Source organism: Stigmatopora argus, chromosome 4 (genome assembly GCF_051989625.1).
Source record: "Stigmatopora argus isolate UIUO_Sarg chromosome 4, RoL_Sarg_1.0, whole genome shotgun sequence".
Taxonomy (NCBI): domain Eukaryota; kingdom Metazoa; phylum Chordata; class Actinopteri; order Syngnathiformes; family Syngnathidae; genus Stigmatopora; species Stigmatopora argus.
In genome coordinates, this window is record NC_135390.1 from 5641573 (window position 1) to 5702520 (window position 60948).

Genomic DNA, 60948 nt, shown 5'->3' on the forward strand with positions numbered 1-60948 from the left:
TGAATTCAAGGAATTCCCCGCCTGATGTCAACTAGGATAGGCTCCAACACCCTCCATGACCCTTGTGAATAATTAATATTAAAAACAGAAACTATTGTATAGAAGATTACAAACAGCAACAATGCAGTGCAGGTATGTAATTTAAATGAAAAAAAAGAAGATAACCTTTAAAGATGATTATTTACTGTCTTGTAATCATTGTCCTAGTGAGCTCGCACAGTAGATCTGGTTTAATCAATGCTTCTTATGCACCACAGTGTTCATGGATATAAGAGATCTTAAAAGTCATTTCGACACACTAACACTAAGAAAAGGAATTGTTATATGTTCCCTTTTTACATGTTGCATTACATGTTACATTGGCTCTTAAGTCATTTTCTAATATTTGACACTGTTTCCTGTATGTGATAGAATGAAATGGGAGTGTGCACTGCTTGAATTGTGTTATCTGTTTGATTATATATTAGATTGCAATCACTTACGTAAGACTAATTACTCTACAATTGATTTGATTTGAAATTGGTCACGGTGTGATGTTGCACCATGCTTTATTAAGGAAGTACATATCTGCTTTGTTCTTCCTCCACGCCCAGTAATATCAGGATTGCTGTGCATTGAGGAAAATCTTCTGGAGGTTGCAACTTTTTGGTTCTAAACTGACCTTTGGTATTGTTTATAAGAAATCCAGTATTATGTATATACATATGTTCATTTGCTATGGGTTGTATAGCAGTTTTATCGGAAGACCAGGTTGTGTCATTGTCATTTTTTCCCCATGACTTTCACAATGTCTGGTTCTTGTTCAACTTTTGTTTTAATCTGCAATACGGCAATGACCTCGAGCCTTAACGCAATGTGTAACTGTGTTGGCATCAAAGGAGTGATTGCTTTATTTAAGTAGTATTTAGAAATATCTAAAAAAATATATTGTAACCAGGAATTTCTAACGAAAGTTTGCTTCTTGACTGAAATACTATTACAGTAACAATACTCCGCATACATGTGCACTTTGCTAAAGTGGGAGTGTCAGGTGATAATTTCATTTTGTGTAATTGTGAAACAGTGAAGCTTGCCATTAAACAATATTATTTGTAGTCTGTGTGTCAACTCACTATACCACACACAATCACAATGCCAATGAGCTTCCTACTGACACACCTACAACACTGAAAGGCAATTGGAGTTAAGAGTTTTTAAAAAAATGTTCAAATTAGACCTGGTCAGCCAAACATTGCAGATAATTGGGAGTTTTTATTTATGTATTTGCAAAAAGGGAGGGAAAAGCACTGATTAAGATATCTTGAAAAATTAAATTTTGGGCACACAAATTTTCATACAAAATAAAGGTTTCAAGGTTAATAAAAATAATAATAAAGAAAATCTATTAGTGTCCCTTTAAACAGAACAGGGCACTGCATGTGTGTACGTGGGCGTGTTGGGGGTGTTTAGAATCAGTTCAAGAACAAAGATAAACCCCAAGGATGATGCTATCTGCGGGATTGAAGAAAGCTTTTCAGGAACCGATTGGTCACAATCACTTAATCAGCTAAACTCCACCATGCTTTGTTCATCATATGCGATTTCCACTGACCCTAACAGTCAATTTTCCATGTGCGTGTGCAGGCACGGGCATTTTTATGTTCATGGAAATAAAAGTGTAACAGAACGATTATTTTTCCCCCAGTATAATGGGTGAACAGATGAGGAACGAAGGATACAAGATAAGTAAACAAAGTAGCTGATGCAAAAACTTAAGTGTAGTTATTTTATTAAAAAACTAAAATAACAAGGTAGAATGCCTATAATCTTACGACAATGAATGAAGGTTGGAGTGGGGCAAAGATAAAAATACATGACATGATATTAACCATGACTGCACTAAAACAGGGAGTTACTCAGACATAGATAAGGCCGTGGAGCTGGCTCGGTTGGTAGCCACAGATGGCTTCTCAGACATGACAATGTAGTTGTGCTAGAGAGCCACTCAACTCTCCAAACTGATGAGAATGCCGTTGAAATGAAGAAATCAGAGAGCGAGGAAGAAGAGGACACTGATGACGACAATGAGGATGAAGAACCTGGTCTTTGTGAAATCAGCAAGGGCACACAGTGTGCAACAAAGGGTCTCGGAAATTGATGACGACATTGTCCCAGCCATGGAATTTGGCAGTTGTCCTGACCAAATTTATACAAAAAAACAGCAGTTATAGCTCTCATCACCATGTTCTTTGTGCGCCGAAAAACTCTGGCAGAGAATCCTGCTTCGCTTTAAATGCCTCTCAAATCTCACGAAGAGGCATTACCTGACTTGGAATAAAGCTCTCAATAACCTGTGCAGGAAATCTTCGTCTTCATCATCTTCACTTCACCTTCATCATACTGCACAGGTCTCTCAGAGTTGGCGCAGAGCTATTGTCATTGTGAGTACAGTACTTAAAACAAACAAACATATTTAATTTATATATAGATTATATCTAAATATTAATACAGTGCAGAGTTTACATATGTATATAACAGTGTAACTTTTAATATATACACTTCTTGATAAAGCCGTGAAGAGGTTCACTCGCCTGACTTCGGTGTGAGCAGTCGCGGGGTCATTTCCCACTGGTGGTGTTATGATTGTGAGGTTGGATAGACGTTTGTCTCTCTGGGTGCCCTACGGCTGACTGCCAACCAGTCTAGGGTGTAGTCTGCCTTTCGCCCAAGAATGAATGATACTTCTTGATATTGTATAGTGTCGAAAACATGTAGATATAATAGGGTTGGCCCTACTTCTCAGTTCTTCGACTATTGCAGCCATGTTCGGTCTACATTATCCGCGAAATTCTAAGAAGACTCTATTGCATGATTTTCATCCCAACGACTTTCATCATCGGCAACAATCCATCTCAATAAGAGAGAGGTGACAGCTCTCAAAATTGAAACTCATCATTGACAAAAAGCAGAAATGGAATGCTGAGGCCACCAAACCGGGATAGATCCATAAAGGTTATGACGTAAATCGGTGAGAAGGGACAGGCTTGGTGGAGTCCAAACCTGACTTGAAATGAATCTGACTTACTGCTAACGGTGCAGACCAAACAGAATCTTAAACAACCCATACCAGAGTGGCCGGTACACCATGCTCCTCGTGTACAACCCACAGGACTCATCAAGGGACGCAGTTAAAGGCCCTCCACAAAACACATGTAGACTGCGTGGGGAGCGGTTAGGTGTCAGGCCAGGGGTTTTACTCGCCACCCCCACCTCACCTGTATCTCTTTCAATGCACCAAATACATTATAGTACATAATTTTTCCTTGTGGGCCAACAGTATTTTAATCTATGGTGAATAACTCCAATTTACTAAATAACTAACAGCTATGTTCACCTGTCATTGGTTAAATATTCATAGAAAGAAAGACAAAATATATTCGGCCAATATTTGCTGAATAGTGTAAAAGATGAGTCACTCTCAACTTCCTTGTTAGTCACATTACAATCCAATGCCCTGCTGTAGTGTGCCCTCTTCCAAACAAGCTTATTTCTAAAAGCTGCTAAAGCTTTAGTCAAATCCTCCGATCTCATTCCCCGCTGAGAGTCCTCACAAAAACACTGGACCGTAACATTTGATTTGGGCAACATTCTGCAAAAACCATCTCTGCGCTCATTTGTCAAGCCTTTAGCTGTTCATGAGTTTGTGATTAGCAGCTCTTTGGTTCGGTGGCAGCTCAGTACTTGTAAATGTCAGCATGGACACAGCCGGCCTCCGCTGAGAGTCCTCACTAACATGGCCCCAATGTACCAAGCTCACATGCACAGCTGTGATCACAGGACTAGGCCAGTAATGTCTCATCTTGCATGAAAAAAGACTAAAAATTCCGTAAACAATTTTTGGTCATCGGGAATGAATCTAACTCAATTTTTTGCCATTGCTTACAAAAAGAAGGTATGAGGTAATATAATGAAAGTAATGTATAAATGTACAATATATTTTGGTAGAACAATTAAGACAACAATGTAAATTCTTCTATCATCATATATCTACATATGTCATTATATTTGATCATAGTCAATACAGGCCATTCTGGGGGTCCAGGTTCAATTCCTGAATGTGCAGGTTGCCTCACAGGAAGGTTATCCGGCGTGTGCCAAAATTTAACGGGAAATTCTACGGTTTGGGCGTTGTTACCTGTAAGGAGTTTTCATTCATTTTCTGAACCGCTTCATCCTCACAAGGGTCCTGGGGGTGCTGGAGCCTATCCCAGCTGATTTCAGGCCAGAGGCGGGGGACACCCTGAATCGGTGGCCAGTTGATTGCAGGGCACGAGGAGACAGACAACCATGCACTCATACCTACAGGCAATTTAGAGTGTTCAACTAGCCTACCCTGCATGTTTTTGGGATGTGGAATGAAATGGGATTACCCGGAGAAAAGTCCAGGGAGAACATGCAGACTCCACACAGTGAGGAGTGAGGACCTGACATCAAACCCTTGACCCCAGAACTGTAAGTCTGTCGCGTTAACCGCCAGGGACCCCAAAAACAGTGCCGTGAAAAGGTATTTGCTCCCTTCCTGATTTCTGTGTTTTTCGCGTATTTATTACACACACAAAGGTTTCAGATCATCAAACCAATTTTAGCGTGACACAGACACAACCCAAAGAAATAGAAAATGCAGTTTCTCAATGTTGATTTTATTTACAAAAGCAGAAAAAATTACAATCTTGTCTGGCCCTCCGTGAAAAAGTAATTGCCCCCTGAACCTAATAAAGGGTTGTCCCACCTTTGACAGCAATAACTGAAATCAAGCATTTACGATAATTTGTGATGAGTCTTTCACGATCATGCAGGTTCACCACTCTAAATTGCCCCTAGGTATGAGTGTAAGTGTGAATGTTGTCTGTCAGCTTGTGCCCTGCGATTGGCTGGACACCAATTCAGGATTTCCCCCACCTGGTGATCATAGATGGCTGGGATAAGCTCTATATCTCCTTGTGACCCCTGTGAGGATAAATGGTACAGAAAATGAATAAATGAATATTCTTTCATTCGTTTTCCTCATGAAGGTTACAGGGGTGCTGTATCCTATCCGCTAACTACGGGCAGTACGTGGTGTATACCCGGAATTGGTTTGCCAACCAAATTCAGGCCACAATGAGAAAAACAACCATTTATGCACACACTCACACAGATAACTCAGAGCATCGGCCTCACGGGCATGTTCTTGGAATGTGGGAGAAACCTTTTTTTTAAATATAGCATGCAGAGGAATTAAAAAGTTTGGACACTCCTGCTAATTTTTCAAGATTTTCCTTCAAACACCAACTACCTTTCACACTCTCATTCACACCCACAGGAATTTTTTAATCAACCATGAATCTTTTTGAGATGTGGGATGTAAATGCAGTACCGGGCAAATGCCTCCGCAGACTCCGAACTGTGAGGCGTCATGCCACCCAGTTTCCACCGTGCCACCCGTTTAAACATGGCAATCAAAAATGAGCATTGTTCACAATAATGTGCATTGCTCTGGATTATTTGGAGATGAACAAAGAAAGAAAAGAGGGAGAAAATAATTAACATTGAGAAACTACTAGACTAATGAAAGAATAATTCAACTGGGCTTCTTTAATTGACACCCAGTAAAGAAAGAAAAGAGTGTGTTGGTACACATTCATAATTACACTCTGAAATGCAGCATGAAATGGCTATTGCGAAATATTCTTTTGAAAGTGATACCTCGCAACTGTTGCTGCCGTTGCCCTAAAAATGAGATGCTGAGTCTCCTGTCCAGCAACTGCTGCTGTTCATGCAGATGAGCTCGGTTTGTCTGCCTCCTTTCCTCCCCCCGAGTCTCTGTTCCTACGGAAAATAAAATAATACTCTGATAAAACGAAAATATTTTATGACAGAATGATAATCATTGCAAGCGTACGTGCCACTGATATGGGACTGTTGCTGATGGGGGAGGAGAGGAAATAATCCTTTTGTGGGCTTTAAAAAATGAATCTCAGTTGAATCACATCAGAGGGAAAAAAAACCTCAAAGACAGTTCCAAGATGAGCCAACTCTAGGAGAAAATGACCTCCTCGTTTTGGTGATAAAGTTCTAGCCAAAATATGATATCAGCCTGCGACGTGACTCATTAGAAATGTGTGTATGGCGTGGAGGCAGCTCTCTCTATCTGCCAGTGCCTGGCTTGCTGACTGATAAGAAGCAAATGCAAATGTCCTGATAACAACTGAATGCAAATATTTATGATATGATATTCCCTAGGAATTATGTGTGGATAAAACAAAGTGTTTTATTTTCCTGTAGTGCATTCAGGTTTGCCCAAAATGTTCTTTCTGTTTCCTGTCTGTTTTTACTTTTACAATTTCTATTCCTTTAAAATGAATTGGGCCTACGTATTATGTTAAGCTATTTGTTTGCAAAGGATGGTAATTAGTTACTGTAATTACGGCAATGACAGTTGCTAAATTGTTTTTAAAGCATTACAGTGTGCCTGTGCCAGAAGATTGCAGTACTTATTTTAGGATTTAGGCATTTGCTGGAAATACTCCCACTCTAAGGCCAAAGTGGGAATTTTTGAACAACAAAGCAGCAATTTTCTAAGCCAAGACATTTTTGAAAATGTCTGTTAATTTGCACTAATTGCTGGTTTGACCGTGTTGTGTAGTTTCCTGTCCATTCGCGTACTTGTTACTGATAGGATGTCTCCGGGGATCAGAATGGACTTGAAATAGGTTTGTTCACTGGCTGCATTCAGGCGGGATAAGTCACACTTTTTATGTTTACTGTCAAGCAATTATCAAAATGTTGTTCAAGGAAGATTTGTAATTATTGCTCCCAGTGTATCCTATGCACTCTTTCAAGTATAGTCAACATTAATTAATTACACTTTGCCCGTATGCTTTATGTACACTGGAAAAAAAATGGTTTGAATGCACATGTACTTTGGCTATTGAACCTGCCTGAAAATATTTTCAACAGTATACAATATACAGTGTACAATATACAGTTGTTTATTCATCTTTTAAATTCATCAAGTAAATTTAAAGTAGACTTGATTAAAACGCAAAATATTATTTAGCATTTCACTTGCTAATTATAAATAATCTATAGTAACGCACCTGTTGTTTTCACGTCCGTGAGACAGACATGAATTTTGAAATACAAAGAGAAAAAATGAGTCGCTTATTTACAATTGATTATTTTGCAATATTATTTTGTATAATTATTTAAACATTTTAAAAAAATCAAATAGTTTTACGGTCACCCAATAATTGGTTAACACATACAGATGATAAAGTTACTACTTAAACAATGGTCAAGCTTGTCTGTGAGTAGAATTGGATTATGTTTTCTTTATGTTTGAATTGTTTTCTTTCTTTCTTTCTTTATTGTAATCAACACCAGCTTTTTTCAATACGTAACTCACTGTATTTGTGTGGTTGTTTTATAACGACTGCACATTACTACCATTTTAATTACAATGTTTGATTTTTTTTTAAATTAATCATCATGTAGCCTACGTTTTAACCCAAAAAGTTGGTTAAAATGAATGCATCAAATTCTGGTTTATCCAAGTGGTAGTTCTACAAAAAGTGATAATAATGGCCCGAATTGTTTGTTGTGCATTTTTTGTTACAACATTTAATTTAAAATTACTTTTTTTCACAATTTTCTTCACTGTACACTTCCGGTGATCAACATGATTTCAGAAAATCTGATATTGTTACCTACATGAAGGGTGAAGTGTTGCATGTATTGCCTTCTATTTATTGTTTTTTCTGTCCGTGTTTCGGAATTTGGCAGACCGATCTGTGCCAATCATGGTGAACCAGCATAGTTCCTGGAAGTCCTTCCCAGTCAATTGACAAATTGGAGGAAGAAAAATGCTCTAAAAGACTCACCAAAGGAACCAGCTCTGATGACCTTTCAGGGGAGGTAACATGATTCTGAATGTGATTAGACGGGGCGCTTATCTTAAGGACATTTTTGGTTAATGATCATCATCATTTTAGATGTACATAAAATGAATTCCTTATTTTTATTTTAAAATGCTAGGTTTGTGGTTCTTTTTTTATTGATTAGATTGGGTCGATCCCAATTTTCACACCTACTCATCACACAATGCGTGATATACAGTAATCCCTCGAATATCGCGGTTGATGTAGACCAGACATGGCTGTGATAAACGAAAAGCCACCAATTTGGATTATTACTACCACAATAAGTACACAAGTACAATTATCAAACAGTGTACAATAATTATTAAATATTACAGCTATAAGCATATCAAAAGACTGTAATGTATTGTATATATAAAAATGTAAATAATGTAAGTACTTACTGTACGCAAAGTGAAAATAGTTATAAATCCCCAAAAAAGAGGTTAATTGGAGTTTTTGTTGAAGTCCGTTGTCTTCTTTTGACCATGGTTCAATTGTCCGCGATATTTGAGGGATTACTGTCCTCGTCTGTTCTAAACGAATCAGTCAAAACATAAAGCATGAGGAGGGTCAAACTTCTTGATTAAAGCTGGCTTTACCATGAAGCCAGGCAGCAGCATTCCCACACATAATGATGATGATCTGCACGTTCAGTTAATCTTTGAGTAAAAATGTCCAGGAAGGCATCCGCTTCCAAAAAAAAAAAATGTTGCTGCCTGTTCCGGCCGGGGACATGCTTATCCTCAGCCCAGTACGGACACCAGTCAAAAGGCACCCTGAAATGGTAGCCAGCCAATCGCAGGGCACAAGATGAGGGACATATTGTTAATTTGTTTATTTTGCAGGATAAAAGATTATTATGTTTTTTTTAATTGTCATCAAACTAATATTCAAAACTAGACAAACTCTTTTAACTTAATTGTACCATTTATGTATCTATGCAAGGAGTCGGGAACCTTTTTGATGGAAAGACCCATAAACAATTGATATTTTTTAAATGTTAATCCTTGAGGGTGACCGGGCGTTTCGTCGAAAGGACAATTCGTCGGCGGACAGTTCGTCGCCAGACAGTTCGTAAACCGGACATTTCGTCACCGGCGAAATTTCTGGGTACTTTGAGCGTGACCAGACATTTCGTCGCCGGCGTTTCGTCGCCAGACATTTCGTCGCCGGACATTTCGTCGCCGGACATTTCGTCGCCGGACATTTCGTCGACGGCCAATTCGTAAGGTTAGTGGTTAGGATTAGGGTTAGGGGATAGTGGTTAAGGTTAGGGTTAACCTAAACCTAAACCTCGCGAACGATTGTTTTCTTGCATAAATAATTTGTTGAAAGCGATCAACCAGGTAATCTCTCTCTCTCAAAATTATAATCATGAGAGAGAGTTTTTACTTCATATTTTTTAAAGGAGCTTTGACATTGCAGAACCCAAAGGGCAAGAAAACTAGCTTCCTTTTCACGTATTATATTTTAAATGCTAAATTGGATTTATTATTAACATAATCAAACCCCGTGCATGTTGACTTTGGGATTCCCTGATGCACTGCGCTGCTTCCCCAAACCTCATATAGAGAGGGAAGCTAGCTGTACCTCCAAACCCCATGAGCAACCTTTTGTTTAGGTTAATGCAACTTAATATGCCCCTGAAGAAAGAGTGAGACGAAAACTGTATGAAGTGCCTGCACCAGAACTTTTGACAAAATGAAAATCACATTTGGAATAACTTGTCAAAGCATTCCCAAAATTAAATGCCATGGTCCAATGACGTGCCTAGAATAACCCCAAATTTAAATGCAATACAGCCGGAGGCAATGTGACAATACAAATACATAGGGTGTCTAAAACAAATTACTACAATTCTTGATCAAGATTAAAGCATGTCACAAACATGTTGATAAGATAAATATGAAGGATTTCAATTTGCAAAAAAGAAAATGCTTAACATGTCAAATTTTACATCTGTTTTTCTAAGGTCCCCTAGAACAGATTATTATGATACGGCGGCACGGAGGTGCAAAATACAATGGCAAATCAAAAAACACAACAAAATATAAAAACACACCATCTGCAAATCACACGGACAAAAAGAAAAACGGCACACTGACAAATCTCCTTCACGAACTGTCACCTTAGTGTGGTGGAGGATGCAAAAAGTGGTTCTGAAGGCCCGGATTGGGTTCTGGAGAAGGACAGGTTTGGTGGTTGAAGGAATTCATCACTGCTTTTTGCAGATGATGTTGTCCGCTTGGCTACATCACACATGGATTTCCAGCTTTCGCTGAGGCGGTTCGCAGCAGAATATGAAGCAGCTGTGATGAAGATCAGCACCTCCAAGTCTTAAAAGAAAAATGTGCACAAACTACTAGGTGTGGGGCAGCCTGGTGGACGAGTGGTTAGCATGTCGGCTGGGGTTAAATACCAGGTTTGACATGCATTGTAGGCTGGTTGAACACTCTAAAATGCGTGACTATGAGCATGAATATTTGTCCATATCCTTGTGACCTGCGATTGGCTCTGCGATTGGCTGGCCACAGATTCAAGGTGTCCCCCACCCGGTGCCCATAGTTGGCCCTTGTATGTATAAGCGGTATGGAATCTGAATGAATGAACTAGGTGGGTGAAATAATCTGTCAACAAATAGCACAATAAGTGCTGCAAAATCCACAGTTAAAAGTAAACACCATATGTTAGTCCTTCTCAAATTTTTGAGTTCTGTCTGGACCCCATTGTAATCTAACATTTGAAATTTACTAAAGTACACTTCAAAATACTAACACTCATACACCATACAGTAATGAACATTTACTATGAAGTTAAAATTCTAAATTAGATTAATTTTTAATGTAAAAATATTTTCATATGACATTTTTTAATGTGGGCGGCCCAGTGGAGCAAGTGGCCTCACAGCTTTGGGGTCCTGGGTTCAAATCCAGGTCACGTCCACCCGTGTGGAGTTTGCATGTTCTCCACGGGCCTGCGTGGGTTTCCTCCGGGTACTCCGGTTTCCTCCCACATTCTGGAAAAAAATGCATGGTCGGCTGATTGGATACTCTAAATTGCCCCTAGGTATGGGTGTGAGTATGCATGGATGACCGTCTACTTGTGCCCTGCGATTGGCTGGCCACTGCTTTAGGGTGTCCCCTGCCTCTGGCTCGGAGTCAGCAGGGATAGGCTCCAGCACCCCCCCACGACCCTAATGAGGATAAAGCGGTTCAGAAAATGAGATGAGATTTTTCAATGTTTAGTCATACTAGTTCTTGTGAGGTAAACTAAGGGGTGATTATTTTGAAGAATAATCAGAGCAAAGTCAGTCAACACATTTGCTAACACACATGCACATAGGCGCAGAAATGCTCACCTATGTATACAGCCAAAACGTTCAGACACACTTCCAAATTAAGGACAAGTGCACACATAACAATAGAATAGCATTCCCCTTTGTGAAATCCCTTGGAAATTACACAGGATTAAGGAAAGTCCGTACCTAAATTGGTGTGTATATCTGTAATTTAATTGCATTTGAGGGTACTAATTAAGAGGGTGCTTCCTTTAATAGTTAATGTATTAGTGCAATTAATTAACTTGCCAGTCATGATAAAGTGGAGCAAAATCAAACAAAAACACAGCTTTTCTCTTCGATAAGTCTTTCAAGTATTGCTATTAGCGCTAGTGATGATATACCGGTACAGTAGTTGGAATGATAAAGGCACCAGTGGTGATTTTAATTGGAAAGATGAAAAAAACAGACATCCATGGAAACATTATTTTAAAATGTTCGCAGCTATAGGATAAAGATAAAAATCTGCCTTCGCTACTTATGCTGTCTCCTCTTATGAGGATGTGCTTTAAACTGGTATTTAATTTCATTTATTTTACTATGCATGGCCCCAATATTAAAAATGTCTGTACCGGTCATTAAAAACGTATGTACCGGTTGAGTATATTATACATTGTACCATTGTATAACTCTTAAATTATCTGACATCTTTGAAACTTAGACTTGCTCATTACCATGAATTCACATTTGCGATAAAAGCATTTAAGAACTGTATTCTTTTGCATCATAGACATAATCACAGTGTCACGCTAACATAACAAGTAATAACTTGTTAATGGCACAAACATAGGGGACATTTGACCTTTTTTTCCAAAGTCATTATGTTTAAACAACAGTCGCTAGAAACAAATTTAGGAAAATATAGGATGGGAATAATCTCTTAGCTTTGTTCTCATCTGGTATAAATCATGGTTGGTGGTTTTAGCTGGGATTGGTTGTTGGCACACATGAAATTTGGGTGGCAGGTTATAAAGCATAAACACATCCAGTGTGTGCTACATTAAACAAACCGAGCTATTATTTGTACTGAATACTAATGACAGCATGACCTCAATTTTCTGAACAGTGTGAGTGAGTGGAAGAAAGCCCACACTTCAAGTGCATTGCCTTTGCAAAACCTTTGTTTGGTCACAGTTCCTTTCCAATTAGAGAGGCAACGTACATGCTGTTTGACACTAAATTCCCTAACAGCCCTCTGTCATATTGTTTGTTCATTTTGATGAAATACATAGAGATTATACAGCATGAACTGCTTTTATGCTTAATTTAATGTGAACTGGGAATCAGAGATCACGCTTAGAATTCATGTTTAAACTTTTGTCTAACAGCGGGTATATTACTTAACAATTAGAGCAAATTAGGAGCTTGCCACTCAGACCTATTGGAGAATGCATTTCATTTTGACTCTGAATTAGCCCTTCTTCTCTACTCTCCCCAGACAAGCAGGGATGTTCCACAAGTCCACGGGGAATTAGAGAATATTTCCTTCCGCCTGTGATTCCCCCAGGGGGATAGAGGTTGGAACTGTGTGACTTTGTATCTCATTTGTTCAGTTATGTAATTGGAGCACTGATAATCCTCTAGGACTGTAAATTGCGCACCTTCGAAACAAGAGACGGAGTTGTCAACATGCAGGCAAGCAGAGACTAAGCTGTTAATTGCGGCATGCGTTAATATGAACGGTAATGTAAGACTCGACGCTTTATTGTATTCGAAGGCTATCAATTTCAATAGCTTGTTGTGATTTAAACAAAAACACACATTTTACTTAACATAAGCAGAAAAACATGTTCAAATGAACTACGACCGCCAGTATTCTCATCAACCCAGAGCCTTGACAAGCACAGTAGAAGAGCAGGCATGCCCTCACCTGGCTAGTTCAAAAGCTACAGGGTCTTCAGATCAAACACATAAGTGCATCCGAAGAGTACACATATCCTTTAAATCCTCGATTAATCCATAAAATATTTCGGACCAGGGGTGCCCAACTCCGGTCCTCGAGGGCCTCTATCCAGTCTTTTTTCCATGTCTTCTTTCACCAACACACCTGAATCAAATTCAGTAATTCCTTGAAAAAAATTATCTTATTCTGTGAGCTAGTATATGTCAATTTACTCGTATCTCAAATCAACGTTTCGCGTACAAATGAACTGCATACAAGTTAATTTGTTCCCCCCTATGAAAAAAAACACCCAAAACAGGATATTACAATGGAAAAACATCTATTTATTAGTTCTAATTCACTACCTACTCACAAAGTAACAAATACCTATCTAGTGGTTATGATCTTCTCATCTCATCTTATTTTCGGAACCGCTTTATCCTCACAAGGGTCACGGGGGTTGCTGGAGCCTATCCCAGCTGACTTCGGGCCAGAGGCGGGAGGCACCCCGAAAGAAACCCACGTAGGCCTGGGAAGAACATGCAGAGAGAGAGAGACAGCGAGAGAGCGAGAGAGAGTGAGAGAGAGAGAGAGAGTGAGAGAGAGAGCAAGAGAGAGAGCGAGAGAGTGAGAGAGAGAGAGAGAGTGTGAGAGAGAGAGAGAGTGAGAGAGAGAGAGAGAGCGAGAGAGAGAGAGAGAGAGTGAGTGAGAGAGAGAGTGAGAGAGAGAGTGAGAGAGAGAGCGTGTGAGAGAGAGAGTGAGTGAGTGAGTGAGTGAGAGAGAGAGAGAGAGAGAGAGAGAGAGAGAGAGAGAGCGTGAGAGAGAGAGCAAGAGAGAGAGAGAGAGTGAGAGAGAGAGTGAGAGAGAGAGAGAGAGAGAGAGAGAGAGAGAGAGAGAGAGAGAGAGAGAGAGAGAGAGAGAGAGAGAGAGACGGACGCGCTCGTAACATAAACTTCACACACACACACACACTTAACAATAAGTTTCAATATTACGTGACACAAAATGTAAACCTTCTTGTGCAATAACCAAGGCAAAGATGTTAATGTATTTCATTTTCGAGGCTGAACAGTTGTGTTCGTTTCGTCCAGTTATTTTTATTTTTTTGATTATAACCAGCCTCGACTTGCTTTGAAAAGTTTTGCTCGTGTTTTTTTCCCAGATGCTTGCTTTGCTTTCAAGTCCATGCAGATTCCGCTGTCTTTTTCACAGATTATCGAATCGGTCACGCTATCTCCAGAAAAAAATGCAACCTGTACGCCCAGTGCTCGTAGATATCTTCGCGCGAGAGAGATGCGGCGAGAAAGACAGTGCGCTGTTGCGGACTCGTATCTCCAAATGTTCTGGTATCTTAAAGCAAATATTTGCTCAGAATTTTCCTCGTATCTCAAATTTCTCGTATGTTGGGGCCCTCATATGTCATGGTATTACTGTAATCAGGATCGATATCAAGCTTCTGGACAGCTTGCTGATAAATTGATCATTTGAATCAGGAGTGGTAAAGGAGGAGGATATGGAAAAGAGACTGAATAGGGACCCTCGAGGTCCGGAGTTGGCCACCACTGCTCTGGACGGTCTAAAAATATTTCAAAACGTAGCCCAAATGTGATTAGGTGGTAGTGGAATTTCGCGTTAAACATTCAGTGGTCGCCACGGCCAAACGGTATCCTTATTCTAATCAATAGCACATTGATTACATTTGTTAGATCCAATCTATATCTCAAAGGGCCGCAGTGTGTGCAGCTTTTCATTCCAACCCAGAAAGAGGACACCTTTCCACCAATCTGGTGTTCTACAAGTGCAATCAGTGGATTACTGTCTGGTGCTCTTGATTCCACAGAAACCACATTGGTTAAATTGTCCGTGCTGAATCGGTCGTAACAAAAACCTACAACCACAGCGGCCCTTGAGGACTTGCTGGGTTAGATCATAGGTTCAGTAAAGCAACTACATTATGTAGGCTATACCTTGGCTCTTTCAATTTTGCAAAAACAATCACTGTGTATCAAAATATGTTGGTTTTATACAATCTTAAATGCAGAGCCTTAGTACACTAACATTTTCCCTTTAATCTCAAAGCAGGGGTGGCCAAGTCCGGTCCTCGAGAGCCCCTATCCAGTAAGTTTTCCATGTCTCCCTCCACCAACACACCTGAATAAAATAATCGGGATCGGTATGAAGCTTCTGGACAGCTTGCTGGTGAGTTAAACATTTGAATCAGGTGTGGTAAAGGAGGGAGATATGGAAAACAGACTGGAAAAGGCCTCTCAAGGACTGGACTTGGCAACCCCTGACAATTCTGTACCACACTTGCGCCACTCTTCTCCTCTACTTTTGGTCAATGATTTCAACACTTGACCTCCCTCCCGTGGTCATTTAGGAGCATCAACTTTAACCATGCTGGGAGCAAGCAAAATGGGAGGGCAGAGGTGTCAGTATCATGCCGGGTGCCTTGCTGTATAACAAGGAACTACATAACATCATTTAACCTTTACAACATGTGTATCGATCCATCTGGTTCTTATCATGCTGCAATCAGAGCTCAGCTTGTGTGGCTCAGGTTTAGGGGCTGGTTGAGTCTACCTCCCTATATTAGTGGGAGACAAAGACATCTGATATCTTTTTTCAGCTTGGCATTCCATTGTCCTTTATAGATCCTCCATTGCAAATATCTTCAGAGATTATAAATGTGTCAGGGAGAATCGAATGCAAACTGTTCAATGGGCCAAAAAAATAAAAATGTTGGGCACGGAAAGTGCAAGTTCTCCCACTTAAAATTATGACAACTGTTGGTAATTTTCATCATGGGTACACTTCAACTGGGAGACGTAATTGGTATAGTTTTTTAATGTTTTAATTTTTTGTGTTTTTTTTTATCATTTTTTGTTTTGTCATAGGACATGTAACAAAAATATATGGGCTGTATTTATGTTCTTCCACCCAGAAGATTGGCCACTGTTAACCCATAATTAAATCATAAAATAAGCAAAGTTTCTGAATGTTTTTTTGTGTGACAAAGAACTATATTAGATCACTCTATCAGAGATATCATCAGTTATAAAAATCGATAGAAAATCAAGAGATTTGTAAAATTAGGTTCATTCAGTTTTGACCAGATCTTTACATATTGCATCATCTATGTTATTTTTTTCTGAGCCAAATAATGATTTACTTCATGTTAGTTTTTTAATTGTATTTAACTGTGAATCCATGTATGAACGCCATCAAAATATTTTTGTTACCTAAATAAATGGCACAAAATTAGTGTGTAACCTTTAGTGTGTTTGACAGGCGGTTAGTGGAAACGGTACTTGGCAGGTTTTCTGGGTATTTGCAAGACAAATTATCTTGCAAATCCAACAAAATGACATAAAATGTTCTTTAAAAAGATTCATAGATTTAAAAAAAAAAAAGTGCGGTCTTGATTGGACCATTAGGAGCAAAGCGCCTCATCTTGACTGTGTAAATGAAAATCATACTAGAAACAGCATCAAAGCACACAGTTTCTATTTTAGTAGAGTTTTTAAATATAACTTTTAATTGCATTAAGCATATTGTAAAAACAAAATGTGCACATATTCATATCATGTGCACTACATCATTTTCCTTTCAAGCAAATGAATGAAAACGCAGCACTATTATCACTTTTGCAGTGAATGTGAGATATGGAAAATGCCGCTTTAATAGAGTTTTTAACTGTAGATCTAGAACAGAAAATTCGACATACATTCTAATTGAATACCTGGTTGAAAATGCACCCTGCACACCATTATAAATCATCTGGAATCAGTTTTCCTGAACTCCTCTCTCCCTCTCGCCCACTTTGTGAACACAGAGCAAGGCTTTTTCAGCCTCTGATAAGTGCTAATAAATTACCTGAATTTGTAAATTAATGGCTAGCTGCCTGCTTCTGGGAGATATCATTGTGCTTCATGAATATTTTGATTTTGTGATTAGATCAAAATGTTTTGAATTCCTAAACAGCCCCTTGTCCAGCCTACACTGATCAGAAACTCTTTCCTTTTTGAAAAAATAAACCATTCCATGCAAATGTGCTGATATGGAATAATTAGAACGAGTTTTGACATTATTTTCTTTTTGCAATAATATTTGGATGTCGTTAGATCTTACCAACTGATCTGCTCCAAGCTGAGGGAAAATATGTTTTTGTGCAGCATACCCATACCAATCCACCCCAACCCCACTGCCATAAAAAAATTACCTTGCCAGGCGAGATAAAGGCTTATATTGTGATGTTAAAGAGCCTTGTATTTACAAAAAGAAACAAAGGCAAGACATGTGCCAGCCCTGGAGAACATTGATTAGGCTCTTCCTGTCTCTTTCTATTCACACACTGTATCAGTGGCATTCCAGCTCCGTGTGCTGATGGGGATCAAATAGATTTCCACATTTTCTCACATTTACAGATTTGATAAGGTAAGTAAGGAAGGAGGGAATGGGGAAAAAACATGCAACAAATGACGACACTTGGGAATTTAGGAAAATGCATAAATAGATGAATAAAATCTGTAAGTAATGAGAGGATTTGCACAAAAGTATTATATTGAATTATACATTGGGTTCATCTTGGTACTCTCAGCCTTGGTCTTTTAAAGGAGTTAACACATTTGTCAAGCTACACATCCAAATTTAACTCTGTTTCATCAAAACATTCCGACACAAAATGGCACACGATTTTGGTATGGAAATACATTGAAAAGAATCAAGCACGAAAAACTGCAACATTTGATCTCTGCTTTGAACCAACCACAGTGAGCAAAGCAGCAATTTATCAGTACACACTGGAGTAGAGGACTACTCTAGCTCCTAAGAAGCAGTTCAACTTGTCAGTGTGTTGCGCTTGGATATCACTGTGGTCTTTGCCACTTTCCAAAAATTATGAAAACTGCATGGTTTTCAAAGGATTTTACAAGGAGGTTTTGCCTGCAAACTTGGTTGGTTCGGATAGGCTTCTGCACCTCTATATACATACAAATGTATAAATGTGTGTATATATGCATATTATATATATACATATATATATATATATATATATATGTATATATATTTATAAATATATATATATATATATTTATATATCGTATTTTCACGACTATATGGCGCGCAGCATTTAAAGGCACAGTGTCAGTAACGAGTGCTATTTCTGTATTTGACACACACACACAGGACACACCGCATTTAAAGGCGCAGCCAGGAATGGCAAAACATACACCAGCTTAAACATACGGACACACGCTAAAAACACATTTTTAAAAAGGCAACGGAAGCAAAACTGAGTTCGGTTGTACTTTATTTAGCCATTTTACAATGTACTCACAACATCATCACCCACAAATCCATCAAAGTCCTCATTTTCTGTGTCCGAATTGAACAATTGTCCAAATGAGTCATCGAAAACGCCGGGTTCCCTCGCTTCGTTGTCAGAGTCGCTGTCATTGCAATGTGGCTCTACAGAAATGATGCCGGCTTTGGCAAAAGCTCCAACAAGCATGCAAGCAGACACGTTCGTCCAGGCGGCCACAATCCATTCGCAAATAGTAGCTAGCGTAACTAGCCTGGCGCTGCCTGCCACCCTTCGTGAAGCTGTGTTGATGCTGATGTCCAGCGGTTTTCAAGCATCTGTTGTTAGTGCCTTTAACAACCGTGCAAGCAGACACGTTCGTCCAGGCGGCCACAATCCATTCGCAAATAGTAGCTAGCGTAACTAGCCCGGCGCTTTAGTTAAGCCTCCGAGAATGACGGCAAGCTCAGAGTTCATTTTTGTGACTTGGTTTTTCACAGCTGCTTTGGGGGGCCTTAGAAACCAAACCGAAATTATTTTGCAATAAACACATACAGGGGCATGCCTTTAGCGTCTAACCCCACCCACGTCCGCCTTCTCTCTATATAAGAAACGTGTCGGCAAGAAGTGTTCTCAGTTAGGCTTTAGAGCTCACACACGGCGCTCCGCATTATAAGGCGCCCTGTCTAATTTGGATAAAATGTAAGACTTTTTAGTGCGCCTTATAGTCGTGAAAATACGGTATATATACATATATATGTGTGTGTACTTTAATGGTTTTCTAGTGATTTTTTTATGAGCTTGAATGACATCTCCACACGGTTCCAAAAAACTTTGTTTGTTTTAGTTTAGTTAAGTTGGCCAGTATTGTTTTGTGTGCCATTTGTCAAGTCATCACAGATAAACTCATGGTCTGTGCAACCTTAAACAGAATATTTATTCATTCATCTTCCAGGCCACTTATTCTGAAGACGGTCAAAGGGGTGATATCCCAGCTAACTATGGGCAGTAAGAGGGTACACCTGGAATCAGTCGCCAGTTAATTCAAACAGAATACAGTGGTACCTCGTCACACGACCGCTCGTCATATAATATTCTCGTCTTACGACGGAAATTTCGATCGAATAATTCGCCCGTCATGCGATCAAAATTTTGTGATGCGACCAAGCCAGGTGGCCATGGCACTGTCTTTTTTGCATATCTTTCGTGTATAACAATATTTACGAGCACCAAATGAGTTATTCAGACCAGGAAACGCACAACGCGCATGCGCGGGGAAAAGAGGGCTTTCTGGGTAATGAAGTATACTCGTGCACACAACGCCGACAGGCAATGGCACTCTTTCTCAGAATAAAACTTTACCCACAATCAATACGTGGGTAAGCTCAGCTTCTGCATTTCCTGTTATTTTTATCTAATACAGAGGTCTCCAAACCGGTCCTGGAGGGCCGCTGTGGGTGCAGGTTTTTGTTCCAACCGATCCAACACAAACAGTTTAACCAATGAGGTTTCTGCTGAAAAAAGAAGCACCTGACTGCAATCCACTGATTGCACTTCTAAGATACCAGATTGGTGGAAAGGTTTCCTCTTACCGGTTGGAACGAAAACCTGTACCCACTGCGGCCCTTTCTGGAATAGTTAGGGGACCACTGATCTAATACGAGGAGTATTATATTACTTCTCGTTCGCTGCTCATAAGAACATCAGGGGCACTGGCTCGCAACTCCCCGCAATAGCATCCACGGTAGCAACTCTATCATAGGCGCCGTTCGAGGGGATGCGAACACAGATGCTACAAGCTAAAAGGGAGCCGCTAGCCAGCGCCCCCGAAGCTCCCATGAGCAGCGGAGCGATCGCTGATAAAAGACTGCTGCTCGTTGGCTGCTCATAAGAACATCAGGGGCACTGGCTCGCAACTCCCCGCAATAGCATCCCTGGTAGCTACTCTATCATAGGCGCCGTTCGAGGGGATGCGAACACAGATGCTACAAGCTAAAAGGGAGCCGCTAGCCAGCGCCCCCGAAGCTCCCATGAGCAGCGGAGCGACCGCTGATAAAAGACTGCTGCTCGTTGGCAAGTGGTCGTGCGTTATCCGATTGTGAGGACATTTGTGTGCATCATTTTCGGAATATTTTGAAGGGAATAGTACAACAGCAAACAGCCCATCGATAGCGAACGTGAGGGTGGAGTGTTTGTTCCGTTTACGAGTGCGTTGTGTGGAAAAAAAAAAACAAAGCCCCCCGCCCCTTTTGTGCCCCTCTGCCCTCGGCGAAATCCGCCCAATTTTAGTTAGATTAAACATATTTTATTTCTATTAAACCACTAGTTATGTGTTACTTTGTTAATAGATGGGGAATTAGAAGAAATAAAACATTTTTTCCAATCCAATATCCTGTTTTTGGTGTTTTTTCAGAGGGCTGGAACGAATTAATTTTTTTTTCCATTCATTTCAATGGGAAACGTCCGCTCGAGTTACGAGAACCTCGTCATATGCTCTCAGTCTCGGAACGGATTACGATCGTATGTCGAGGTACCACTGTATGTGGTGTTGAAAATGGATGATAATTTAGGAATTAATCATTCATTTAATCATCATAATTATTTGAAAATTAAAAACTGTCACACATCTCAAACATGATTTTGGCAACACATGCTGTTTTTTTAGTTAGTTCTACCAATACAGTGGGAGGAAAATATATGTGAATATGTGATAATTCTTTGAGCATAAATAATGATAATATTAGCAGTGGGAATTTATACCACAGAAACAATTGTATTTTCACAATTAAACTTAAAAATAAAGCATGCACTCATAGATTAGGAGGGAAAAATAAGGAAACCCCAAGGTTTAAGTATTGGATAAATACATGATAAGCTCTTGAAAAAATGCATAGCCAAGAGATTCGCTTAGTTTATGCTCATTGTCTGGTAAATTATATTTGTTATGTTCAAATATATAATATTGTTTACTACTGGCATACTATCGTTTGTGTATTACTATTAGACAATCTTTGTCATTCACAGTTAATATAAATCAGACTACAATTTTGGCAAAAATTTAAGAAAGTTTAAAGGATTCAGATACTTGTCCCATCTACCACATTTTGTGTTCAATGCTTTTTCGTCTTTCACACTAACGTTGGCACTGTTGTAGTTATGCGGTACATGCTGATGACACTCAATGGGAAGTTTTATGACTTCAGATCTTGTTTGAAACATAGTTTAAAGCTGAGCCCTGTTTATGGGGGTGCGTGTGTGCGTGCTTGGGGGTGTGTGTCCCCGGCAGCTGCAAGGGGCCCAAGGGACCGGCCTGTGTAGATTGGGTCTCCTTACTCCACAGCTCATTAGTGGGGAGTGAAAGGAATCCGCGCAGATGGCTGTCAATGTTCAAAAAAAAGTCGGCTTTGTGAGACGTGTCAATTGAGGTTTAAATTCCTTCTGCACATTTCAGTGGCATTTTAGAATTCAAACAATATTTGTTTGAAATAGTTTGCCCAAAAAGCCCAAACCCGAAAGAATGGTGACATCTGAAAATGTGTTTTCTAATGAACGCTCAGCCTACTGAACAGGAGCCTGCATGTGTCAGTCATCACCGTAAATTACTCTTACTCGTCTGACATTTTTTTTCAGCGCTACAGATGATAGGCTTGTCTGTTCTATAGAACGGAGGACAGGAAATGTGGCACTAAACAATCTGGTGGGATCAGTTAGATTGTTTACCTGTCGAAGTTGGAATGGAGAACAGCAACTGTAACGGCTGCTCATCGTTTTCGTGCCACCACTTAATGCTCACTTACGACACAATAGTGCAGAACAGTACTTTGCATGCACACAATGCGAACGTTGGCTAGCTCTCATAAAATACCACATTGTAATTGCACAGAAATGGTCTTGTAACAACAGTAAAACTACTTTTTTTTTAAATTAAATATTTTTTTTACAGCAAGGCAGTTGCATATTTTAATAATACATAATTATATTTCAAGGGCTGCAGTATGCAAAAGCCAAGGACATAACATAATTTATCCAATTACCACCCAAAACAAAACATTATATCATATACAGCACGAGCACATGAGATACATAACTGGTTTGGAATTTAGAGGTATGTTTGCGGAGGACCTGCTCAAAAATGCTAAGTTATATTTTTTCTTACTTTTATGTCAGTAATATTGGGGTCAGAGAGTATATTATTATCTTAATAAATTATGCAGTCATCCCTAATTCCTTGGCTATATATATGAAGAAGAGGAAGGAGAGGAGAGGGCAATATGAAAATGTAAATACAAAATAGTATACTGTATTTCAAACTCCTTGTGGATTATAACATGATTTTTTTAAATCGTGGAGAAACGGACTTCTTCAGTCACTCCAACATGAATTAAAAGTTGCTGTAGTCCAGAGATGCTACTTTTCAGTAATTGTACATAACACCAATGTGAACCCCACTTTAGTTGACCTACTTATGGGGCTCAGGGACTTTCTATCCTGCAGCCAAGTCTAAAAATAACCCTGTGGCCAGTTTTAGATTCATCTCAGTGGAAACCCTGACAGTTTTACAGAGTGCCAGTGACAGAGTCCTACTAAGCAGCAGTAGTCAGCGGCATCTTAAAGAGCTCATTGCTATAGACTTCTCCTGAAATTTGGAAATTGCAATAGAATGAACAGGCATTCTTAAAATGCACATGAAAACAGTTTTCCTGATGAAGTGAAGATATTTATTAAATATTAATATAGAAAAGTGTGTGCAAAATCTTTTTTTAATCACAATTTATGTTTCACTTATGGGATTATTTACTCTGACTAGCAATGAATTAGCTTCATGTGCATGGTTTACGGTGGCTTTTTTTTCTCCCCGTCCATTTCCTTTTGACCATTTCTTGGCATAGACATAGTCTCATTTTTTATGCAGGGTTCCTTTAAATTGTTTGAACATTAGAGGCTCTTCATATGGCACTATGTGTTGCTAGGTAAATATAGGAGGACAGCATTCCATGCGGGGCCATATAACAATGCAACAGCATGCAATTTGTCAGATATCAAATCGGCCAAAATTTGCACTAGCTAATCCAAAAGTAATTATAGAATAATCGTACAAAAACCTTTTTCACGGGCTGTTTGGCTTCTTTTTTTTAAATAGATGGCTTCTAATAATAACAGTCAGGTGATAATGACAATTATAACAAAATGTTTAATCATTTACAATACTAATGTTTTCTCATCTCATTTTCTGAACCGCTTTATCCTCATTAGGGTCGCGGTGGGTGCTGGAGCCTATCCCAGCTGACTTCGGGCCAGAGGCGGAAGACAGCCTGAATTTGTGGCCAGCCAATCACAGAGCACAAGGAGACAAACAACCATTCACGCTCACACTCATACCCAGGGGCAATTTAGAGTGTCCAATCAACCTACCATGCATGTTTTTGGAATGTGGGAAGAAACCAGAGTACCTGGAGGAAACCCACGCAGGCCCGGGGAGAACATGCAAACTCCACACAAGTGGACGTGACCTCGATTTTTACCCAGGACCCCAGAGCTGTGAGGCCGACGCGCTAACTACTCACGCCACCGTCCTGCCCCCACTAATGTTTTAATGGTTTACAATATTAGGGGTGAATTGTGCCATTGTAAAAAAAAAAAAACACTTTAATATATTTGTTTATTCCTTGTTGTTTTCACCCCATAAAATCTGTGGTCCCCTTTTTCTCCCCCTTGTGAATTCCTCTCCTCTAGTGTTTCTTCTCTCCGAGCATCTTGGGAGCATTGAGCTCAGACAGCAGGATTAGTCAAGGATCCATCTTGAGACGCAGATAATGTTTTGCACACAGACTTCCATTCCCTCTACTGCAGCTTTTGCAGAACTGATTAGAACACCAAACTCTACCGGAAAGGGCTATTTGTTCTTAAGCTGTTTTTTTTTACTTCCCTTTGCCGTGCTGGTTTTGTCGGTCATCCTCCTAATTTAATGCAATAACAATTTACCAATGGGTCAAGACAATGGAGGCAACCAGCATTTGCCAGTCTCATAGTGGACTGACAGCAACGTGGAAGAGCCACAGGGCTGTTTAAATATGCTGTCAGGCCTGCCGCACTCGGAAAATGGCTGCAAGTGAGTCGCATTGCTACAAGTTTATTTTATTTTTTTTCTTCCTTCCACAATTCAATTATTCATATTTGGGCCTTTGTTTGACTTCTGAATAGTCTAAGAGCAAGAAAGTTTAAATGAGAGTTTCTCATATCATTTTTTACACGCACACTCAGTGCTGTCAATGCAACGGATTGTGTGTAACTGCCTTCTCACCTGTCTGTCAATGTGACTGACAGGTGATTGGAGGGGTTGTTTTGGTGGGTTTACACACAAACACAAACACACTTGTAAAGGGTGTGCTGCCAGTCATATAAAGTCTCACTGTACAAATAATTTATTTGTGTTTTAGTTGTACCCCTGGCTTATTGCCGTTCAAAGTATTTGCCTTCAAAAAAATGATGGAAAAGAAATACACCCCTATTGACAAACCCCTGCGCCTCATTATTTCAGTTAAAGCAGCATTGATAAAACACAATAAATACCCCCCAAAAATGGATCAGGCCTGACATTGAACACTGAAAAGACTGTTTGGTAGCAATTTAAAGCTCAGAATTACGGAAATGAAAGACGCTGACATTTAAATGTTAATAGTCTCCACTTATTCACATGAAACCATTACATGTTTTGTGTGATTGTCAAGAGGGGTGAAAAGCGCTTCAGTTTCAAACACACACAATGTACCAGTGAGGCAAAGCCTGAGCAAATTTAATTTAGAGATTGTCTCTCCTACCCTCCACATCATGGGCTTTTAAGACACAGAAGTGACTGTTCTTCTTTGCCCGTAAAAAAAGACCATTAATAAAGAATTAAGATGTGATTAAACTGACATTTTCTTGGAGAAAATAAAAAATATATATAAAAGGAAGAAGCCAACTACATACTCCAGATCTTATCATTAGGGAGGTTGGAGGGCGGCATAAAGGCTGATCTCTGAAGAAGCTTATTACAGAGAGAGTTAAGAAGACAAGCATAGTGGTGTACTGATCACAGGTATGCACGGCAAATGCACCTGCTAGAGTTCGCTATCATTTACAGTGTCAGTCAGTAATGACGCTCCACAGCTGAAGCGCATCGCCGGCAGAAGCCACACTCGCTTTTACCAATGTTTGGAAAAATCTGAATAACTTGGGTTGGGTATTTAACCACATTTTAGAGATAGTGTATACCAGACCCTGATTTCAGAGAGCTATTTTTTTTTAACGATGGAATATATTAGGGCTCTAAATCAATTACAACTTTTAAATTTGATTAATCATATGATTTCCATTGTTAACCCACGGTTAATCATGGATTAATCTATTTTTTAATCTAAAATTGAATTGAATTGAGGCGGCCCGATGGAGCGAGTGGTTAGCGCGTCGGCCTCACAGTTCTGGGGTCTTGGGTTCAAATCCAGGTTACGTCCACCTGTGTGGAGTTTACATGTTCTCCCCGGACCCGCATGGGTTTCCTCTGGGTACTCCGGTTTCCTCCCACTTACCAAAAACATGCATGGTAGGCTGATGAGACAATCTAAATTGCCCCTAGGTATGGGTGTGAGTGTGCATGGTTTTCCGTCTCTTTGTGCCCTACGATTGGCTGGCTACCGATTCAGGGTGTCCCCCGCGTCAGACCCGTAGTCAGCTGGGATAAGCTCCAGTACCCCCCTGTGACTCTAATGAGGATACAGCGGTTCAGAAAATGAGATGAGATGAGAGATAAATTGAATTTAATTGGATTGAATGCTTTTATTGTCATTATACAAGTATAATCACCACATAGTGAACAAATAACAATATGTCTGTAGGTGGCGCGCATGATGGTTCCGACTGAAGTGGAGGTAGTATTTCCAGCGTATGCGGATTGGTCGCCGGTCTTTTGGTCGCCGTCTTTTGGTCGCCGGTCTTTTGGTCGCCGTCTTTTGGTCGCCCCGACCGCGACAACGGGCGACCAAAAGACCGGCGACCAAAAGACCGGCGACCAAAAGACCGACGACCAAAAGACCGGCGACAAAACAAGGTAAAACAACACGGTGTACGCATCAATAAAAGCCAACAATGGCCATGAGCAGTTTCACTGAGCCGACGTGTGAGTGTATAAGAGTTTGTATGTACATGCGTTGTCCCTTTAAGAAGCTACGTCAGTCAGGGTCTTAACAAGTTCTCCAACAAGAAACAATAAAAGTCCGGGAAATTTGGAGCTTTTCTTTAGCCTAATAATTACTAGTGCATTAAGTATGACTAAATAGTAATTCGCAGTTTGTATTTAGGGAATTTGAGCAACGATTTAAATGGTAATTATCACTTACCTTCCGGACGACCAAAAGACCGGCGACCAATCGACCGTGTACCATGGAAATGCACAGCAGAGATGTCCAAATAACAAAACTTAACTATGAATTCAGCTGCTTGTGAATATTTATTTATGTCTGAATTTTGATTGTACTTTAATGTAACAGTAATCAGCTCTCAAAGAATACTTTAATAGTTTTTTTGGACACTTTGTAACCTATCTTCATAATACTATCAACTATTTAAATGCAATCATCATTTGTGCTTCTCCCATAGGATGGACAAAATTGCCTATTTTTGAATTGGGAAAATAATGTTGCAAAGTTAAGAAAACAAATTTGCATATTTTCTCTAGAGGTAATGTATAAGGTTATTTTCTCACACAAAGATTTGCCAATTTCTCCTACTTTTTAAAAAATGTATTCATCGATATCAGTTATATCCACAGCGTTTTAAACACAAAAAGCATGTTATTTCCCCTTGGCAAAGTTAATGATAATAGTTTTGTCTATTCTCATGGTGCCAAATGTACTACTTACTGTAAGTATATGTTTGCAATTTTTTGAATGCTATAACATAATACAGATACTAATTACGTAAATGGGAATGACCAAAATGATCCAATTCTGAAACCCACTGCTCTACCAGACACGATCCACCCAACTAGGATGACATCCTGCCACCTGCAATAAAGACTCATATTTCAAAGCAGCATTTTTTACGCACAAAAGTCTTCACAACTCGTTGACCTTATTTCTTGTGTTCATGATTTAGATCTGTGCTATCCAAGAGAACATTTTAAATGGAATCTTTCTGCTGTACTCTCAATGTGCATCCAATGCCAAGTGACATTCTGTCAAAAGATCTGAACTGAGATATGGAAGGCACAATTTGATTTATCGTCTGGTCAAGATGCTCTTTCCTCTGTGTGAACTGCTCGATGTTTGCCCACTCTTTTGCCGTTAATACCTTCTCCTTTGTCTCTTTGAGCCCACCTAATTTCTTCTATATTTTTCACACATCCAAGAGGTCGATCCCGTCTGAGGTCAGCTGTGGATAGAGGAGGTGAATAAGTGACCAACAAACAGCATCAACTAACACATGTGAACTGCTGTATGAATGTGTACGTGTAGTGGAGTTGCACAACGTGTGGCATTGTTGCCCATTTCAAGTCTTGACATACTCCTGCTGAGTTAATAAATCTGACCTATGCTTAATTAGAATAACAGAACATCCTCCTCTGAGGAAAAAAATCAGCATGAGAATTTTTCAAACTAATCACTAATTAAGATTAGACATAGGCAGAAAAAAACATGTCAATTAAGATGTTAAATTTTGTTAGGAACCAACGTCCAATGTAGGGATGCAGAGGAATATTATATTCAAAAGGAGTCATCCAGCAGAGTATCCAACGCAGCATTTAAGAACACACGATTTTCCAAATAGAGTGTAGCTTTGCTTCTTTAATTGCTAATTTTGTAGCATTGCTCCTTTGACCGGACGAGGTGAACGAGGCCAGAAACACAACCACAACATCATAACTGCGCTGTAATAACTGTGGCTCTGCTCTAGTCTTGAATCTTGGCTCATGGTGCTGTGAGGGCTGTAATTCTGCAGCAAGGAGTGTTAAGAGGATATCATTATCTTGTGTTTTCACCAGTAAGCTGCAGATTTAGTTAAATATAGTAGCATTTTTGTTTCCTCTCCTTTTCAGTTTTGCATTAAAGCTAGGTCAAGCCGACCCCTCCCATGGCAATTCATTGCAAATAGAGCTGCCAAAGCGCCTCTTCTGCCACAAATGTATCCAGTATCGATGCCATGCTCGAACACTGATTGAAAGGAGGCTTACATGTTTCAAAGCATGCTGGGAGCTGGTGGCCAGGCAGAAGCCCCAATGTATTAAAGCACAGATAGTCACATGTACTGTACAGAATTTTTAATTCTAATACTGCTTTCTGAGAAACGGATACAGTGGTACCTCTACTTACGAAGGCTTTTGAATACGAAATTTTCAGGTTATGAAACCCTTTCAAATTACTGTTCCAGTATACGAAAACAAGATCCAAGTTAAAAAAGCCCCCAAAGCATAAATACATTTCCTGTATCCGTTATTTTATTTTGAAATTGTCGCCTTAGCGTTGTGTTCTGCTTGACAATCTCCTTAAACTCCACATCCCTTTGGCTGTCTCACAAAAACAACATTCAACCACCGTTTATCTTAATGGAGTTCTTTTTTTAGTTTTTTGAGTGTGGCTAAAGCAAGTGTGGCTAAAGTTCTTTATTTAAAATTACTGAAGCGAATGAAATGAATAAGTAAACCCTGTTATCTTTTGAAGAAAAACAGAAGATAAGAAAGTGGCATGTGGTTGTCTGATATTGCAAGGCAATATGGCCATAACCCACCTACCATTGCTACAATATTGGAGCAGAAGGAATGATTAAAAGTTACGACTCCACATGGCCTCTCTGTGATTTCAAAACAGCTCTGGGGTCTTTGGTTCAAATCCAGGTCACGTCCACTTGTGTGGAGTTTGCATGTTCTCCCCGGGCCTGCATGGGTTTTGTCCGGGTACTCTGGTTTCCTCCCACATTCCAGAGACATGCATGGTAGGCTGATTGGACACTCTAAATTGCTCCTAGGTATGAGTGTGAGCGTGAATGGTTGTTTGTCTCCTTGTGCCCTGCGGTTGGCTGTCCCCCGCCTCTGACCCGAAGTCCGCTGGGATAGGCTCCAGCACCCCTGCAACCCTGGTGAGGATAAAGCAGTTCAGAAAATTAATGAATTAATAATTTGAAGTGGTTTAGGTGTATTTATGGGCATGTGTTTGTGTACATTGTCTGTTTCCTAACGTTAGCTTCCTCCTTATACTATTTTTTTTCATGTTTCTTATTGATTTTAATATACAAATTTCTTATAATTTTCTCAGATTTTTGTTTCTCACATCTTTCATACAAGATTGGTAGAATTCAGACAATGTTCAAAGAGTTTTGTTTTTATATTTATATGAATGTCAAATTCATAAATATACATATAAATATGTAAATGTTAAATGTATAAAAGTAGTGTTTTCATATGCTTAAACATGAATCACTGAATCCTTTATGTCATTGTTAGTGTCCGCAATTAGATAACATATTTATAAGAGGATTTGCCATGGTAGTTGGAAATCATCAGTAAAATATCACAAATTTGTAGTTTCAGAAGATGTAGATGAAGAAGAAAATTCAACCAAATCCTCAAGGAATCCGATTGCTCAATATTTCGTATGCTTCTATAATTACGCAAGCATAATGTAAATTCCATGGTGCCTGAGTTTGCATATTTTTTCAGCTGGCTTATCCATCAGTACAGATCATCAAAAGGAGATAAGGAAGCAAAATGATGGAATAATCGAATTTGCTAAGAGGCGGGTACATGATACAAGTATATTCTTGAAAACTCTGGGAAATGTGGTTAAACAAAGGCAAGAAAAACAATGCTCTCTAAAGTTTTGATGTTCTATGCGTAGGGCCAGATGGTAATGTTATTGATGAAGCTAATGGGAAACCATTTGAAATTATGTAAAGTTATAATTGCCACAAAACCTGCTCGGAAAAAGTTAGCGGTACTTTAACATATTAAAGTCAAGTTTCACAAAGCTGTCTGTAAGAGCCCCACTCTTTACCCCTGACTTCTGCAATATAGCTCCTCTCCCACTTTTTAAATCAAATTTCAAAACGCATCTGTTCAAATGATCTAATTCAGTTTGATTCTCATTTCTGTTTTTTTCTCCTCCTTTTTTTGCTGACTTTAATTGTGCGTTTTAATCTTTGTTAGACAAACTGATTTGATTTGATGATTTTGAATTTGATATGTTTTCCTCTGGTAAAACTATTTTTATCAAAAATATGATAGCAATTCATGACAAAGCAAATTTAAAATGTTATAGTCTTTATGTTCTGTGAGACCATTAACACCTCAGATTTTAAAGAATTTTAATTTGCTGTACATTATCTAGTGGTTAGGGCTTTAAAAGGTTGATCTGTGCTTTTGTCGATTATAATTTGGATTAAAAAGACAGTCACTCGAAGCATCTAACTACTGACTAAACCCTAAAACCACAAAATTGGGGCACATAAAATGACAAAACAATCATAAAGATGCTTTAACAAGACAATAATGGTCACTTATGATCATTACTACTACTACCACTATTTCTACTACTAAAAAGGCTTGATGTATTTATTTAAATTATTTACAATATTTAATGTATTAAATGTGGTTTTAATTTGTAGAAAGGTAGACTTGTAGCTCATTTATAGATTCTCTATGTTCCATAGTACATATCAGTGATGCATAATAATTCAAATTTGTCATGTATTCCAGTGTACACTAATATAATATATACATTCTTTAATGATAACAATTTCTCAGATTTTTAAGACTGATAATTGATTTGCTTGTCAAAGGCACATTTATGCAGGCGTCACACTAACTACATCTTTCAATATTTACATGACTTTCCTCATCAAGATAACACGTGTTAAACACAAGAAGCATGCTGTAAATCCAGCAGGTGCCCTCAGTGGAAAACACTCACGGAAAAGTACAATCGGTGACATTTTGTGAAAGTACGTAGCTACTGAGGCCAGGCTGTTGATACCTCTTTTGAAAAAACAAATTAATCATTGTCAGGGGAGAGTAGCGAGTTGAAAATGTGCCCTTTTGATTGACACTGGATGCATTCAAATACCAGCACTGTTTTTTTAAACAGCATCTTCCTTGTACAAAGTACTTGTTGAAATTATTATGACCTTTTATTTCACTGCGGCCAACACTGAGAAGACATTCATTTTACACGGGAGGGTATCATGGAACTTTGTGTGTCATCTCATCTCATTTTCTGAACCACTTTATCCTCATTATGGTCACGGGGGGTGCTGGAGCCTATCCCAGCTGACTCCGGGCCAGAGGCGGGGGACACCCTGTATCGGTGGCCAGCCGATCGCAAGGCACTAAGAGATGGAAAAACATGCTAACTAACACCCATGTGTGCGGTCGATTGGTCGCCGGTCTTTTGGTCGCTGTCTTTTGGTCGCCGGTCTTTTGGTCGCCGTCTTTTGGTCGCCCCGACCGCAACAACGCGCGACCAAAAGACCGACGACCAAAAGACCGGCGACAAAACAAGGTAAAACAACACGGTGTACGCATCAATAAAAGCCAACAATGGCCATGAGCAGTTTCACTGAGCCAACGTGTGAGTGTATAAGAGTTTGTATGCACATGAGTTGTCCCCTTAGGAAGGGACGTCAGTCAGGGTCTTAACAAGTTCTCCAACAAAACACAATAAAAGTACGGAAAATTTGGAGCTTTTCTTTAGCCTAATAATTACTAGGGCATTAAGTATGACTAAATAGTAATTCGCAGTTTGTATTTAGGGAATTTGAGCAACGATTTAAATGGTAATTATCACTTATCTTCCGGGGGACCAAAAGACCAGCGACCAAAAGATCGGCGACCAAAAGACCGGCGACCAATGGACCGTGTACCCACACCCATACCATGCATGTTTTTGGAATGTGGGAGGAAACCAGAGTTCCCTAGCGAAACCCACGCAGGCCCGGGGAGAATATGCAAACTCCACACAGGTTGACCGACCTGGATTTGAACCCCTGACCCCAGAGCTGTGAGGCCGACGTGCTAACCACTCGCGCCACCGGGCCTGAAGACACTGTAGAACCACTAATTGAACAATTTTGGGACCTTAATGGAGAGAAACTCTGCTCTATGCTTCCATCTAGTGCATTCTTTTAACAAGAGCCAGTGCTCCTGTGACATTTCCCAGCAAGTGCTGAGGAAGTTTGGATAGCAATTATCTGTTGTATTTGTAATAATGTGATTACTCTGCGTGGAGATTCGTCTACAATTATAAAGAGCAGCATTAAAATAATAATTAATTAACTGAATTGTGACATGATAGATTAATTCAAGACAAACATGAGATCCCAGCAAGTAAATGAGCTCTGGAGTGCCGATGCATGTGGGAGTGCTGCTGTGGAAGTCATTTTGATTATCTGCAGACACATGTACTGTACTTGCAAATCTTTTAATTAACAAAGACATTATGTGGGTTACTTGGGCCATCCTGCTTATTACTTGGACCGGGAATTTGGTCACTTTTAAAAAGAAAAAGTCAGAAACAGTAATTGAGAGGCATCTCAGTTATAAATTAGCCCATTGTTTGGTTATGATTTCTCTTGAGAAGTCATCACATAAAAGAGCCAAACAAATTAGAGCTGCAACAAAGCAGGTGGTCACATAAATCATTGCTTCATGTTTTGGACCTGCGCCTTTTTTTGCAGGCCAATCGATTTCTACCAACGTTCAAAAGGGGCTATCAAAAAATATTGCCCCTGATGTTACCCCATTGTAAACTAACATAATTGGGCTGTCGGAAACAACATTGTATATTTTTTAGAAATGTTTGTGAGGACACGTGTCTTTCAATAATTTGTAGGGGCTTGACTGTTGTTTGTTTTTTGTTTTTACATGTTGAAGTTTAATGAAGAAAATATTACTTTTCTATTGTGCTTTCTGCGTCTGCCCAAAAACCTAATCAGTGATACCATTAATATTTCAAACTTTTTTTTTCATTTTTAAATGGAGAAAAGTCCACACCTCTTATTACAGAGGAGACGCATAAAGCTCTTGAATATCATATCCAACAGCATAATAGTTCTCCCTCAAAACAACTTGAAGCATCATTTCATTGCTTGCATTCCCATTTTCTGCCTCCTACTTACATTGTAGTTACTGCTTCACGGCTTTGTTGTGATGCAACAAAATTGACACATTTACCCTCCTAAAGAATTATGTCACATTTACAGGCTGTAAATGCTCCATATTTATTGAAACTCATAAAATAGGAAATCCGGATTTACATTCAGAATACTTTGCATTTTTAAATGGAATAGAACACACAATTTAACAACCATCACTCACTCACATCACTCACAGTTTTACATCCTTATAAATTATTTGAATAATTATTTGATATGAATATGGTTGTGATAAAATTGTAGCATTGATGTTAATCAATTTATTTAAAAAAATGTCCTAGAGTCATGGATAACAGGACTTTTTTGACGGCTCGGTAGTGGAGAACACTGCCATCTAGGAGGCAGTCGGTGGTAATACAATCCAAAACCATTTATTACACAAATATTCGAGACCACATTTTAATAGCTCAGATATACACTTGCCTTACAGAGTTTCCCATAATCGATTAGTGACCACATCCATTTAGACAATGACCGTTTTAAAATTATTCATTGAAAAATAATAGGTGTTTTATGTCACATATCAGAAAAAAATGATCAATCCTATGGCACAATAGCATGCCCCTATCAATGGTCTTATTACAATCACCAAAAAAAAAAACACTGCTAAATGTTTTGTGTTTATTTTTTAATTTGACCTTAAATGTTACCCACCTTGAAGAAGATATGTGTACAACCAAAGGTCTTGACAAATGCAATGACATTCTTTCTTTTTGATGCAGCAGCATCTGTCGTGTGTGAATGTTTAAGTTCATTCTTGGTGGCACAACTTATTAATTGAAATGTGCTGACTGTGTGTGTTTTTTTTTTGTTGGCAACTGTGTGGACTGAGAATTGAGCCAGCAATTACTCCAAAACAGAATAACTGCAAAACAAATATACAGGATAAAATGTTGATAATGTGATGACTTTTTTTTCTTCATATGAACTTCTTTAGATTTTCATGCCACATCAAGGAGATTTATGATGACTGGATTATATGCACTATATCAGAAAATATTTATTTCTTATAATCTTTATTTTTTCTTAAGAAAGAAATGTATTGAGGTAATGACAAGCGTTCAAAAAATACAAATTTATTATCTTAACAGCAATGATCCTTAACGTAATTGTCCTATTTGTGTCAAAAGTGAGAAACATGCTTGCGAACTTTCAGTCAATGTTTGTATCTAATGCTGCAGGAGGAAATGAAATGATAACAGGGGCGTTTTTTTAATTCTGTGGAATCATAACTTTTCTCTTTCAGCAACACAACACCGATACTTTTGAGGAGATGCCATTGCTGCCTCATTGCTTTTTCGCTCCCTCTGATTACTCCTCTCATCTTATGTAAATCCTCTTAAGTCACATGTTATTGTTTATTGCAACTGTGAAGGTTAGGTGTTCCTAAGCCCCGTGCGTGCGCTTATCTCACTAGCGCACGCATCTTTGTCTCTCCAATGTCTGTTGCTTTGCTAATACACTAATGGATGAGGAAAGTTGTCTCTCTTGATGCGGCACAGACAACCAAACTACTGCAGTAAAGAGCTAATCTCTCTCATTGGCTAACAACTGCTCATGAAAGGAAGGCAGATGCATGCAGCAGGCATATCTGGGCATTATCAGTACCATATTGTTTAAGGGGATTTTAAAAGAATGTCACATTATGAACATTACCAAAACAGACAAGTGGCATTTTAGGCCACATTTCTCGCCTGACGCAGTGGCCTAATGTGAGAATTAGCTCGCTAAAATGATGAACTATTTTTATTGGACTAATATTCTTATGATCCACTACTCTCACAATGATAACGTAATAAATGTACATTTTTAAAAGTGGAGATTTCCGCTTTTGACAGACTGGCGACCAATGTTCCCTCTAAGCTGCGCGCGTGCGCCATTGCGCACAACTCTCGTCTTCTCTGCGCACAGCAAATCATATGGAGCGCACAAAATAAAATCCCAATTTTTTTTATTTATTTTTTTAAATATTTTTTTTAGCTGTGAGGTCGACGCGCGAACCACTCATCCGCCGGGCCGCCCATTCATAGATATTAATCATTACATTTTATTATTACTAAATCATTTATGTCTAGTAGACATACACCTGCTTATGGCAGGTGTGATACTGGTGTGTGCCCATAGCGAGCAATGATGATGTTGCTCAAACCAGTACTCAGTGTGCTCAGGGAGGTTGTCTTTCTGCGCAGACAAACAAAAAATTGGAGGGAACATTGCTGGCGACCAGTTCAGGGTGTAGTGTGCCTTTCACCAGATAGGCTCCAGTGCCATTTGTGAGGATAAGCGGTACAGAATATGAATGGATAAAAGTGCAGATTTAGTTTAGATTAGATTAGAACTTTATTTCATCCCCTATTTAGGACATTTCTTGGTTGCAGTAGCAAGACAGACATAAGACACACAAGACATTGTAGACCTAGTTAAAAAGACTTAATGATACCAGGACTCTTTACACTCTCATGGTCTTTGCATATTGAAGTACAGACTTGTTTACGTATTCGCATTTGAAACAGAACATTTAGAATTATTCATTCAATTTCCGTATCGCTTATCCTCACCATTGAGAATTAAATAAACTAAATTGTCCACTCACACACTAGATTAACACCTGTTTAAATGGAAAATTTCATAGCTTTACACCTGATGTTCATCATATATATGAATATGAGAAGGGTGACAAAATGGAATTTTACACCTCAATAAACAATAATCACATAAATATTGAGTGTACTGTTCAAGCCTGCCTAATTTTAACATGATTTTCTTTTCAGCTATTTTTAGACATCAGAATCAGTATAAATAAGAAGCATTAATATTCTCTGGAGTTTTACAGATATGCAAGACCAAGTTGATTAAACACAACCAAATATAGTTTTGTTACACTATCATGTGAAAAATTGATGACATTGTGATGAGCAAAGTCACCAAATACCAGGAGTGGTGTGTGTAGAATGTTAGATGTACAAATTTGTCGTCAAACTTCACATCCTGGGGATTTATTAAGCGACAATTGGATTGGGGGACAGATTGAAGGAATGAAAAGCTGCTTAATATGGCAATGACACCCACATGAATGTGAAAGGCATTTCTTAAAGCAAATGATTGTTTGTGTGCCAAAAATGATAACTTGAACTGCTTGCAGTAAAAATCTGATTGAACCATTCCCCATTTGGCTGGATTAAGTGATAGCAAATTGGAGAAACACTGTGTGCCGCCTGCAGATACCAAAATCATCAAAGTCAGTGCCAAGAAGGTGGATCAATGTTTCCAATATTCAAAGAAAAAAAAAGCAAATCACTCACAGTCATGTGGACCTGCACACTTAGTAAAATTTGGACAGTGTTTTTAGATATGGAAATACAGGCGCTAGTATATATACAGCTTTGTGTCCAATTTTCAATTATTGCATTTTGAGGAGTTGTTTTTTTTTTGCATTTTGTAAGAGTTAATCAAACATTCCAATCTATTAAAGTGTACAGTTCAAGATAGATTTAAGTAACCAAATATTTGAGAAGTAATAAGCATAATGCAATAAATATTTACAGGCTGCTTTCAGCATTAAAAACAATTTGTACCTGACGTTTGATTAGGAATTTTCATTAGAAAAACTATAATTTGCGAGATTTGTAAAAAACAGTTCTTAAAAAAACTATTTGTGTTCAACTTAAAAAAAAAATCTATTGTATTGACTGTAAATTTTCATAAAGTGCAATAAAAAGCCAAATCATGACACCATTGCACGTTTGTTTGTGTGTAGTCTTCTTGAGACTGCAAATTTTTGAATGAAACATTCATCATGAGTGTGTGTGATCCTTCCAAATTTAAATAATTGCAAGTTTGCTTTACAAAAGGCCATGCTTTTAAGAAACCAAATTCTTCAAAAAAGATATTATTCAAATGTTTCATTTGAGACTTTAGAGTTTGTCCCACATAAATATTTTGTTTTGAATGTTGATTCATGCTGATTACATTATTTGACATACATTACAGAATCCGTTCAGCAGTCCAGTAGAATATGTGTGTGTGTGTGTGTGTGTGTGTGTGTGTGTGTGTGTGTGTGTGTGTGTGTGTGCGTGTGTGTGTGTGTGTGTGTGAGTGGGTGAGTGGGTGAGTGGGTGTGTGTGTGGGTGTGTGGGTGTGTGGGTGTGTGGGTGTGTGGGTGTGTGGGTGTGTGCATGTGTGCGTGTGTGTGCGTGTGTGCGGGTGTGTGTGTGCGTGTGTGCGTGTGTGCGCGTGTGTGTGCGTGTGCGCGTGTGTGTGCGTGTGCGCGTGTGTGCGCGTGTGCGCGTGTGTGCGCGCGTGTGTGTACGTGTGTGCGTGTGTGTGCGTGTGTGTACGTGTGTGCGTGTGTGCCTGTGTGTGTGCGCGTGTGTGCGTGTGTGCGTGTGTGTGCAGTGTGTGCGTTTGTGTGCGTGTGTGCATGTGTGTTTTCTTTAAATTAATTAGTTGTTTTTTTTAATCAGGTATTTATTTTTGGAAGTGATATTACACTTATATTGATTCCAATAGTTTTATAAAGACACTTAATCGAAATAGTAAAATAAATTATATATTTTTGTTGCGCTTTCTCAATTTATAGATAGATGTGTGAAATATGTTAGAATTCATTTGAATACATTTTTTTGTTTTTGTTTTTGTAAACCAGAGAATGATATGAAATTTTCACATGAAAGTGACACACCAACAGGATTGATTTTCTGGTCCTAACTCTGTGAAAGCCATCCTTTCCTGCCGAGAATGTTAAAAAAAATCGCTAAAGTCATTTGACTCACCTAAGATAACACATGTACATCATACTTAGAGATAATATATGGAATAAGAATACATACAAGCAAATAAAAAAAATGTAACGCCGCATGCGCTGATTTTATTTTGAAAGTCGGGATTTTATTTATTTATATTTGTCAGGAAAAGTAAAGTTCCTACTACAGTCTCCGGCAGCTTCAGCAGGTACAGCTATACATTTCTTTTCCGTGTTCTGTTTCTTATGTATGTTATAGTATTTCAGAGTTAAAAAGTTTACAATAAGCTCGATGTTCTATCAACAGCACCCTGTCAAATTAACAACGATTGCGTTTTTTCACTAGTCACTCTTTTTATCCGTCGAGCACAAAACATTGACGCAGAAAAACCGTCAAAACCAATGCTTTTTAGGGAATGATAATTTGGCTCCCTCTAGTGGCCTACTCTATCTATAACATTCGAGGCCTGCTGAATGTTGTCCTTTGGGCTCATTTCAAGTCAGTTCAAACAAAGTGTGCCAAAGTGACCTCAGTAGCTTTTCAATAACGGGCTTCTTTACTGTGAACTTTGGAGTAACCTAAACTGTTACTTATTAACAGCTGTTGCATCTGTCCACTTTGTAAAGTCTTCTCTCCGCATTCTCATACAGATATTCACCGTTTGCACAGAAATGATGGCGGAACCCAGTGGAATCCTGATAAAAGGAGGCAAAGTTGTGAATGAAGATGCCTCTGTGATCAGCGATGTTTATATCGAAAATGGAAAAATAGTGGATGTTGGGCTTAATCTTCAAGTTCCAGGTGGTGTGAGAATCATCGACGCTAGTGAGAAATTGGTGATACCAGGTGGAATTGACCCGCATACACACATGGAGCTGGCGTTCATGGGCACCAGGACTGTAGATGACTTCAATATTGGAACTCGGGTAAAATCATTAGATATTCTAAATTGATAATTCCTTGAGCTGTAGAAAAAGTACAGCATTCCCCAAAAAAACGGAAACATTCTCATGATGTTAAAAGTGTTGACTCACTTATCTGTACAAGAAAATACAGTAGTGCCTCTACTTAAGAATGCTTTTGATAAGAAATATTCAGGTTACGAAACACTTTTATATGAAATATCGGGTCAGTCTCACACAATGATGCCATGACTGATCCTATGACTAAAACTTGCCGTATTTCAACAAAACCAAATACAGTGGGTCAAATAAGTATTTAGTCAACCACCAATTGTGCAAGTTCTCCTACTTGAAAAGATTAGAGAGGCCTGTAATTGTCAACATGGGTGAACCTCAACCATGAGAGACACAATGTGGAAAACCAACCTTGAAAATCCCATTGTTTGATTTTTAAAGAATTTATTTCCAAATTAGAGTGGAAAATAAGTATTTGGTTACCTACAAAGAAGCAAGATTTCTGGTTGTCAAACAGGTCTAACTTCCTCTAACGAGGTTGAACAGGTCTCCACTCGTTACCTGTATTAATAGCATCTGTTTTAACTCATTATCGGCATAAAAGACACCCGTCCACAACCTCAGTCTCTCACACTCCAAACTCTACTATGGCCAAGACCAAAGAGCTGTCGAAGGACACCAGAGACAAAATTGTAGACCTGCACCAGGCTGGGAAGACCAAATCTGCAATAGGTAAAACGCTTGGTGTAAAGAAATCAACTGTGGGAGCAATTATTAGAAAATGGAAGACATACAAGACCACTACCACACGGGGGGGCCTAGTGAAGGACCTACAGAGAGCTGGGACCACAGTAACAAAGGCTACTATCAGTAACACAATGCGCCGCCAGGGACTCAAATCCTGCACTGCCAGACGTGTCCCCCTGCTGAAGCCAGTACACGTCCAGGCCCGTCTGCGGTTCGCTAGGGAGCATTTAGATGATCTACAAGAGGACTGGGAGAATGTGTTATGGTCAGATGAAACCAAAATAGAACTTTTTGGTAGAAACACAGGTTCTCGTGTTTGCAGGAGAGAGAATACTGAATTGCATAAAAAAGTATTGAGATAAACTTTTGGTATTGACCAAATACTTATTTTCCACCATGATTTGCAAATAAATTCTTTAAAAATCAAACAATGTGATTTTCTGTTTTTTTTTCCCACATTCTGTCTTTCATGGTTGAGGTTTACCCATGTTAACAATTACAGGCCTCGCTAATCATTTCAAGTAGGATGACTTGGTGGTTGACTAAATACTTATTTGTCCCACTGTATAACTGTTTAGTTATTACTGTTGGCTTCATAGAAGAAAAAATAAGACTCTCCTTTCAAACGTAAGTCGGGAAATTACGTACAGAACAGTTTTTCATCAGTTAGTTTTCAACACTTTTGTGTCTCTTACCAGGCTGGTTTAGCAGGAGGGACCACAATGATTGTGGACTTTGTCATCCCCCAAAAGGGCAAGTCTCTTGTGGAGGCCTACAACACTTGGCGCAAGGCAGCAGACAGCAAAGTCTGCTCTGACTATTCACTGCATGTGGCTGTCACATGGTGGAGTGACCAGGTGAACAGATTCCCCTTTGCTTACTGACTCACACCTAAATAAGACACTGCAGAGATGAGGACATGGCTGACCATTTGAAGTCATTTTTTTAGTCAGTTATCGTCTATTAGCTTTCCATTCTAGCAAACAAATACAGTCTTCAAATAGAGAGAAAGTAGTTTTTTCAAAGCCTGAGTTTTTTTGAGATGTGTTAAATTAATATACACTTGAGGATCGGGTTGCGTATCCCTGGTTTCAGGGTATATACATAACTCACTGTTATTTTTTCAAAAATAAAATGTTTTTTGTTCATGTTATTGTTGATTTACAAGAAACAATGTTTGAAAGTTTACTGTAAGCCAATTTATTAGAAAAAAAACTTTCTGCATGTTAGCTGAAAATAATTTAGTTTCCAAGGGGATAACCTGCAAAAAAGTTTGGGAACCATGAGTTACTAATCATGTGCAGTATTGCTTTTAATAGAGGGCTGGAGCATGATGCATTGATTGTAGAATATTCACAAACCACAGGGAGGACTTTCAAACTTCTTCTAAACCATAACAATGACGATACTATAACTATTTCTCTCCTTTATAGGTGAAGCAAGAAATGGAGGTTATTGCAAAAGAAAAAGGAGTCAATTCCTTTAAGATGTTCATGGCTTATAAAGGCTTGTACATGCTGCAGGATTCTGAAATGTATGCCGCATTTTCCCAATGTAAGGCCATTGGCGCTATAGCTCAAGTGCATGCAGAGAATGGAGACCTGATTGCTGAGGTCGGTGTGACATTTACATGATAAACACACTTACACGTGTTGAAAGAGGTCACATAAAGTCCTTCTGAGAGGTTTTAGAGAAATTCATTCTTTTAAATTCATTCCGTGACCCTTTTTATGCTGATGGAATTGTAGAAAATACACCACTAGAGGGCATCAGGTCTTTGAATATATTTTTTAAAGCCTTCTTTTGCATGAGCAGAGCTGCCAACCTCCGTCGACCCCATTTCAGGAGTACCCTTGTCCCATTTCCGGAGTGAATGCGATTCACGCAAAATTGATATGAAATAAAAATAAGCATAGGACAATTTAAATCAAACTGTTTTATCATGTTTTTGCATTAATTGAAATATTGTGTTTGTGCAAACTATTGAACAAGTACAGCACAATGAAAATAAGTTTATCTTTTTGTTTGGGTCCTTCTACGTGCGTTTTAGAGTCAGTAATTCCAACATGTGTCGCGCCCTTGCATGTTGTGCAATATGCAAATGTCGGTCCTTTTGGAGACGGCTTCAACATGGCATATTTTGTCGAATATGAACCAATAAACTTCTGCGAGTGTCTGGGTTTCTCATTAGAAATTTCATCCAAATTGCCATCCATTTTGCCCTTAACCCAAGCAGGCATATTGATAAGACTTAACAGCTTTAACAAAATATAATTATAATAATAATTGTGAAAGATTTTGGGGATTTCCGGAGTTTAGGGAGGTTTCCAGAGTTCCATTTGCATTTCCGGAGAAACTTGAAATTCCGGAGTAGTTGGCAGCCCTGCATAAGGTTTGAGTGGGTAAATGTGACTTATAGATTGTATGGCACTCATTGCAGTTGCTCTCCATTCATTACTGTGATCCTCCTTTGTTGTTCTCCACTCTTTCGGGATATAACAGGGGGAAAAGAAGATGCTGTCTTTGGGTATCACAGGGCCTGAAGGACATGAATTATGTAGGCCGGAGGAGGTCGAGGCTGAGGCCACTAAGAGAGCCATCACCATTGCCAGCGCTGTCAATTGCCCCCTCTACGTGGTACATGTCATGAGCAAGTCCGCAGCCAAGGTGGTGGGCGATGCACGTAGAAATGGTGGGTGTCGGATAAGCACATTACTATCTAATTAGGTTAACACAGGGATTTGGAATGCTTTGATGTCTTACAAGGAAAAGCTTTTACCACAGTCACTTCTGTAATAAATGAGGCCCACTTGCGCAGACCTGAAGTGAAAATATCCATTTTATTCTAGGCCATGTGGTCTTTGGGGAGCCCATTGCGGCTGGCCTGGGAACTGATGGGACTCACTATTGGCACAAGGAATGGGCCCATGCAGCCTCATTTGTCATGGGACCTCCCCTTAGGCCTGACCCCAGCACTCCTGGGTACCTCATGGACCTGTTGGCCAAGTGAGTAGCACTAAAAACATGAACAATTATGTGGATGGGATGGTGGTCAAATAGCGAGTGTGTCTGCCACATAATGGAGAGCTTTCCAGTTGGTGTCTTATTTTAGGCTCTTATGAATTTTCTTTTGCTCTGAATGGGAGTGTTCATAGTCGGTTCCAATTCCTGACAAGTCAAATGTGCCGCTCAGCTTTCTCCCACGTACCTAATGAATGGATTTATTTCTCAAATATATTGATGGATGATGCTCTTAAAGTGGGCGGCCCGGTGGCGTGAGTGGTTAGCGCGTCGGCCTCACAGCTCTGGGGTCCTGGGTTCAAATCCAGGTCATATCCATCATGCAGGGTAGTTGAACACTCTAAAATGCGTGAGTATGAGCAGGAATATTTGTCCATCTCCTTGTGCCCTGCGATTGGTTGGCCACAGATTCAAGGTGTCCCCCACCTGGTGCCCAGAGTTGGCTGGGATTGGCTCCAGCACCCTGCGTGGCCCTCGTGTGTATAAGCGGTATGGAATCTGAATGAATGAACTAGTTGGGTAAAATGATCTGTCAACAAATGGCACAATAAGTGCTGCAAAAGTCACAGTTAAAAGTAAACACCATATGTTGGTCCTTCTCAAATTTTTGAGTCCTGTCTGGACCCCATTGTAATCTAACATTTGAAATGTACTAAAGTACACTTCGAAATACTAACAGTCATACACCATACAGTAATGAACATTTACTTTGAATTTAAAATTCTAAATGACAATAATTTTTAATGTAAAAATATTTTCATATGACATTTTTTAATGTAGTGGATGGCGCGGTGGAGCGAGTGGTTAGCGCATTGGCCTCACAGCTTTGGGGCCCTGGGTTCAAATCCAGGTCACGTCCACCTGTGTGGAGTTTGGGTTTCCTCCGGGTACTCCGGTTTCCTCCCACATTCCAAAAACATGCATGGTAGGCTGATTGGACACTCTAAATTGCCCCTAGGTCTCCTTGTGCCCTGCGATCGGCCTCTGGCCCAGAGTCAGCTGGGATAGGCTTCAGCACCCTCAGCGACCCTAATGAGGATAAAGCGGTTCAGGAAATGAGTGAGAGTATGCTCTCAAAGCTCTGTGTTGGCATAACAACCAAACAGCTGAGTACAGTGTGTTGTGGTTCTCGAAGCCGAAACACTTGACAGTGATATGTGCATGTGATGGAAATGACACAATTACTGAAATCTTAGATTAGAATGTAATTTGACCAGGAAAGAACAACATATTTCAATATTATGATTATTATACTGTACACATATTTTATTACTGATATACTATGTACTGTATTTGTGCTTTTTTTGCTAGCGATGACCTCAGTGTGACAGGAACCGACAACTGTACCTTCTCAGTTTGTCAGAAGGCACTTGGAAAAGACGACTTCACTAAGATCCCGAATGGGGTGAATGGCGTGGAAGACAGGATGTCCGTAATCTGGGAAAAAGGAGTGGTATGTCCCCATTAAGGTTGTGTACCGAATACCGGTATCAATTTGGCACTCGTTCCCAATACTGGTAACCAGACCAAATATAAACAACCCTCTGGTGCCTGTATTTTGCTTACTTTTTTAAAAAATATATTTAAATTTTTTAATTTTTGGGGCGGTCTGGTGGTATGAGTGGTCAGCGCGTTGGCCTCACACCTGGTCCTGGGTTCAAATCCAGGTCGTTCCACCTGTGTGGAGCTTGAGTGTGAATGGTTGTTTGTCTCCTTGTGCCCTGCGATTGGCTGGCCACCGATTCAGAGTGTCCCCCGCCTCTGGCCCGGAGACAGCTGGGATAGGCTCCAAGCACCCCCGCGACCCTAATGAGGATAAAGCGGTTCAGAAAATGAGATGAGATTATTTTTTACCTTGCCGACTTATTCTAATAACAAGCTCACATTTCAGTGGCACTATTCACAAGCTACAGTCAGGGAGCACAAAAATGAAAATATTTAAATTGAGTTATTATTCATATTTATAATTTTGAAAGATTTAGTCTAAATTGTATTCAATTTGGCACTGAAAATTAATAGGTAGCGTTTTAGCTTGTGTGATGAACCATTTAAGCACTAGCAGCAACTAATAGCACAAAAAATAAAAGCTTTAGATTGAGTTATTTATTATTTATATTTATAATTTTGAAAAATTTAAAAAGTACCAAGCACCAACTTGTATCCGAAAAATATCCAAACATTACCCAACCCGTCCTTACATATTTGCAATTGTGGACTCTTCCTCTTGGCCTTCAACAATGTGACAGAAGGGGGTACGGATGTCCATATTTTTCATACCTACGGTATAATGAGCATGAAGTTGCACGTAATATTATCTTGGCACTTTTATAATCCGTTTTGTTTGAGTCAAAAGTTTAAGTTTTTTAATGACTTGCTGCAAGCCCTTACAAAATCATTTTTCCATCGAGCCTCTTGAATGAAAGAAAATAAAAACATTTTTTGCGATCGATTGCTTTTAACAAGTCTTACATTAAATGTAATTGCACCTGATCTTTGTGTCTCTGTTTCCAACACAGCTCAAAATATCAATACTGAAAGCTGAGTGTGTCTCTTTTCACTGTTAAAGTCAAAGATTCACTGCTTTCAAATCACACTGCTTCAATTTGGCTCGTCTGTTAATTGCGTTCAGTGCTATCAACTGTGCTGTCTCACTCAAACTGACTTATTTGCACTTTTATAACTTCCTAGCACAGCGGCAAAATGGATGAGAATCGATTCGTGGCTGTCACCAGCAGCAATGCAGCGAAAATCTTCAACTTCTACCCTCAAAAAGGCCGCATCGCCAAGAATTCAGATGCTGATGTGGTTATTTGGGATCCCAAGTCAACAAGGTGAGGACCCCACATTCAAACTGAATGCTGTGAGGTGTGTTTGTTTGTGTGAGTGAGTCTGTTGTGTGAGTATAATCAAAATACTACATTCATTTTTTCATCATCTTCTGGAAACACACATGCTCGTAAGGGTTGCGGGAGGGTTAGGGCGCCGCTACATCGATCAGTGGCAGCCTCGCGTTGCCACATCTCTGTGTTCGCGTCATTACCTCGAATGAACTCCGTTGACCAATGAGAGCTTCACGTTGGCACATCAAAACTTAAATGGTCCCATCACTAACTCTAGCGCTGCTTTAGTCATAATTTGTCATTTCATTGGACTCCCTTAGGCGTGCTGCATATACTCATTGATTAGCAACAGTGTAACAATGGTATTAAAATAATTTACATACGTATTATAAAAGTATTTAAATGACAAAAAATGCATGCATTTATTTTTACTTTTAAATTCTGGGTATGGCTCTCAAGGAATTACATTTAAAAATATGAATTGTTTAAGGCCCTCTCGGTCAAAAAGGTTCCCAACCCCTGCACAGGGCCTATTCAAAATACAAAGAATACTATTTTAAAACCTTCGAACCACATCAATATTCTAAACTGCACGTAGACTAAGAAAACCTAGCATATGTTTTACATTGGCTCAGGCAGTCAGTGCTGCACGTTTTATTTTGCCTCCACCACATGCTGGCATGCAGCTGAGTTGATTTTAATTATATAACCAAGTATGTTACTTTTCTGCAAGTACGACAGAAAGGCTCACTCTATTTACCCATTCATCACAACAGCCTAAAACATTTATATTAGACTTTTTTTTATGTACCAATGTGCTAAACACACTCCTTCCTGCTGAGATGTCATTCGTGGGTCAGGTTAAGAATCTTAAGATTGATGAGTCATTCACATTACGTCTTATCCCCTTATCTTATTTCTAAAAATCACACTTAGTAAGCTTAAAAAATCTGAGTTAGCATTTTTTTTTTTTTTTGTATGGAAATATATCACACCCATATGGTGCAGAACTCCTTGATAAGATTTAAAAGAAAACCACAAAAAAATTAAAATCCGAAACGTGCTATTTGTCATCAAAATTTAACTGATGAAACGTCATGACTTTAAATGCAGGAGCAAATTGGAATTAAATCAGATTAAATCCTTCTCTCTTCCCCTGAACAAATGTAAATCTCAGCACAAGTGTTTTTTGTGTGGAGGAAGTCTCGATAAAACAGACACACACAAATGCTTATGTAATCTAAAAAGAGACCATGCTGTTCTGCTTGCGAGAGAATCTGGACTGAGCCCCTAAGGAACCTCCCTATGTACTGATGTGAATTGGAGAAGAACTCATTCTGAAGCAATGTACTGTAATGTACAGTAAATGTAAAGTATACAGTATTTTCATGCCCGCACAACTACCACAGATTGATTTGCATTTTGATCACCATTTGCAAAATCTATATCAATAGATTAGCTTTTTTTCCTGATCAAGTGTGTCTTGTGTTTAATTGCGGCTCCTATCAAGTCATCCATAAAACTGCATAATTATTTGCTCTCAATGCATGTGTCACTTCATAACATCCGGTGCCAGTGGCTACAAAACATTGCATAACACAGACAAAGCTCAGTCAATTACCTTATGATGCCTAAGTAGGAATATTGGATGATGTTGACGATGCAACTTGTCTCAGTTTTAGCAATTATGTTGTGTTTTTTAATGGACAGGGGATAAGTGTAATGAGACACACAAAGCATGACTAAATAGATTTAGAATGGAGTGAATCAGTTATTCTTTCTGCCATATTTGTCCTAAAATATGTAATTCTTTATTGCTGTCCATTGAGATTTATTGCGGTTATCTTTAACATTAATCAACAATTTTAGGACTTCACTTGAGGTGATATGAAATTAGTATGCACTTGACATACCGGAGGTTTGAACCTTCAAATTTTCCTATGAAATAATAGGTTGTGCAGCACGGCGGATGAGTGGTTAGGGCGTCAGTCTCACAGTTCTGGAGTCCTGGGTTCAAATCCAGTTCGGTCCTCTGTGTGGAGTTAGCATGTTCTCCTTGGGCCTGCGTGGGTTTTCTCTGGGTACCGTATTTACTCGCATATAAGCCGCTTTTGTCGGACAAAAAAATGATGACTGAATCGAAAGTACGGCTTATATGAGCATAAAAACACGACTTGCAAAAAAACTGCAATTTGACGGCTATGTGACACGATGACGTCACTTTAAAATGGCACCCCTGCGTGCGCCGTAACGTCACAACGCAAGCGAATGCCGATACGGTCATTTATTTCAAAATAGAGAAAAGATAAACAGATAAAACGATAAACAAAATTGATTTTGATATCTATGAATGAAGTTCATGAAAAAAAATGTATCTTGCATAAAATGCAAAACGTTCCCGTCACTGCTCGCTTGGGGCGCAGCCATCTTCGCGAGGTCAGGGTACGGCCATCTTAGGGAGGTCGAGGCGCAGCCATCTTAGTGAGGTCGGGCCACTGCCGTCTACATTTTTGTCGCCAGACGCGAGTAGCCTTGATTTTGAAATACAGACGCTCCCCTACTTACGAACGAGTTAGGTTCCGAGCGATTGTTCATCAGTTGAATTTGTTTGTAAGTTGATTCAGTGCTATATTTTGTATTATAATTTATGTTTAAGGCCTATATAAGTATATTGAAGGTTTATACAAGTGCATTTGTATGTTTATGGCTTGTATAAGTAACACGCATTGCTTTGTACTAAAAAAACATTTAATAAAATGGAGAGAATATGTACAGTACTGTATAGAGAGAGAGAGAGATAGATAGAGAGAGAGAGAGAGAGAGAGAGAGAGAGAGAGAGAGATTTATGTATTAGAAACTGGCCGAAAGAAGCGATCTAACGACGATTGCACAGTTTTCTTCTTTTTTTCATCATAAATGATGCGGTAGCACTGTATGGCATCATTAAATTGATTTGCAAACTTTGTGCAACGTTCAATATTTGGGTCCTGCTGCTCGATCTTTCTGTTTATAAATGGTACTGACGGTCGAACGATTCAAGTTGTATGCCCGTGCAACGCTCACCACTCTCACGCGCATCAAGCTTCGTTATTATTGCCACTCGTTTCAAATGAAATGGCTTGCCTCTTCCTTGCACCTCCCTCACTAGAAGCCTTTCACTTTTCACCAACCATATCGAATAATGGCTGCATGAGATATTTCATGATAAAAATTAAAAAGGTTCTTTGCGCACTGGAGATACGTCACGCACTTACGCAACTTACGCACTGCAACGAACTGGGCAGAGGAAGGTGGATGCTGGGTGAGCTGAGCGCTCACAGCGCCAGGCGTCGGTATTAGCGGCGGAAAGAAGCACTATCGGAAAAAGGCGCGCAATACAAAATCGAAATTACGAACATTTTTCGACATAAATGCAATTTGCAGACATGTTCGTATGTACCGTTGTTCGTAAGTCGTATGTTCGTAAGAAGGGGAGCGTCTGTAAAACAAAATTCCAGCTTGATTTTTTTTCGTTTTATTTCTTGTTCAAAAGTGACAACTATTGGAGTAATATCAACCATCGAAAGAATTGAGATATTTTGACATTAGAAGCAATATGGCTGCCATAACATCTTAAACTTCTGGTCTGCAAAGACAGTGCATAATGTGCTTCTCAGAAATACCACGTGACTTCGATGATTTTTCTTAAGATTTTCCCTTTATAGTAACACATGTGTATTCCCTATTAAAACCATGAATATGGAGGTGCAAATAGGGAATCACGGGGCGGCTTATACACGCGGGCTCTTATATGCAAGTAAATACGGTACTCCAGTTTCCTCCCACATTCCAAAAACATGCATGGTAGGCGGGTTGGACACTCTAAATTGTCCCTAGGTATGAGTATGAGTGTGAATGGTTGTTCGTCTCCTCGTGCCCTGCTATCGGCTGTCCACCAATTCATGGTGTCATCAATGTTAGGCAATGAATTAATTTTGCTCCACTTCTTTGTAAGTTTTCCAGTTTCTTGCTTCCTGTTCCTTTTGAGCTCCTGTCAGATCCTATTTGTCTTGTAGTATTTTGCGGTTACTTAACTTATTATCATTTTGAGCGCGAGAGGGCGAATGAATGACACACCAAAGTCGTAGTGCAGTGATAAATCACAGAACTCACACATTTTTGGTTTACATTGCCGATCTAAAAGAAAAGAATGTGATTCTGCATGTACAGTAATAATGAGCTAGAAGGCGCCTGTCAGGCAGAAGACCCCATATGTTTGGTACCATTGGTCGGGTGTAAGGAAGTCAATTGCAAACTGTCTGGTGATGCAGCAAGTTCAATTACTTTACTGTATTTCAAGTTTTTGTTGTCACGGGATGTCACTTAATACTTCAGTATTGCACATTTATTTCTGTTGTGAGCAGACCTGTTCATGCACCTTGTGTCTTGACAGAAAAATTTCAGCCAAGACACACCATCAGGCTGTGGATTACAACATCTTTGAGGGCATGGAGTGTCATGGAGTACCAGTGATCACTATTTCCAGGGGGAAAGTGGTATATGAGAATGGGCAGTTGAACACAACACCTGGCTCTGGCAGATTCATCCACAGGGAACCCTTTTCTGAATATGTCTACAAACGAATCAAACAGAGAGACCAGGTCAGTAAATGTAATATAGCTCTGTCATATAAGTGATACATCACAAATTATGAATGCCATATTGTATAAACAAAATAGCTAGTTAAAAACAAGAAGGTAAAGAAAGTGTCGTAGTGCTGTCACTTGATATTGGCATTTGGACAATTAGACTAACTGACTACACTTTGACATTAGCGTTAAACAAACATCTCCTCTCATCTCATTTTCTGAACCGCTTTATCCCCACTAGGGTCACGGGGGCTGCTAGAGCCTATCCCAGCTGACTTCGGGCCAGAGACAGGGGACACCCTCAATTGGTGGCAAGGCAATCACAGGGCACAAGGAGACAAACAACCATTCATGCTCACTTCAGAGTTCTAAAATCAAATGTTCAATGTGAGGATTTCGCATGTCCCTCCTATGCCTTTCATATCCAAAAAAACCATGGATAGTAGGCTGATTGAATACTCTAAATTGTCCATAGCTATGAGTGTGTTTGTCTCCATGTGCCTTTTAATTGGCTGGCAACTGATTCAGTTTGTTCTCCGCCCATGGCCTATAGTTAGCTGGGATAGGCTCTAGCACCCTTGTAACTCTCGTGAGGAGAACCGGCTCGCAAAATTAATGATTAGTAAATAAACATTCAAGCACACTGAACTAATCATTCCATACCTAAAATGTGCCTTATAATTTTACGCCTAAATAAAGACTAATGTAACATAAGTCTTGTGTGATGCAAATGGGCTGAAATAATAATAATATTCTTATAGAGGGGGAGGCCAGAGATTTATTAATCCAATGTCATCAACCACTGATGATAATCATACACGAATGAACTAACTCATTAAACCTCTGTCTTTATGTAACAAGCAGGACCTTCATAATGCATTTAGGACTTAGTATCTAATGAGGAAGCATGGGACTTTCTACTTTTAGTTGGAGGATGGGAAAAAGCTAATTATGATTTAAAACCCAATGTTTTCTACTGTCAGTATGTTCATGCATAGCAAGCAAATAACAAGGTATAATAGTGAATAGCCTAAGCCCTGTACTGTAAATAAAGGGTTGGGATGTGACCTCAGTGCCACCTGTCCTTTGAGTTGATTTAGATTTCACATAACCTTTTTTCTGCTTTTGCTTTTGCCTGCAGGTGGGCCAGCCTACAGCTGTGGTCAGAAAACCATATGGCGGAAAAGTTATTTCTTTGAACCACTAAATAAAAGCCAGTTTGATTCTCGAGCTGTGTGTTTGCATCTTTATGCCAACACCACCATCAATGCCCGAACAAGTCAGCATTTTCTCTATGACAGTTGTAACAACGGTTGAACAATTTTATACATTGCAATATATCATCATCATGTAATTTGTTGGCATTTGGATTCATCTAGGTCCATTCAACTCAGATGAAATGTTGACTTTTACTGACTTGTATAAAATAAAATTATCAGGAGCTTTACTGTATTTTTCGGAGTATAAGTTGCACTGAAGTATGACTCGCTTTTCTTGGAGCATTTTTTTATTTGACCAGAAAGAAAGAACAAACATATGTTAAAGCAACAATAGTAAAATAGAGAACAATAGGCTAAATAAGCATCAGTTAACGTAACAGTTCATAGCCCAACAAAACAACAACATGTTGGTGATGTGGTTAGAGAGAAAAGAAAACATATAAGTCGCAATTGACTATTAGTCCCAGGCCTAGCCAAACGTTTAAAAAAAGTGTGACTTATAGTCTGGAAAATACGGTATATACAGTGGTACATCTACATACAAGCAGCTCTACCTACGAGATGCTCGAGATATGAGGAAAATTTTGAGCAAATAATTCGCTCTAGATACGAGAAAAAATTCGAGATGCGAGAAAGCCAGGTGGCCATGACATGAGAGGCTGTTTATCATTGTAGCGCAGTCTTTTTTGCCGCATCTCTTTCGTGTATAACAGATATCTACGAGCACTGGGCGGAGCTTGCACTTTCCCGTGTCACGGAACTTGCTCGTTGTCATGGATGATATCGTGTCACTTGGAAATTCCTTGGGGCTGGAGGTTAACGAGGCAGATGTGAATGATCTAATCGCTGAGCACCACGAAGAACTGATGACACAGGATTTAATCGAGCTCCAGGAGAGTGAAGATTTGGAGGTTTTGCCTTTACTCAGTAGCGAGGAGTAGGTGGACGAGGGGGGCCGCCTGGCTACAAAGGATATCAAAGACATGCTAGCGAAGTGGCAAGAGTTTTCTGATTTTGTAGAAAAGACGCACCCTGACAAGCTGGCAAGTGGTCACGCGTTATCGTATTGTGAGGACATTTGTGCGCGTCATTTTCGAAATATTTTGAAGGAAAGGCAAAAACAAACAACACTTGATGAGTTCGTTTTAAGAACTCCCGCTGAACGTCCGGGTGGAGTCAACACGGAGAACAAAAAATTAAAACAAAATTAGAATTCAGTTTTAATTTAAATTTGTTTGCGAGTGCGTTGCCGTGTCCCCCCAAAGCCCCCCCCCCGCCTGCTTCTATGTCCGTCTGTGTAACCTCCGCAAAATCCGTCTAATTTTAGTTCTATTAAACACATTTTATTACTATTAAACCACTAGTTATGTGTTACTTTGTTAATAGATGGCGGATTAGAAGAAATAAAACATTTTTTCCAATCTAATATCCTGTTTTTGGATTCATTTGTTTTCAGTTGATTTCAATGGGAAACGTTCATTCGAGTTACGAGAAGATCGACTTACGTGCTCAGTCCCGGAACGAATTAAGCTCGTATGTAGAGGTACCACTTTATTGTGGAAAAACAAAATTGAATGTGGTTCACATGGAACAGCATTTTATGATAATTTATACTCTACAGTTATTGATTTATCTACTAATGCCTGGCTGTGTAGTATGTACCACAGTTGTTGCATTTGATTGGAGAGCGATTTATGGAAACGGCAATACGTAGACTGACATCAGTGAGGTTTTTTTTTTACCCACAATGAATCTGCATCTGCATATTCAGGGGAATGGAACATTTCCATATCCACTCCATCTATGCCCATAAATGGAGCACAATTCTTCCCTGCGTCTGTAAAAAAGGTCTGCGGCTGTCGGTGAGCATCATGTGGTAGCTTGCTGGCGGCTGGCGTGCTGACGTTTCTTTCTGCTACAGGGCCCGTTGGGACATAATTTGAGTTTATCAGGTTGCCTCATGGGTCAGTGGAAGTGTGTGACTCACACACGGCCCGCGCCTATTTCAGCTGCCTGCACCACTTCCTCTTACTATTGGGAATACCATAGTTATGTTTTTATTTTAATATATACTCAATACAGTAAAGTTTTTTTTCTAGATTTCACTAATGTACCACCGACTCTGAGTGACTGTATGTAGTGTGAGCAAAGGTACTTAGTTGCTTTTTATATATATTTTATTTTTGGGACTATAAGTTGCACCAGCCAAAGAATATAGTACAATTAAGAGGGGAATATATATATACAGTGGTACCTCGACATACGATCTTAATCCGTTCCGGGACTGAGATCGTATGACGAGATTCTCGTAACTCGAGCGGACGTTTCCCATTGAAATGAATGGGAAACACATTAATTTGTTCCAACGCTCTGAAAATACACCAAAAACAGGATATTGGATTGGAAAAAATGTTTTATTTCTTCTAATTCGGCATCTATTAACAAAGTAACACATAACTAGTGGTTTAATAGTAATAAAATGTGTTTAGTCTAACTAAAATTGGGCAGATTTCGCCGACAGGAGACAGAGACGTTTGGGGGCGTCGGGGGGGTCGTTTTTTTTCCACGACAACGCACTCGTAAACGAAACAAACAAATTTAAATTAACTTGGATTAATATATACAGACACTCAAACATATGTTTAATGTAACTTTACACAAAACTGAATTCTAATTTTGTTGTAATCTTTTGTTACCTTCGTTTTCCGGGTTGGCGGTTTGCCACGCCTCCACCCTCACGTTCACTATCGAGCTAGCTGTTTGCTGTTGTACTACGTATTCCCTTCAAAATATTCCGAAAATGATTCACACAAATGTCCTCACAATAGGATAACCCACGACCAGTTGGCAACGAGAAATAGTCTTGTAGTACATTTTAGCGATCGCTCCGCTGCTCATAAAGACCCTCGTTGAAATGGCTCTGGTTGCAACCGCTTTGAACGGCGCCTATGACAGAGAGTTGCGACCAGAAATATTACAAAGAGGGAATTGCGAGCCAGTGCCGCTGATGTTCTTAGGAGCAGCGAACGAGAAGTAATATAATACTCCTCGTATTAAATAATAAAAATAACAGGAAATGCAACAGCTCAGCTTACCCACGTATTGATTGTGGGTAATGAAGTTTCATTCTGAGAAAGAGTGCCATTGCCTATCGGCGTTGTGTGCACGAGTATACTTCATTACCCAGAAAGCCCTCTTTTTGCCAGTGCATGCGCGTTGTGCATTTCCTGGTCGATGCGTAGGAGGAAAAACTCGTCTGAATTAATCGTTCAGTGCTCGTAGATATTGTTATACACGAAAGATATGCAAAAAAGCTTGCTCGCATCACGAAATTTTGATCGCATGACGGGCGAATTATTCGATCGAATGCATGTTCTCCCGGGGATTGCGTGGGTTTTCTCTGGGTACTGCGGTTTCCTCTCACATCCCCAAAACATGCAAGGTAGGCTGGTTGAGCAAAAATTGATTCAGGGCTTCCCTTACTTGGTGCCTGAAGTCAGCTGGGATGGGCTCCAGAACCCCCCGGAAGCTTAGTGAAGAAAAAGCGGTCCAGAAAATGAATATGTATAATATACCGTAAAACCTCTATTTGAATGGCAACTTGTTGGAAGAATAGAAAAATAGAACGGCACCCTCTAATTGAAAGGCACCTCGAATTGAACGGCACCTCAAATTGAACGTCACTACGGGGGAATGTTTGAAAAATAGAGCGGCATGCCGGTGAAGTTGAGGTTTTTCGCAACCTGAGAAGTTGGTCAGATGGCAAGCGCCTTCTTGCATGGGATTCACATTAAAATGTCACATTAGCAATGCCACCAAGAAGCAACTGAAGAAGCCCCATATTGATGTGGCCGTGTTTCCAGGAGGCTGCACCAAATTTATACAGGCCCCGGAGGTCTACTAAAATGCCCCATTCAAGGCCAAAGTCCAACAGTTCTTTGAGAACTGCATGCATGTTGCACGGCGAGAAGAGTACATACACCAAATTCGGCAACATGCGAGCACCAACAATGGAACTTAATTTGAAATGGATTGTCGATGCTTGGGATCATCTGCCGAAGGATCTGATCATCAAGTCGTTCAAGGGATGCGGACTCACCAACGCTCTCAACAGCTCGAAGGATTGCCAGATCCATTGTTTCAGGTCAGACGGCCCGATTCAGACTGATTTGCAACTCCTCCAGCAAGCGCGAGCCAATGCTAGCGACTATGAACGTGAACTCAATCGGAAAATCGACGCTGATGCGGAAGGTGATGTCAATGACGAAGACAGCTACAACAGCGATGTGTCACTTGATTTCCACCAGTGAATTTGTAATTACTTACCAGTAATCGCCTTGTATTTGTGCCTTTTGTTAAATGAATATGTATATGTTACATGGTTTCTCTTTTCATCCATAAAATGTACCGTATTTCTCAAAATTCTGACCAGCTAGACGAAAAATATAGTGGCACCCTCTAATTGAACGTCAGTACGGGAGAAAGTTTGAAAAATAGAACGGCATGCCGTTGAAATAGAGGTTTTACGGTATATGTAATCTATGTCATACTGGAGAATGTGTTGCATTTTTGGGAGAGCAATTTTTTTATTTGATCATAAACCAAGAGCAAATATAGTACTAATAATACAACAACTACAAGTACTAACAATAATAAGGCTAAATAGGCATCTGTTAACAAAACAGTTAGATAGCTATAGCTTAATAAAACAACAAAATAGGCTGTCAGTTGTCAGAGAGAGAGAGGAAAAAAACTGAGTTGCACTTGAGTATTAGTCACAGGCACAGCCAGACTATGAAAAAGGTTGACTTATAGTCCGGAAAATACGGTACATAAAACAAAATGAACATTATCCGCTACGGCAGACCTGGGCAATCCGGTCTTCGAGGGCCACTGTGGGTGCAGGTTTTTGTTCCAACCAATCCAGCACAGACAGTTTAGCAAATTAGATTTCTCCAGAAACAAGAAGCACCTGAATGCAATCCACTGATTGCACTTCCAAGACACCAGATTGGTGGAAAGGCTTCCTCTTACGGGTTGGAATGAAAACCTTCACCCACTGGTGTGCGCTACAGAATGGAAAGTTCTTGTTGTACAAAACACCTGTATGATGTCAATGCATACTGACAAGACTGAGCAAGCGGGAGGAGGGTGGTCCTGTTCACTGCACATGCAAGGGACATCTGTCTTGGATTATGTAAGTGCTCAGTTCCAGCCTGCGCACAAATGCATCAGATACGCTACACAAGAGAAGGCGTACTTATTTCGTCTTGTCAAAGCTTGTTTTCTGTGCTGTTGATAGATTTCTGGTAAAGTCACAGCAAGAAACTGCTTGTTATTGAATGAAAATGGTATATTGTGTCTTTAATTTATCTTTCAAGGAAATACAAATGACATTTTGATCATCAATTTGTGTTTTGTCAGTTATTAGCGATGTTTCTTCCAAAAACAATTCAGACAATTGTACAATTTACACAATTCTAGTCAGAAAAGATAATGCAATAATTTGTAAAAAATAAATAAATAAAAATGTCTAGTAAATGTTTTTTTAAAGAAACTACAAATGCAGAGTCAACAGAATTTATCCTATTACACTTAAATATAACAGTCACAAAAAGAGTGTACAGTGTTCACATGGCAGTCAATTTTAAAGCTTAAATTTCCTGCTCTCTGTAATTTGATAACATTCAAACAATATACAGTGAGTGAAAAAACAACAACAGCACAACATCAATTGTGAACAAGAAAACTGTGATCACACAATGTTGTCCTCATCTGGGAAAAGCAATGGACACCAGAAGTGTAGCTGTAATAGAAGACAAAAAAAGATTCAACATGCAACCTCAGCATTGTTTTTCCAAGTTATGCATGAATGTGACCCATACCTTAGTGATCAGTAAAGTAGAAGTGTTGCTGTTTTCTTTGTCCCTCCTCTTTTTTAACCTCTTCCTCAGAATTTTAGCATGCAGGTATTTGATCCTCTCCTCTGCAGCTTTGCAGTAGAACTTTTCACAAACCATGAGCCTCATCTGGACCATCTTGGCTGCAAGTGGAGCCATAATGAGCAAGGTCAGCAAGATGGTAGTCAGTGGGACGAGGGTGTTGTTGAGGAGAAGTTTAGGTTTGGGCAAGCATTGACTCTCAAACAGCGTCATAGAATAAGAAAAGTCCTTCTGGTGGTTCTCCTCACTCAACTGTACACCAATTAAAGTTGCAACACCCTGGAAAAAAAATATATGTGGAATCTTCATTGCGTAAGATTAGTAGTACTCTTTATGATTTAAACATTTATTTTTAGTGTGTAACTTATTATAGACATTTTAACAAATTCATTTTGATAAAACACATTTTAGTTGTATTACTAGAAAAAAAGAATAAATCCTAATCCTTTGTTTTTTGGGGGGACCACCTAAAAAGCTTTTTCAGATTTCACAGACGTGACTATGGCTGAATCTTAAATATGTGTTTGTGTTTTTAAAAAAAATCCTACCGAGCCAAAATTATTTTTTTCATTTGTCTTCTATACCGCGCATCCTCGAAAAAGTTGCGGGTGTTGCTGGAGCATGACCCAGCTGACTTCAGTCAACAGCAGGAATCAATCCCACGCCTAACAACACCAAAGTCAGGTGAGTGAACTTCTACACCATGAGGAGGCTTAGCCAAAATTAAACTGAACTTAAATTAAAGTTGCTATTAATTTATTTTTAGAACAGCATCACCTTTCTATGTAAAAAAACAACAACAAAACTGTTTTTCACTGACGAAGCTTCCATGTTGTTTGAAACAGACTGCAATTAATTCGTTAATTTAAAAGAATGAACCATAGTACCATCCCGAATAGCGTTTTTTTAGACGTCATGGAATCTTTCGGGTTCCTTTACATGGTGTTCAAATCCATCACTATGAGACAAATCTCTGGGGTAGTGGAACTCCCAAACAGTCTATATTTTAGCCATATGAATTATAATTGGGAGGTGGGAAAAAATTAAACAGTACTATTTTCATTTCATTCATTTTCTGAACGGTTGCTGGAGCCTATACCAGCTAAAAACGGGCACCAGACCACTGATTCAGGGAATCCGTGGCCAACTAATCGCAGAGCCAAGGAGACAAAGGACAACCATTCACACTCACACTCATCCCGAAGGGCAATTTATAGAGTAAATATTACTTAAGAAGTATAAATATGCTTAATATTAATTCATTGGCACCAGGAGTTTCCACATAGAGGTACTTTCAAAACCCACTCATATTGAGAACAGGACAAAATGGTAAAAAGGCTAGAAATGTTTGTAGTCATCATCAATCCTTTTTAAAATGGTTCTTGCAAAGCATTTCTTCACTAAGTAACAATAGTTTGTTCAAAGGACTTACTTTGAGGCTCAATAGCAGAGGAACTTGGAATGGTTCCAACTCTGATAGCTTGGTTGTTATAATCACAACAATATAGTAGAACAAAGCATCCACTGTTATAAATATGACCCAAGCAACCAAGTGGGAGATTATCGGGATGCCAAACTTCACGAGAGCTTTTCCTTCACGGGCGGTGGGACGGAAGGAAGGAAGACAAGGGTATAGCTTCTCCTCCTCTGATGTGAGAGGAAGCACATGTTGCTTTCCTTCTGCTTTCTGCTTCTTGTCAAAATGAGTGAATTTGCTGCTGATAAAATTATTTTTGTACATCTTATCACTGCAGTAATTACGTATGTGCAAGGCTATAAAGATCATGAGCACCAGTAAACTCAAGGTAGGATAAACATGTTCCTTCACAGAGGAGACCATGTTGATAAAGGTCACAGCATATTTGACACTTTGATTAAGCTTTAATTCTGCTTGGTTGAGTCTCTCTTGAAAATGTTTCAAGTCCACTTTGGGTGAAATCTTCAGCTGGGAGTCCAGGTTGACCACCTTGAGATCTGTCACCCCTTGCAATAGATTAGCCAGCCATTTCAACATGTCCACGTACTTTCTGAAGGGAGCAACGACGGACGCCTGCTTGGCCCTCAGGTTACAAATCACGCTCCTGACCAAGTCAGTGATGTTCTCCAAAGTGTTGCGGATATTCCCAAGGACAACGACACTTGTCCCAGCGGTTAGCAGCAGACTGCGGCTCTTCTTGGTAAAAAGAGATATGACCAATAGCGTGAGCATGCATCGTAATCTATGTGACAGGAAGAGGGCAAATGTCAACACCACCCCATGGAGGGCAGCAATCCCCGTGGACACGGCTGCGTCACAAGTCAAAGTGTAGAGCAGGTACAGGAGCAGTAAGGCGCTGAATATCAGGCTTGGGAAAACACATGTGAAAAGGAGAACAGTGGTTCTTCTGAAGCCCTCTCTATTACAACTGGTAAAAACATCCACAGCCAAAATCCTCATGTCAATCAGGCCCCTGATTACCGTCATGTCTTCAGTCCCAGTTTATTTAGATGTTCCGCATATAAGGTTGTTTTTGTAGTACAAAGCTGACGTGTGGACGTGGGCATCTATTAATGTGCGTGTCAGTGGCACTTGCCTTAAATAATGCTGGAACAGGATGTGGTTGCTAACCTCAGTCATTTGTCATAATACTGAATAGTCATCTGCATTTCTTTTCCTCAACAAGGAAGAAGGAACAAATATGAAGTTAACATAGTTTTTGACATGTCCTTTGTTCAATCTTAGAGGCAATATTCAAGGCAGGATGCATTAAAATGACAATCAATAATAATTTTGTAAAAATTAACTTACAATAAAAGTCAAATGTAATCTTGTGTTATTAAAGCTTCACCTAGATAAGTTGCTGTAAAAAAATAGAATTTGTAGTATTACCTTGATACAATTATAACTGTATCAAAGTAATACTACAAATTCTATTTTTCGACTTCAATCAAAAAATTGATTCTATAAAAATGGAATTTGTAGTATTACCTTGATACAATTGTTACTGCATATGTGTATATTTGTGTATATACAGTGGTACCTCGTCATACGACCGCTCATCATACAAAATGCTCGTCTTACGGGGGAAATTTCGATCGAATAATTCGCCCGTGATACGGTCAAAATTTCGTTATGCGACCAAGCCAGGTGGCCATGGCATTTTTTTTGCATATCTTTCGTGAACGTATAACAATATTTACGAGCACCGGATGAGCTATTCAGACCAGGAAACGCACAACGCCCATGCGCGGGGAAAAGAGGGCTTTCTGGGTA

General features: G+C 39.4%; 2 protein-coding genes across 2 annotated transcripts; one reads left to right on the forward strand and one right to left on the reverse strand.

Moving 5' to 3' along the window:
- Positions 1-38476: 38476 nt before the first annotated feature.
- On the forward strand, positions 38477-51763 carry dpys (dihydropyrimidinase). The gene is made up of 10 exons (XM_077599273.1): positions 38477-38588; positions 39031-39306; positions 40743-40901; positions 41478-41657; positions 42547-42736; positions 42894-43050; positions 44377-44518; positions 45754-45896; positions 50338-50545; positions 51675-51763. The coding sequence occupies exons 2-10, from the start codon at positions 39052-39054 to the stop codon at positions 51738-51740; spliced, it is 1500 nt and encodes a 499-aa protein (XP_077455399.1). The 5' UTR covers positions 38477-38588; positions 39031-39051; the 3' UTR covers positions 51741-51763.
- A 5572-nt stretch (positions 51764-57335) lies between these two features.
- On the reverse strand, positions 57336-60159 carry dcstamp (dendrocyte expressed seven transmembrane protein). The gene is made up of 3 exons (XM_077598015.1): positions 59128-60159; positions 57639-57974; positions 57336-57559 (listed from the first exon to the last, which is right to left on the reverse strand). Exons 1-3 carry the CDS (start codon positions 60157-60159, stop codon positions 57509-57511), a joined length of 1419 nt encoding a protein of 472 aa, XP_077454141.1. The 3' UTR covers positions 57336-57508.
- Between the last annotated feature and the right edge of the window lie 789 nt (positions 60160-60948).

What these genes read in the sequence shown, in the direction of transcription:
- dpys (XM_077599273.1), top strand. Translation starts at nt 39,052, where the DNA reads ATGATGGCGGAACCCAGTGGAATCCTGATAAAAGGAGGCAAAGTTGTG. An exon ending in TCACATGGTGGAGTGACCAG is followed by an intron (nt 40,902 to 41,477) that starts GTGAACAGATTC and finishes TCTCCTTTATAG; the next exon opens with GTGAAGCAAGAAATGGAGGT. An exon ending in TAATCTGGGAAAAAGGAGTG is followed by an intron (nt 44,519 to 45,753) that starts GTATGTCCCCAT and finishes ATAACTTCCTAG; the next exon opens with CACAGCGGCAAAATGGATGA.
- dcstamp (XM_077598015.1), bottom strand. Translation starts at nt 60,159, where the DNA reads ATGACGGTAATCAGGGGCCTGATTGACATGAGGATTTTGGCTGTGGAT. An exon ending in CTCTGCTATTGAGCCTCAAA is followed by an intron (nt 57,975 to 59,127) that starts GTAAGTCCTTTG and finishes TTTTTTTTCCAG; the next exon opens with GGTGTTGCAACTTTAATTGG. An exon ending in CTACTTTACTGATCACTAAG is followed by an intron (nt 57,560 to 57,638) that starts GTATGGGTCACA and finishes CTTCTATTACAG; the next exon opens with CTACACTTCTGGTGTCCATT.